Source organism: Pelobates fuscus, chromosome 2 (assembly GCF_036172605.1).
Source record: "Pelobates fuscus isolate aPelFus1 chromosome 2, aPelFus1.pri, whole genome shotgun sequence".
NCBI classification, from domain to species: Eukaryota; Metazoa; Chordata; class Amphibia; order Anura; family Pelobatidae; genus Pelobates; species Pelobates fuscus.
Window position 1 is genome coordinate 123,954,106 of NC_086318.1, and position 72,089 is coordinate 124,026,194.

General features: G+C 38.8%; 1 protein-coding gene across 1 annotated transcript; it reads left to right on the forward strand.

Moving 5' to 3' along the window:
• Positions 1–7,744: 7,744 nt before the first annotated feature.
• SKIL (SKI like proto-oncogene) lies at positions 7,745–48,957 on the forward strand. Its single transcript, XM_063441041.1, has 7 exons — positions 7,745–7,817; positions 9,872–11,464; positions 42,162–42,256; positions 43,916–44,160; positions 46,014–46,174; positions 46,993–47,217; positions 48,215–48,957. The coding sequence occupies exons 2-7, from the start codon at positions 10,418–10,420 to the stop codon at positions 48,374–48,376; spliced, it is 1,935 nt and encodes a 644-aa protein (XP_063297111.1). The 5' UTR covers positions 7,745–7,817; positions 9,872–10,417; the 3' UTR covers positions 48,377–48,957.
• Positions 48,958–72,089: the final 23,132 nt, after the last annotated feature.

Genomic DNA, 72,089 nt, shown 5'->3' on the forward strand with positions numbered 1-72,089 from the left:
ATTATTGATATTTAGTATACAACATAAATGGTGCTACATAGAACCACTCACATTTACCAAAGCCCCATATAGCAGGCTCTAGCTTGGATCACTTGTAATTGGTGATCTCACCAGGTAGTCTCCTCCCAGTCAGCCAGCTTCCAGTGTTCCAGTAAGAAATGCAGAATCCCTTTGCAAAAGTAGGGTAAATGCTGAAGGTCAGGATACGAGAACATATATACAATATAAGTAGAGGGTACAATAATAGATTATGTGGATTTTCTTATTTATGTTTTTCTGCAGATCTGTGATTCGTTTATGTGATATCTAACACAATTCAGAGAAGTATCCGCATTCGATATTATCTGTGTTGTTGAGCATTCCTCGTTATTTTACAATTTTCTATGAGACATTTTTACCAATTGGGGGATTGTTGCTGTGTCATAACTAGTGCCTGTTACACCTTATTGCTTTTTAACTTGTATTTTACTCACAAGTAACAGCAGTATATAAGGCCCATCTCTATGATCAAGTCCCTCTTCTGTTTGACATCATGATCCTCAGGGTCCTTCCCCACCACTCCCTCAGGGGCAGTGAAATCCCTGGAGGCAGGTTCTCGCAGCTGCCGTAGTCCTTCTGTCCTTCCTCCAGCACCACCGGACTGGCCTGAGGGGCTGCTGTAACAACATCCCGCTCATTAGCTTGGGGTCCGGCAGGAAGAAGGCCCTAAAGTACATGGTGATGAACCATGGGAGGGCGTGAATTCCTCACTCTTCAGCAGCAGCTGGGCCCATTTAAGTAACGGGCCCAGTCACAGCTGCAACCCCTGCGACTGCGGTAGTTCCGCTACTGTATATAGATTATGAGCGTTGCCTAATTTCCTCTTGATGTGATGCTTTGAATAAATGCCAAACAGTCCAATCTTCATTTCATAGCACCTGACAATATTCTCACTGTCCTTTAGATGATTTTTTTGCACATTTCAAGTGGGCTCTCATGTGTCTTTCAGTGAGTAGAGGCTTCTGTCTGGCCAGTCTGCCATAAAGGCAAGATCAGTGGAGTGTTGTAGTGATTATTGTTGTTTTGCTATTTCCTCCAACTTCACACATGGTCTCTGGAGCTCACCCAGAATGACCATTGGGTTCTTGGTCACCTTTCTTATCGAGGCCTTTCTCCCGCGATTGCTCCATTGTAGCCTTTCCTAGACCTGTGCCTTGATACAATCCTGAGTTCTGGAGATAGTACTTTTTACCTAATGGCTTGGTGTCTGCTCTGGTATGCATTTAATGCCATGAGAGATTTTAAAGACAGCTGTGTGCCTTTTCAATTCATGTCCAATCAATTAAATTTGCAGCAGATGGACTCCAATCAAACTACAGAAATATCTCAGAGATGATTCAGAGACATGGGATGCATCTAAGCTAATTTTCAAGTGTCATTGCAAACAGGGCCGATGCAAGGATTTTTAGCTACACAGGCGAAGACACATTTTGACGCCCCCCCCCCCTTTAAAAAATGCGTGTCTCGTAACCACCCTTATGAATTTTTTACCCTCTTTATTGTATTTTATTCCCTCTTTACTATGTCTTACACCCACTTGTGTGCCTCTTACAACCCCCCTTGTGTATCTCTTTCTTCTCCCAGGGGCTGAGAGGGGTGGACAGGGGCTGTGGTTGGGGGCAAATCAGGTTACATGGGCTAAGAGAGGGGACGGGGGGAAGGGGCTGTGGTGAGGGACGCATCTGATAAGGGGTGACACAGGGGCTAAAAGGGGGATGCAGGGGCTTTGGGGGGGGAAACACAAGCTGCAGAGAGGGGGGATACAGGAGCTGGAGGGGGGACAGAACTTGGAGAGGGGGGTAGGAGCTGGAGAGGAGGGTGGGCAGAAGCTGGAGAGGGGGGTGGACAAGAGCTGGAGAGGGGGTGGACAAGAGCTGGAGAGGGGGCTGTGGTGGGGGGCACAGGGGCTCTAGAGGTGAACACCGGGCCTTTAGTAGGGGCCTAAATGTTGAGGGTTAGAGGCTGTAGTGGAGGGTATGGGCTGTAATTGGGGGGTTAGAAAATGTAGTGGCAGGGATAGGGACTGAAGAAGGTTGATGGCTTCAATTTAGGAAAGGGATTGTGGTGTGGGTGATATGGATTGTAATTAGGGGAGAGGGGTTGTAGTGGGGATGATATGGGACTTTAATTATGGAATAGGGTCTGTAGAGGGGGTACGGGGTGTAAAAGTAGGTTAGGGCTGCACTTGGGGGATAGAGGCTATAATTGGATTGATGTGTGGTAGGGGAGTTAGGGGCTGTGGTGGATTAGGATTTTTGCACCCCCCTGCTCTGGCACCCTAAGGCTGCTGCCTGTGACGTCTTATGGATGCACCGGCCCTGCTTGCAAACGGTCTGAATAATTGTGTCAATGTGATATTTCAAGTTAATTTATTAATAAATGTATACATTTTTCAAACAAATCTAGTTGTGATTTGTTATTATGGGGTATCAGGTGTATATTGATGTAAAACAAAAAATATGTAAACAATTTAAGCACAAGGCAAGGGGTCTGAATACATTCTGAATGCACTGTATGTATCTGTAACATGTTTGTCTTTGTATACAGTATATGTATATACTGATGTTGATTGAAAATTAGTTGACTTTTCAATATGTTTTCCTTTGCGCTAGCATGTGCAGCTTGAACTATGTAAGTCTGAAGTGTTGAATAGGTTACTCACACTAACGCCAACACAAAAGCACTAGGCTTTTCCAATGTATCTGACGCTGTGTGTTTGGTTACACTATAAACTAAGGGACGCTATAGTCACCAAAAAAACTTAATGAAGCAGTTTTTGGGTATAGATCAGGCATAGGCAACCTTCGGCACTCCAGATGTTTTGGACTACACCTCCCATGATACTTTGCCAGCACTATAGCTGTAAGAGCATTATGGGGGATGAAGTCCATAACATCTGGGGTGCCGAAGGTTGCCTACCCCTGGTATAGATCATGCCCCTGCAGTCTCACTGCTCAATTCTCTGCTATTTAGGAGTTAAATCACTTTGTTTGCATAGCCCTAGGCACACCTCCCTGCATGTTAGTTACACTGCCTGCCTAAACACTTCCTGTAAAGGGTCATCTAATATATACACTTCCTTTTTTCTGTTTAATTTAGTTTTTCTTATCTCCTGCTCTGTTAATAGCTTACTAGACCGTGTAGGAGCCTCCTGTTAGTAAATAAACTCAGTTAAGAGAGCAGGAGATAAACATTTGAAATTGAAACCATTTGATTTTCATGCAGGCAGTGTCAGTCACGGCCAGGGGAGGTGTGGCTAGGGCTGCATAGACAGAAATAAAAGTGACTTAACTCCTAAATGGCAGTGAATTGAACAGTGATATAGGCACGATCTATACACAAAAACAGCTTTACTAAGCCAAAGCTGTTTTAGTGACTATAGGATTATTGCCCAGATTTTCTGCAGTATTATTTAGCAATATAAAGCTCTGCAGAATATGTTGGTGCTCTATAAATGCTAATAATAATACATTTTGTCCAGTTTCGAATGGCATTGATTGGCTGGGTGATGGGGTTGTGACCTAGGGTGGGTCTGTTCTTAGAAATTTTAAGTGGCTTACTAAAAACTATTTATGCAACTAAAAAGTAATTTAGAACAATAATAATACACTTTATTTACACAGACTGATTTCTAAACACATTAATTGCAGTTTAACAGCACATTACTGTATTATAGCTGTTATACACACCAACAATATGGAGCTCCTAGAAAAGAGGGACATTAGGATAGAAAAGTAAGACGGAGGGATTAGAGTCAAAAATAGGGACTGTACCTCCTAAATAGGGACACTTGAGAGGTATGTGAATTTCCCCCAACTGTAAACACCATTTACATTGCTAATCCTGTGAGTGGAGAGTTTGAAAACCTTAAAAATGGTCTGACACAGAACCGGGGGACATCACCACACCACTGGCCTGCTAGCACCATAACCATTGGAACTCAATTATGACATGAGTATCTCAGATAATTCAGTAACCAGCAAGTAACCAAATTAATTTCTCTCCATTCCCTATGATTTTACATTACACACCCTGCTAGTTGTCTTGCTTTTATAAACTATGACTATAAAGATTTCCAAAACATAATTTTGACACAAATTTTGAAATAAGTAAAATTATTATTATTATTAATTACAATTTACTGTTTGGTGAATAAATGCCTGTTGGTGGTGGAAAAGATAGCTATTTATGTGCATGTGTGGAGGTCGGAGATGGAGAGAGACACATGGGGTGGAGGTAGACACTGTGGGGGGTGGTGAACAGAGACACTATGTGTGTGTGTGTGTAGGAGGGGGTTAGAGAGATACAAGAGCTTGGTGTTCTTATCTTGGAGATTTTGTCAGACTGATGGTTAAGGCAGAAACCTCTGGACCTTGGAGCATTTTTTTTTTTTTTTAAACCTTACATAGCTAGTGGAGACTGCATGTAATAGTGGGACAGCTGCTGTCTGTTTGCAGTACCATAGAAGAGTGTGTCATTCAGAAGGCATTTTGGATGGGTGTTATTATTCTGTGAATAAAATGGGCTGCCAGATGGCCAACAATTGATCAGACAGTTAATGGATACATGCTGATTTGAGTGTGTCTGCGTGTGTATGTCAGGATGAATACATGTCAGTGTGTAAGTCTGTGTCAATGTGTGTATGTCAGTACGTAACTGAGTCAGTCTGTGTTACTATGTATATTTAGAGGTTATGCATAAGCACTGTACATCTGTGGTCATGTGCATGTGCAAGGGAAGGAGGATGGAGATATAAAAAGAGAAATGGGGGCAAAGCCTTTGTTAAAGAGTACCAGCAAAGGACAAATGAGAGATAGGGAAAAAAAACACCAAAAAAAAAAACCAATACAACCAACGAAAGAGGGAAATAAAATAACATGAGGGATAAACTTAAAAACACAAAAATAAGAAAGGCAGACAAAAATACAAACTGTGGAAATAAAATATGTGTTCCTCTTTTTAATGAAATAAATGTTTGGTCTAAATAAACATATCACAGAGTTCCTTGGCATTAGAACTCACAGAAATATGTTATTTGCATAGATATAAAACATGGATATCTAAAAGGCTAATTTAATAAGTAGGGACACTTCAAGCACTGTAACCACTACAGAGCACTGTAGTGTTTGTGGTGTCAGGATTGCCCTGGTGCCACCAATGTAACTAGTAAAAAGGATCCTTGTCTGGATCTCGTTATAACAAACAATGTTGATCTTTTGACCAACATTCAAGTAGGGGAGCATTTGGGAAATGGTGATGGTACACTGGAAACAGAGATGGGTCTGTTAGTTAATGAAGACCAGGAAAAGGCAGAAATTTTAAATAACTATTTTTATTCGGTATATATTAATGAGGATCCCATGGCAAGAGATATGCAAATGATTGCTGCAAAAAAATTGCAGATAACTTGTGATTGGATGACTCAAGACAATGTGCTACAGCAGTTAAAGAAAATTAATGTAAATAAAGCTCCGAGGCCTGACGGTATTCACCCACGAGTACTTAAGGAGCTAAGTGGGGAAATAAGTGAACCTCTGTATTTAATCTTTCAAGATTCTTTTGTTTCAGGTATTGTACCGGAGGAGTGGAGGAAGGCAGATGTCGTTCCTATATTTCAAAAGGGTTCAAAATCCTTGCCTGGAAATTATAGTTACATAGCTGAAAAGAGACTTGCGTCCATCAACTTCAGCCTTCCTCACATATGTTTTTGCTGTTGATCCAAAAGAAGGCAAAAAAACTAGTCTGAAGCGCTTCCAATTTTGCAACAAACTAGGAAATATTCCTTCTTGACCCCCAGATGTCTCACACAGAAGGTGTGGTCTTACCAGCGATTTATAAAGAGGCAAAATTATATTTTCATCCAGAGAATTTATGCCCCTATTTATACATGACAAAAACTTACTGGCCTTAGCAACTGCAGATTGACATTGCATTTTGCTGCCTAATTTGTTGTCTATAACAATTCCCAAATCCTTCTCGTGTGTGGTTATCCCTAGTTCACTACCATTCAGGGTGCAAATTGCTTGTGCATTTTTAACCCCAGAAGTGCATAACTTTGGATTTCTCTATGTTAAATTTCATCTGCCATTTCAGTGCCCAGTCCCCCAATCTATCCAAATCCCTCTGCAGCAAAGCAATATCCTGCTCACATTCAGGTGTTGTCATGTATAAATAGGGGCATAAATTCAAGGATGAAAATTAAATTTTGCCTCTTTATAAATCGCTGGTAAGACCACACCTTAAGTATGCTGTGCAATTTTGGGCACCTGTTCTAAAGAAGGATATCATGGCACTAGAAAAAGTGCAGAGGCGGGCTACAACATTGATAAAAGGAATGGAGCATTTTAGTTACGAAGAAAGGTTAAAAAATGTAAATCTCTTTCGTTTGGAAAAACGGCGCCTCAGCGGGATATGATAACATTATACAAATATATTCAGGGCCAGTACAAACCACTATCTGGAAATCTATTCATAAACAAGGCTATACATATGACACAAGGTACACATTTAGGCTGGAAGAGAGGAGATTTCATCCAAGGCAAAGAAAGGGTTTTTTTTTTTTTTTACAGTAAGAACTATAAGGATATGGAAATCTCTGCATAAAGAGGTGGTTTTATCAGTCCATACAGATATTTGAACAGCAATTAGATAAATACTTCCAAAAACATAACATACGGGTATATATTTTCTAATTAGTGGGGTAATAGCTGCTTGCTTGATCCAATGAGATATCTGACTGCCATTTTGGGGTCAAAAAGGAATTTTTTTCCTATTTTTTTGCAAAATTGGAAGCGCTTCAGACTTGTTTTTTTTGCCTTTTTTTGGATCAACAGCAAAAACAGATGTGAGGAAGGCTGAACTTGATGAACGTAAGTCTTTTTTCAGCTATGTAACTATATGTTTGACTTCTTACCCGGGGTTCGCCGGGCACCACTCCACGTCCCATGCTGCAGTTGGAAGTGTGAGTTTGGCAATCTCCTACTGTTAGCTCTCCTGAGCTAAGCACTGCATTTAACCAGCTGAGACAGAGAGCTTCTGGGTCAACTCAGGCAGAGAGCTTAGCTCAGACAGGGAGCTTCTGGGTCAGAGAGGTGAACAAACAGTTTGGCTACTTGCATTGGAGGAGGAGGAGGAGGGCAGGACACTCCTGGCACCATAACTACAACAGCATTCTGTAGTGGTTATAGTGCTTGGATGTTCCTATAAGCAAAGAACCTTCACTAAGACTGACTTCTTCAAAAGGAAATGACTGTCTCTATGCGGTGGTTGGGATGTTTTAGGGTCGAGGCCTTGAAAATGCTGTGAACCTCAACTCCCATGACTCCCAGCCAGCCTACAAAAGATGCCATGTTCTCTGTTTAGTGAATAACCCTGGTCAGAAGGAGAAACACGGGTTATGGTTTATTTTCCTATCATGTGATCTGTCTGGCAGGCAGTACACACAGAGTACATGGAGGCACTGTGCTCGGCGCTTCCCGACACCTTAACTGGGAGACAGCCACACACGTCACGTGACCAGGCTCGTCTGCCCTCTGCTCACCCCCCCTCCTTCTCATCCTCGCCCAGCCCGCCCCCCTCGGTGACGTCACCGCTTCCTGCGCCCCGGAGCCCCGCAGACAGAGCCGACAGACGGCAGGAGGGAGGCGGCCCGTGTGCAGCGGTGACGTCACGGGCCGTGGCTGTGGAGGCAGGAGGAGGAGGAGGGCTGGAAGCTGGTTGACACCGAGCCAGATCAGCATCGGGACCGGAGCAAGAGCTGCCTTACTACTGCCGCAAAGGTAAACATGGTGTGCGCCTCCCCGCCTGCCAGCCGCCGGACCCGGGGGGCCACTGCTGGGCTGGGGGCAGGAGGGCACAGACTGGGAGCTGGCATTGCCCCCCGAGGCTGGGCATGGAGGGTACACTAGGGGCCATCCAACAGACACCTGCAATGCACACATTCACCTACCGGGGGCGGCAGTGGGCATGGGGGAGAATGGGCACAGGGGGTGTGCGTGGGCACTTACTGTGGTGCCAGGAAATATGAGTTCATCAATGGTGGCAAGCAAGGTGGGTACCCAGAGGGCACCTGTGGCATTGCTCATGGAGAGGGCACTAGCCTCTGTAGGAGAGAAGGGACATTTATTATGCTAGTGCCCCCTGTATGGGCACAGGGCTGGTGGTATGCAATGTTTTGTGGAAATAATCCAGTGGGATGGTGGGGGGAGTCTTGGCATGAAAATAAATTATACTACAGATAACAGACCCTGGCAACACGGAAATTAACTGGCATTTTGGGTGGTTCTGCATGTGTCACTGAGAAAATAAAGGGCACTAGCTGTTTTATTAGTTATTGGATGGGCATGCATTGTTGTGGTTGGCATGAGCCATAGAATAGGTGAACTGACATCAACTGATTTAAGGCTGTGCAGCTTGTGCACATTAAATGGTTAAATGCATATGTGTGCCTTTTGTGAGGCACATAACCTTAGGTTTTTAAAATGCCAGTTATTGATTTCCACTGCTGAAATTAAATGCCTATTAAAATGGGGATTCCCTTGTCCCATTGTTCCCTCTGTGCCTTAATAATGACATTATGCTGCAAGCATATCCAGGTCTGCCTTAACAATAGTTATTGTTTTATTCTTTATCCTATTTTAGCACCAAGTGTAGTTTCTTTTTGTTGTTGTCATCCTGACCTGATTGTTTTACTTCCTATTAGAGATATGGATAATATTAATAAGAAAAGCTTTCAACTTGAAATTTAGCATTTGAGTGAATAGTTGTCTATTTATATATAATCACTTTATGTGGCTTTATTTTACACATGTGTAGGACTCGGAACAGAACATTACATTTAAGGTGTAACGTTTAACAGCGTGGCTGAATAATACACTCTATTAAGTGATTTTACATTTATTTATTTTTTTTCTTAGACACTGTTCGAAGCTTAAGCCTTTCTTATGTGTGAGGTGCGAGGTGCATGTTAATGCTCATATTCATGTCAAACATCCTTATCACTTCTAATGAAAAAGTGAATTATTATATTCCCATTTATTTGATTTAATTCCAGTTTTGCAGGGCAGAAGCAGAACTAACCAGATCTTGATTATTCCTGCCCATTCTATTCGGTACCCATTGTGGGAATGTAATTTAGTTTAGGAATCCACATGGTTAAAAACCTTGAGGCTAACCCAGTCCTGGGTGATGTTTACAGTTGCACTGACAGGCAGGGATACAAGAAGCTTCTGGGGTCATGCCATCAGCATCTCCAACTGAGTTATCAGCCGCCTGCTGGACTGGACTGCAGAGAACTGTTAGCAGTCTACAAAAGGATTATCACATGACATTATTAAGGCAGATTTCCGCTCTTTTTTTTTTTTTTGACCCCCCTCCCACCATTGGGTTTTTCCTTGTATTTACTGTACATGTGTTTAAGCTCTCTGTCACGTTCACATCCTTTTATTAAAAGGATGTTGTATCTTAGTGATCGATTATGCAGTACACATCGTGATGCAGAGCATGGGTTAGATAGAAGAAACGGAGGCTTGGCATTCGACTTTGATATTGTAGGATAAATCAAGGGTTAACTCAAAGGAGAAATGTTATGACCTTCTGTTACAACCGATGTATTAAGACCTTTTTCACCGCTGAATTGTTTAATGCATACAGTTGGGAAGATGGAAATAGCAGTGTATTTTATTTTTTTTTCCATTGCAAAATTTGTCTAGTTATATCTGTACAATCGAATCTTGAAAAGATTTCAAGGTTTATGTTTGAATAATTTGACCTTGAAAATATTAAGGAATGTGATCAATATATTCTTTGTTTCTTTCTTTGCTTTCTTTTGCAGATAAATAAATGGCAGACTGAAACGTAACATACCACCAGAAGCCGCGTGCTGTTATATCCATGGATATGCTTTTACATGTAACTCATGTTAACTGGCTCTTCGAAAACACATTTGCTGCATGCACTGTCGCCATTTAAACCTCATGTTACCCACTGGATTACATGCTCCTGTTTTTTATACATATATTTATATATTTTACGTGGATGCAAGTTTGTAAGCAACATTGTGACCAAAAAAAATAATACATTTTATCAAAACCATTTGAGATCATAATATAATTAACTGTAAATGGGCACTTTGTAATACACATTGCACGCCTTCACTTCATATACATTTCAGATATTTTTTTCTCTTTTACAAGAGGCTTATATGCAAACTGAAATTTAGGAAACCGGATACAAACATGATGTGGTGATGCAATCCCGTGCATATTACTAGAAATTAATTATTTCTACTTTAATGGCATAATGATGACTCTTAGAAGTTGAAGGTTGAGCAAACCCTTTGTTGTGGCTTTTTGATTTTTTTTTTGCGGAGAGTTAAAAAATGGGGGAAGATGGGAGTCCCCCGCTGAAAAAGGTCGCTAAAGAAATGGATCTCACTGTTGATGTTTCAAATGTTATAAGCAAGGTGATAACAATAAAAATGGAGGTAGACGATTATAAAGATACGTGTGGAGAGGAGAACACGGACAGTGTTAAATCTAGTGGTGTCCCAGCCTGCACATCTTCTGAGCTAAACCCAGGACTCAAGCACACGTTGGCACAGTTTAACCTAAGCAGTCGAAGTTCATTAGGTGGGCCTGCTGCTTTTTCTGCCCGATTTTCCCAAGAAAATATGTCCCCTACAGTGTTCTTGCCACTTCCTTCTCCTCAACTTCACCCTGGGCCCCTTCTTATCCCATCAGACAGTTCGACAGAGCTGACACAGACTGAACTAGAGGGTGAATCAATATCATGTTTTATGGTGGGAGGAGAAAAAAGACTTTGCCTTCCTCAAGTCTTAAATTCAGTTCTTCGGGACTTCTCGCTTCAGCAGATTAACATCGTTTGTGATGAAATGTACATTTATTGTTCGAGGTGCACTTCAGACCAGCTTCACATACTAAAGGTTTTGGGAATCCTTCCATTTAATGCTCCCTCCTGTGGACTCATCACCTTGACTGATGCTCAAAGACTATGCAATGCTCTTTTGCGGCCACACACTTTCCCACAAAATGGTAGCTTGCTGCCTGCTAAAAACTCTTTGGCGCAATTAAAAGAGACAGGTAGTGCCTTTGAAGTTGAACATGATTGTTTAGGAAAGTGCCAGGGTTTATTTGCACCTCACCTCTACACTCAACCAGATGCCCCCTGTATTCAGTGTTTGGAGTGCTATGCGATGTTCTCCACACAGACATTTGTCATGCACTCTCATAGATCCCCAGACAAGAGAACCTGTCACTGGGGTTTTGACTCTGCCAAGTGGCATTGCTATATTCACCTGAGTTCAAAGCAATTGGAATCACCTGATGGGAAAAAGCTCAAGGTTCTCTTGAAGGAAATGAAAGAGAAATTCAGTAGAAAGAATCAGCCTAAGAGGATACAGCCAAAAGTAAGTCTTTTTTTTTTTGTGCCAGATTTGGCAGTAATAATTTCAATCCGAATTGATACACTTGAGCCATAATTGGTGATGTACAATACTAATGTTCCATTGTAACTAATGCGGCTGAAAGCAGGCTTTTTTTGTTTTTGTTTTGCTTGCCATTCTGGTATATTGAGTGAGATTATTAAAAATCAGAAATTAGACAGTTTTAGGGTTATTTACTAAAGTGAGTTAAAAGTGTAAATTAAATGTAAACTTCAAATTTAAGGTCAAAATAGTCCAACTGGAAATATTCTCCCAAGTCAACTATGAATTCAGTTCACCCATTTTGGCCTTTAAATGTGAAATTTACTTTAAATTCCTGTCTCACTTTAGTAAATAAGCCTTTTATTTTTAAGAGTTACATTACACACCAAAGTAACATTAGCTAGACTAAGCAGTTTTGGTGTATAGATCCATGCCCTTGCAGTCTCAATGCTCTATTTCTGCCATTTATGCAGCCCTAGCCACACCTTCCCAAGCTGTCACTAACACAGCCTCTTGAACAGACTGGTTTCATTTTCAATCAGATCTTGTCTACTTTAGAAGTTCTTATTGCCTGCTCTTTTAACTGAATGTTAATCCCACTAGAGGCTTCTTCATGCCCTATCAGGCTATTCACAAAACAGGAGATGAGAAAATCTCAATGAAACACACTGCAATAAAAGAAGTTTAAAAACTAGATCTTTCTTTATAGGAAATGTGTATGGAGGCTGTGTCGCAGATAGGGGAGGCTTGGCTAGGGCTGCATAAACAAAGTGATTTTACTCTTTGCAGAGAACTGAACAGTGAGACTCAAACACCCAAAACACTGCAATAAGCTAAATTGTTTTGGTCTTTAGAATGCCCCTTTAATGTAATAACAAGGTTGTGGAAAGCCTATACAAATTTATAGAGCTGTTAATCCTTTATTTTTATTTTTATATTTATAATATAATATTTTTTTTTTTCCATGTCAGTTTATAAGAAAATATTGTTTTAGCTTTCTTCTTTTCGATGAACTGATGCAATGCATGAGCCCATTTATTCAGAATGCCTGGATAGGTGCACATGTGCAAGAATAAGATGGGTAACGATTGCTCTGTTACGCTTTGAACCAATGCAGCATCCTACCTGTCACCCTATCAGTCTTTGAGACATCTGCTTATTGTATGCTACAGTTGGATTAGGACTGTGTGTCACTGTCACATAGCTTGAGAAAATCATGAAATCCTGTGCCTCAGCCCCAAGCAAAAGGAATTTAAAAGCTTATATTTCACTGGAGAGATTGCCATGCTTATTAATCCGTGGCAGCCAGATGTTGTGGGTCATATGTTCTTTATTTTAGAATATAGTGTTTACATTTTAAACTATTGAAGACCTACTTGAATGGGGGAACTGAACAAAGGAATTGGGGTTCTCAGGGATGGAATATTCCAAAGGTTTTCCTCTGTAGTTTTTCAGCATCCTTTCAAAGGCTTATCTCTTCTCCCACTCCAGTTATTGTTACCGCTTCCATCCCCTCTCCTCTTCTGTCTCCCAATGCAGTCAGCCCTGCTCTGTTTCATATAGCCATCTTTTAACCTTACTTTACTCCTCTCTGTTGCCATTGCAACCCAACCTATTGCACATCTCGTATCTCTTTACACATCCCTCATCACGGTTTTTCCTTCATATCTGTTTTTATTCTTTTCTGTCTTTAAAGTTTTATTTTCATCCTCTCTACGTTTGTGTACCTTTTTAGTTTTTTTAAATATATTTTTTTGGTGTGTATGGTTTATTCACTAAATTAGGAAATGTATGACATGAATAGGCAAAGTGTACATTTTGGGTCAAGCTTGAAATATACCTGAGCTAAACCGTTTTTCCAGCTCTGGTTTTGTGACTAAACATGTGTGTGTTTTTTATTTTTTTTTCTGTTTGCATTTTCTGTTTGACCTATTGTCTAATATCTTGTCTCTTCAACATATTCCCAGCAGCTCTTCCCTGCAACATTCATTTGTGTTCTCCTGATGTCTCGCCTTCTGCTTTTTGGCTTTTGGCTCTCAGCCAAGCTATAAAAGTGCTATTACCCTGCCCCCTCCTCTTCTATCTAAACACCTATCTCAGATTAAATCTTGGGCTTCCATCAATTTGAATGGCTGTATCATTTTAGTCCAGTGTTATTAATACAGTTTAAACAATTTATTCTCCTTATGGAAAATAAAAAGATGGATGAGCACATATAAAACTCAGGCTATTTTGGTTGCCTTAGTGTAATATGGATATGTTCAAATTATCATATTTTCTTTTTTCCTCTGAGATGGTTTTTAATGCAGCTTTTGAAATTTATGTAATTGGCTTTTAATGCTTGGGTAAGCACCCATATTTGAGTCCCCATGCTATTTCAGTGGGTACCAAGCCCAGAGGTTGGATGTTGTGCCTCGTATTTCAATCTGCACGAGTCAATTGGCCACAGTGCATTGTTAACTGTAGCAGCATTGTCTTTCTCGGTCCAGTAGAGCCCTCTGGCTTCATATAGAGTCTAATTAAGGTATTCTGCTAAATGTATTTAATGTTAATTATATTACAATGAAGAATGGCTGGCTGAGTTAATTTTACCTTGAAAAATGGATCTCTTGGCTAATGCGGTGTAAGTGATTTGGGTCCCTCTCCACAAAGATTAAGAACCGTTGATCTATATCATGCGTGTTATGGAGCTAGGCTGACTCCTTTGGATATTGTGTGTATTTGTTCCCAGTTAAAATTTTTTTGGTACTGTCTCTGCTTTACAGCTGCTGTTCCTGGTAGCTGAGGATCACCCCTGGTAGTCTAGTGGAGGGATTGTAGCTTGAGCTGGGTCCATGCAGGCATACGTTTTGTGCTGCATTTAATATTGAATGCCTGGATATAAGATTTTATCCCAGTGTCATATAAGCTTTGGTTTCACATTTAACAATGCAGCAATGGGTGCCAGGAGCTGCATGCATCTCTAGAATGCTTGGAATACTTAGAGAAGACACTTGGTAGAACAGATCTCCTCCCTAACACTGGACCTCAACATCCATGCTAGTTGGTAAAGATTTTTTCCCCTTTAATTAAACATTTAATTGCTTTAACTATAGTTCATGTAGTTTCCCCAGATTGTAGTTTTACTTAGTGGGTTATTTATTTTCATGGGGAAGAAACAACATTGATTATTGTTTGTTTAAAAAAACTGGTCCACTATCCCCGTCACCCTGGGGAACTCTACCCTAAATACGACTGCTCCACCCGCCCCAAATATCAAGGTGGGGGGAAACAGGGAAAAGGAAGTCACAGACTAAACCCACAACTGGGTTCCTAGTATCCACAGGCAACCCTGGACAGAGACCCCACCCTTTGAACATTGCCTGCTGCTGCCCTGATTGTGTACATGTACAACTATGCTATGAAAAGAATCGTGTAAATGTCATGGATACCGTGCACCAACCCTTTATTTTTTCAGTAATAATTACCACACATATAATTGAAAAAAAGAAAAGAAAAGCTGGTCCACAGCATTTAGAGTAATAAACATAAAATGTTAGCCTACAAGGAGGAATGGTCCCCATGTTACAGGTATCTACCCCTTAGGCTATTACATACAATGCACATTTACTAAAATACTTCTTAATAATATAAAATAAAAACTTGATACAAATTAAATAAATTTCTGAAAAAGTGAAAAAGTGCTTTTATCCTCAATATTCCCCTTAAGAGTCCTCATTCACCTATTCCACTGTGTATATTTATTTACACAATTTTACCTGCTCTGGAAAGTCCTTTTTGGGTTGAGATTGGGTTTGGGTTGTTTGTCTATCTTTCTTTCGTATTGATTTGTCAAAAGATAGAGATTTTGGTTTAGTATAACTAAAAGAAACTTTTTTTTTTTTTTTAACGTTTCAAATAAATGAAATCCATATAGGGTTTGCGGAGAACCACATTTTCCTTGTGTATGTTCATGGTATATTACTCTGTAAAGTCTCAAACTGTAATAATTGACTGTGCTCTGTAAGTGGTTTAACACGTTGGTGATTGATGACTTTGAACAAAATCCATCAAGTGTAATTATTCTGAAAAGTCTTTGATAACTAGCCTATACATGTTTGTATACCACATAAATTGAGCCTTGTGCAGTGCAGTGCAAATACCCGCTCCTGTTCATTTTGTTATTTTTGTTATTCTATTTGTTTGAAGGTGGCTATAATTTTCAAAGCAATGAAGATGGATTTTAGTGATAGTCATTCTTGTCATCAGCATTCACAATTATTAGGAATATGGAGAAATACATGGAATAGTATTGTGGTGTGTTTATTAAAATAACCTATGCGTAAAAAAATTCTTGTCCTTATTCCAGTCAGAGCAGCCATCTTGTCTTCTTTACAAGACATTATGCAGGAGAATAGCAGCTAAACATTTAAATAAGGTGATAGCTGTCAGGATTCTTTTATATATTTCAAACTATCTCACACTTTTATACAAAGTGCGAGGAAAAAAAAAAAAAGTAACATTGTTGGGTTTTATGGAGTACCCAGTTTGCATCTATAATGTCTCCTTGGTTCTGTCACCTCTTGAAGGAAAGAGAGGACGGGAATATTTTAAGGCTTCTAGTGCTCTGCAAACCTACACACTTAGCCACCATCTCATGTGAAATCTGGCCCGGTTACTTTGTGTAACAAATGTAATTACTTGTAGTATTCTTCCCATTATCCACTCATTCATTATACATTGTACAATGCACTAGCACTGCATTTCTTTTATATGGTTGAGGCTTATTAACTTTTTCCTATTTCCTGCTTGGAGGGAGCAGAGGTATGACATGCAGGGGGATTGAGTAGACAAAGGGGGTATGCGTGTGTGTTGCTTACTATTGCTAAGTGCCATTTAAATACTCTGTGCTATATAGTTCTCATGCGGGTGCTCTATGTGTTGTTGGCAGCGCTGTGTGTAACCTAGAAGCAGAATTCCATTGTATAAGACTTTGTTATATTTATTTTTGCCCAATATGTCACGGAGTATTCCTATGAGTGAGTAAGTGCTGCTAAGTCTGAAACTCGTGAGGTTTCTTTTTTGGCTCCTTGTATAATGTATTGTACGTGCTAATAATGCTTGCATTGCTCCTCCAGACCATGCTGACGTGAGCATTTTTTTTTTTTTTAATTAGTGAATCTTTTCATTGTACTGGTGGAGTATGATAAGCAGCTTTTATTTTACATATTATTACCAACATGACCTTATGAGTCTGTTTGCCAATATGCCACTGAGCCCAGCTCAGGGAATATATTAAAGTCCCTAACATTTAAAGTGCACCTGTAATGACTTTCACCAATACACTGTGTATTTTTTTGACTATGTAGATATTTGAATTTGACCTTGTCGCTCTCACAAATTGAAGGTGGCCCTCACTGCTGTACCTCTTTTACTCCGTTCATTAATTTAACCTGAGGAAAGGGACACTCCAGACCCCTAACACACTTTAGTTAGTTAAAAAACAGCTTTGTGTGAAGTGTCCTTTTTTATTCATTTTGCTAAATGTGTCGATTTCAATAGAAACTGACACTTTTTTTGAATTAACCTGATAACACTCCCCCTGACTTTCAAGCAGACAACCTGTCCTGTTACTTCCTAGTTTGGTTAGCTCAATGGAGCTAAACTCTGAAGGGGGCAATTATTCAGAGCACTTGCCTAGCAAAGACTTATCTTTGGACTGCATTGGGAAGTCTGCGATTGGACAGCCACAGAAAGCCTGGGCGGGGTTAGTAGGGGACAGCTTGCAGAGGCAGCAGGTAAGAACTGCAGGTTTTCCAAGAGCTTTTTAGCCAAATCCCCTATGAAAATATGCATAATTAAAAGCATGGTGTCATTTGGGGCATATCTACTAAACCGTGATTTTTATTTGTATTGTGGCAGTGAAGTGTCCCTTTAAGTAAATTTATTAAACACTATACACAACTGAAAGAGCATGGCAGTGAACTGAATCATGGTTTGCTTCACTGATTCTGTAAATTAAAAAACACAAAACAAAAACAAGCAAACCTTACAGCCTCTGAGCCACAGGGAAACCAGATGGTTTACACTGCTGTAGTGCTGAATTGGAAGCGTAAAACGGATACTCTGGTTTGTATGCGTGTTTTTTTAAATTTTATTTTGTATTTGCATGCATTGCTACTCGTTTTCTTTATTGACTAGAATGTGCTGAAATCAAAGACTAGGTTACGTACCTGTGCATGATTCACCAGGAGTGACACCATAGTAGGATCAAGGTGCACTGCTTGCTGCTGTCTGAAAAACATGAAATATGTTCAAAAGCGAGCATCTTTCTTCACGGCTGTCAATATGACTTTATCCCACTTATGATTTCTGTGCACAAATTTCCAATATTTACAATAAACCGTGCTAAATTAACATTAAGTGAAAAGCCAAGATTGTTTTCAAACATCTAAATGTCAATGAAGAATGCTACTAAAGGGTTTCTCCAAACCTTTTTTTTTTTTTTTTTTAAACCTGTGAATAATGCCCGATTGGCATTATTTACCAGGATGCCCCACTCCGGAATGCTTGAAAAGCATTCCAAATGAAGGTTTTGAAATTAAGCATATTTTGGGGGGGGGGGGGAAATACAGGTGTATGACGTCAGTAATTCTCCAGTTTGTTTAAAAATAACTGGCTGAGAGAACTTAGCCAATTCTTTTGTTGATGTGAATGTCACTAAATGAATATAATAACTGGGTAATTTGCTTAAAACAACTGTATTCAGGAGTAGGATATTAGTCTTGTAGTTTTCATTTATCTATTCCAGGGTTCTCAACTGATTTCTAACAGAAATGTTTGTCTGTATATCTATCTGCTTATTTATATACACACCTCCTTCAAATAATAGACCAACTAGAGAGAGTACTATTTATATAGTGCCCGCAAGTTTCGTAGCGCTGTACAATGGGGGAGAGATGAGGATAAGCATGCGCAACAAGCACTACACGTGCATTAGTCCTTCTCCATAGGAAAGCATTGACTCAATTGTTTCCTATGGGGGGTTTTCAACATGATGGACGTCCTTGTGCATAGGGTGAGAACACCCAGCATGATTTCACAGAGTCAAACCCCACGAAACTGCAGGAAGTGCCTCTAGTGGCTGTCTGAAAGACAGCCACTAGAGGCAGTGTTAACATATTACATAGTTTCTCTAAAACTGCAATGTTTTAAATTGCAGGCTTCAAGGACCACTATAGGCACCCAGACTACTTCAGCTCAATGAAGTGGTCTGGGTGACAGGTCCCCCAAGTTTTAACCCTGCAGCTGAAAACATAGCAGTTACAGAGAAACTGCTATGCTCACAATAGGGTATATCCAGCCTCTAGTGGCTGTTTCCCTGACAGCAACTAGAGGCGCTTCCGCGATTTACACTGAGTAAATGGACTTATCTGACGTTGGACATCCTCACAGAGTCCAGCGTCAAATAGCATCCCCATAGGAAAGCATTAAGTAATATGCACCCAGACCACAGTCTATGAGATGAAGTGATCTGGATGTCTGTAGTGTCCCTTTCTCTGTTTCCCTTATTCTGCTTTACTCTTTTTTCCAATGTCTTATTTCCATTTTATCTGTTTTGTCAGTCCTTTCCAAACTACTCTTAAGTCACACTCTCAGCTCCCCACCCCTTTTACATGACCCTCAGCTCTTTCATTTCTGTCTCCTATATGTATTTATACTGTGTTTTCTTATCTCTCCCGTATCTAGTACATCTTCTACCCAGGTATGGCTGTTTCTCAGCCCTTTTCCCCTTGTTTATTTCTAATTTAAAATAAGTCTATGAATGTTAAATCACTTAAAAAAAAAAAAAAAAAAACTAAAACAAAACAACAACCAACTTTTATATAATTCTGCTCTCTTACTTGTTCTTGAGACATGGGGGCTCACCCCTGGCAGTGTAGTGGCAGAAACAAGAGAACCGTTGATCACTCAATTAATTATTTCTCTTCCTGCTCCTTCGCGTCCTGCTGTGTGGGGACTTTAAGATTGATAGTACTGGGATATGACTTCCCTCATATCCCTGCGGTATTAATCCAAAGTCACTCAAGGGAGGGTGGAAGTGCAGAGAGAGAAAGAACTGAAGGGGCTAATGCTCAATTTTCACATTCATGTGTTCATGGCATTAGGTGGCAGGAGTACTCCAGTTTTCACTAATATCATTGCAACTATTATGTGCCAGCACAACATATGAGTATGGTGTTCCCACAGCAATAGAATCCTGTGGTCCTTATATTTGGGCCTCATGTTTGACACCCCTGATCTACTCCATTAAAATAAAACTTATGTGGTAAAATCCTTCCTAAACTAAGACATTTTAGCAAATATGACACTTATGTATGTTTTTGATTTTCTATAAAAATGCCCTCAGGCAACATCTTTACTGACATACACAATAACAAAAAAATCACAATCTGTTCTTATCATGAAATTGCCACCAGAACTATTATTCTCATACTGCTATCTTCACATGAGAAGCTGCCACAAACTGTGCCTATTCTATTCTAACATATGCACAATAATATAGTTTTGCCTGCACAGGAAGTCCCGATAGATGCCTGAATCTAGCAGGGACCTCCTTTGTAGATACTTAGAATTACAAATTTACGTCAATGGTTGGCTCATTAGTTAATATGTTAATAATATTCCCTACTTTAAGTATATTTTAAAATATAAATATTTTAATGCAAGCAGCTGACAGTTAAAAACAGCCAAGTGACAGGTCCAATTTAATGATAACACTGTTAAATAAAGCCCGCTGTTGGTTATGACCTATGTACTACCCTTGCCATGTTCCTCAGTAATGAAGCAAACCTTTTTCAAATGTCTTGCCCTTTTACATCGGTACCAGTCGGGCACCGAGAGTCCTGTATGGCCAGTGACTTGAATCCATCTTCTGCAGAATTGCTAGATGAGGATCCAGTCACCCATTAATTGGCTGACCGCGTTAGCTGACTGCTCTAGGCCAATGAATGATATTCTGTGCATAGAAACGCTTGTTCTAGGCTGGTTAATGTCCCCTTCGGCAGCAAAGGGATTAATGGGTAATCTCTGTATGCACTGTGTTTCATAGCAAAATGCTGCATACAGGCTCCAGGCACCATGACTGCTTTGAATCACTAAAGTTGTTATGGTGCTTGTAGTAACCTTTGAATGGTGTTTGTTTTTTTTCAAACAGTGGTACTGTTGTTCAAGGTAATTTGCATATCCGCGTTACGGTTAAAATACTGACTATACTTGGTATTCTGTGAAAAATGTTTGTGAAAAATGGACATTTAAAAAATTACACTCGTTCTCCAACTATTTCATTATTGTTATTGGTTTGGCAAGCCATTCTTAAATTTAATATACCCAGTGACCCATTCATAATTTTTTTTTCATAGCAACATTTATGCTGTTTCAGTAGCCAACCTATTGGTATCTAGTCATTTCTAGTATGGGTTACTGTAATTCTCTCCTAGTTGGTCTCTCCAGAAGCCGTACTGCCCCGCTACAATCTATAATGAATACTGTTAAGACCTGCAGGGGTGATGGTGCTGCGGTCCCTTGTTCCTTTTCCAGCTGCTGAGTATAAGTGATCATAGCTCCAGCAGGGGGTAGAGATGAATACAGCTTCCCGACAATCCTTCCCAGTAGTTAGAGTATCCTTTCCCCAAACATGTGCCAAGACTTCATGAAGGGTGTAACAGAACTAAAGCTTTATTGAAACAGGCTGGCTTTTATGGGGATCCTCATGCAAGAGGACCTCCCAAAACAAACAAACATATCACCAATCACTGTACAGTATTTTCTTAATACACGCCCTTCCTCTGCCTGGAAGATAGTGAGATAAGTTAAAGGTTAAATCAATTATCTCCAGGCAGAGGGCTCACATTTTACCCAAACATTGGAACACCCCTTTCCCCACAAGGTATCCCCACAAAATACATATCCCCTGATAGCCCCGATCTGGGAGGCAAACATATCCAAATTTCACCCAGATCGGTTCAGGGGTTCTTAAAAAGTGTGGAAGTCTTAGTTTACCGACCACACACGAGGCTCCTGCCCAAAACAGTTCCACGAATTCAGTGTGTGGGGTCGGTCAATTGGGGAAAAAGGCGAAAGCGGTCAAAATACCGAAAATACCCTCCTGGCTCATAGGAGCGATTGTTCCCCTGGTTCATACGAACATAACTACCGAATGCCGCTCTTCTGGGTGTTCGGCAAGTGGGAGAACCGGCCGTTCGGTAGTTTTCAGCGGTACTTCGCACGGTCGAGTGTCCGATTTTAGTTCCAGACACTCGACGACCAAGTCCCGCTGACTCGCCTCGTGCGAACAAGATGGCCCGTTTTCTTTTCCTCGTGGCGTTCGGCTATACGAACAGCGGCCACCCAGGGAACACTTAATTGTCGGTGCTTCAGATCACAACAAGCAAGGAGGGAGGTCGTGGTTCGGTAGTTGCAAACTGCCGAACGAATAATCCACTATAGGCAGAAAAGGGAAATTAAATACACACAAAATAGAAGAAAAGGTCAGCTGAGGTCTCTTTTCTTCACAAATACTACCACCCGGCTGATATTTTGCTCCTGTCGCTCCTCTCATACCTCACCCCTCTGTTGGCATCCTGTATGCTATAGGATTCAATTCAAAATACTAACCCTTACCCATAAAATCCTAAACAACTCTAGCCCCTATTACATTTCCTCACTGATTCGTAGATATGCCCCTTCTCGGTCTCTCCGCTCTGCCGGTGACCTTTTCCTGTCCTCACTGCTAATTCACACTTGCAGGACTTGTCACGGGCTATTCCTTTTCTTTGGAGCAGCCTGCCCACTCCCATCAGACTCTCCCCTAGTCTTCAATTGTTTAAGAAGGTCTTCAAAACCCATCTCTTTTAATGCTTATGGCCTCCCAGAGTAAGTTCTATATCACAAATCTGTCTCTTGCTTTCTCCTAAAGAACCATACTCCACTGTCACCTCCAGTTCTGCTACTTTTCCACCTTGTTTGCTACCCCCTTGCAGTACTTCTTATTGTGTCTTTATACTACACTCATTTAGACTGTAAGCTCGTTCCTATTGTTCCTTTATCATTTTGTAATTGTCTCAGTTATTGTTAAATTTCCCTCTTTCACAATATTGTAAAGCAGTGCAGAATAAGTTGGCGCTATATAAATACCAATAATAATATTGTGGGCACTTGGCTGGTGCCTGATTAATATGTATTTATTCCATCACAAGGAGACACAATGATTGACACTGTGATTGCATTTATTGTCCTGGTCCAGAAGTTAAGAATCGTTGACTTACATAATCAGAGTATAAAAAAAAAAATAAAGCCTTGTGAGTCTTACCTGTATTCCACGTTGCCACCTGTCTCCAAAAATATTTATCACCATCATATATCACAATATTTTCCAAATTAGAGGGGCATTCCACAACAATGTTTAACAGTAAGTACAATCTGTTACATCAAAAACATTTAAAGCATAATAGCTGTCAAGTTTGATTTCTAATATTGAAAATGTGTTCTTTTAACTTGTGTTTAGAACTCTATTTTGCTGGTAAACAGAGAGCTAAATCTTGCTATACAGATTACATCCTGCTGAGCGTATAAACAGATGTCTTTGGGAGGGGTGGCCAACTCACTGACCGTGTACAGTTATCAAAGAGATGTGGATTATACTGTCTTCAGCACAAGCTATTAAAAAAACAATAAAAAAAAAAAAGGACAGAACATGATATATATAAAACTTTACTTTAACCCCTTAAGGACACATGACATGTCTGGCATGTCATGATTCCCTTTTATTCCAGAAGTTTGGTCCTTAAGGGGTTAAATAAAACAAACAATAAAACATTGTAGTTATAAAGTGTAAATGAAATGTGGCTCATATATAGTAGTGCAACTTCCATCAAAGTTTTACCACAGGCATTTGAAACAACTTTGGAGTAATGAAGCAGTTTGGGTGTATAGATCATGTCCATGCAGTTTTACTTGAGAAGTTTGTATCTCCTTCTTTTAAAATGACCTTTAATCAGATATAGGAGGCTCCTGCATGGTTTAGCAGGCTAATGACAGAGCAGGAGATACAAAAAAATAATCTCTAAAGTAGACAGATTGTGCAATAAAGGAAATTTAAACATTAGCTCTTTCTTTATAGGAGGTTTTTAGGAAGGCCATGTAGGTCACATGCAAGGAGGTGTGACTAGGACTGCATTAACACAGATATTTTACTGCTAAATGGCAGATAATTGAACAGTGAGACTGCAGTGACATGATCTATACACCAAAATTGCTTCATTAAGGTAAAGTTCTTTTGGTGACTATAGTATTCCTTTAACCCCTTAAGGACCAAACTTCTGGAATAAAAGGGAATCATGACATGTCACACACGTCATGTGTCCTTAAGGGGTTAAACCAAAATAATGTTTCTGGAAATAAGGGACATTTACTCAGGATGGTACCAAGTAATGTACCAATTTGTATTTTTCACATCAAGAAAACTTGTTCTGTAATTTTGTTTTATAGAAATTAAGAAATAAAATGGTACATGTTCACATTTTCAGTAAGTCTTTTGATCAAATTAAATGTGTGCTTTCCAGACGTGTTGGTTCACTTTGTGTTTTTATTTTGTTTTTTTACTTAACCAGGTACATAAGGCTGTCTGCTGGTAAGACAGTTTTGTCTCTGGTTATATCTCAGGCAAACTCATACCTTTTCTGTAAAAACCCTAAACTGAGCCAAGAATATCCTCAAACATCAGAGTGTGATCCATCAAAGGGACAGTAAAGCCTCAGAGCAAATAAACCTTATATTAAAGGCAGAGCCTCTGACTTACAGTTTAAAAAAAAAAAAAAAAAATAGGTCTATTGCTGGATGCTTGTAATATAACTCACCCATTTCACACACTTGGGAACACTGAAAATATGAAATTGTTGTCAAAGACAACATTTCTGCCCAGGAGGCCAGAACTTGCTGGACTTTCCATTTTATAGGATGTATAGAAAAATTTATTTTTCAGGGGGCCAGGTAAGTGTTACATTTTAACCCATTTTTGCTGATTCCTTCTAGTGTTGGCATCTCCTCTTATTAAGCCTTGTAAAAAAGTAAAACATCTATAATAATTTAGTAAGTAAGAGATTCTTGTTAGCTATACATTTTAAGTATCCTACCACTTATTACTCTTGACTCTACTAACTAGATTCTGTGTCTTTTGCTCCCTGTAATGATTGTATGTAGTGGTTTAAAGGCACAGGAGGCTCTGGGTGCAATGTCCCCTGTCCCTTAACCCTACAATGTTAATTTTTGCAGTTTGGTCGCCTGACACTGGACGTCCTCACGATCTGCATTAGGACATCGAGTGTCCGTCAAATCCCCATAAGAAAGCATTGCTGCAATGCTTTCCTATGGGGAGGGCCAAAGCACTCGTGACATTCACAGCAAATGCACATTAGCCAACCCCCCCACCCTTTGTCGGGTGACGCTGGAGGAGGCGAAACGCCAACCCAGCGCTGAGGGAGATCAGTGCTGGAGTCAGGTAAGTACAGTAAGGTGTTTTTTTTTTTTTTTAATCCTTAGAGTGAGTGAGAGGACGGGGGGGGGGCACAACTTTGTATTCCTAGTACTATTGTGTCCCTTTACTTTTCACTGTAGTGCAGATCAGTTCATTAAAGAAGACTGCAGCATGTCTTATCGTTATATTACATTATCGTCTGAAAATACGTTAAGTCACAAAGATCCCAACCTAAATCATTTTTAGGGAGTTGGGGCCAGGGATGTCACCTTGGTTAGGGAAATAAATTCTGGCTGTACCAATTTGCATACTTAATTATACATGCATGACATCACAGTATGTAAATCACAAGGAGTAACATAAGAGTAGAAAAATACATTTGGAAAGGGAAAATGCTTTAAAGCAAAAATAATAAATAAATAAAACCATTAACAGTTTGATTCTGCTGTGTAGATGGATTGCTCTGCAGTTTGAGGAGATTGGACTGCTTCTGTGTGGTCATTCAATTAACCCAGCAATAGGCTGTCTGCATCACAGGCAATATATACAAATACACAGGGGTTTATTCACTAAACACAAAAACTAATGAAATGTAAAATGTAGTTCAAATAGCCAAGCTATGCCTAGACTGAATGGGAGAATTGAATCTAATCCATTATTTCTTTATAATTTACAATTTAATATTTCAATTCACTACATTTCACAGTTTAAAGAAGAAACCTAGTAGTTTTCTTCTGCTTCTGTTAGCCCGACAGAGCACGCCTGCCTTATCCCCTTCTCAATGAGCAGTACTAGAGCTCATTGAGAAGCATTGAAAAAAGCCACCATCATGTGCGACTGCATCTGGCAGGCAGCTGTTTTTTTTCCAGAGCCGGCGTCTGAGTGTTTTACTACACATAGCAGGGGAGCGGGACCTCTGGACGGCGGGTGCAGTGTCAGACTGAGCGCAGGGAAGTCACATTGCACCCAATGCTTCCCCTTCCAGTGTACAGTGCGTGCGGTTCCCTCATGGAACTGCACGCAGCCTGTGGGCGCTGGTTGAGGCGGCGGCAAACATCACTTGTCAGTCGCATGATTACCTGGGGAGATGCGCCCCCCCATCCCACCTGGTCCTAAGCCTGTGTAGTTAGGTCATTCACTAAAGCATAGGCACATGGTACATTTAGGGTTAAAATTAGGGTTAGCTTTAGGGAGTAATTTGTAATTTAGAGATTAGGGACACCTAGGAAAAAACATTAAATTAAAAATGTCTAAGATTAATGTTACTCCTAGGGTTAGAGTAAGGAGGAGTGAGAGTGGTTAATTTTAACCATCTTAAATGTCCCATGTCCATGTGCTTAAGTGAATGCCCTAACTATAATGTGAGTGTGACACTAGCTTTACTTACCTTGCAGAACCTTGTTGAGGAGGGGTTACACCTAGAGCTGTTAACCACTCCCGATGACGCGGTGGTCTCGCGCATTCTCCCAGCCTGCATCAGATTTTTGGACCCGTCAGGAATCTGACCATCTTGCGTCAGCGGACCTGACGTGGGTCTAAATTTCTGACTAGTTCCAGACTTCTGCTAGAACACTGGCTTTTGTATTGCTGGTATTTTTGCAATACCGACCAGGCAGGCTCAAATACTGACTGTACCAGTAAAATACCGGCCAGCTGGCAACCCTAGAACTTGGGGGAGGATGAATAACGCACTTCTCACTGTCTCTTAGTCAGATGTATTTTAGTCCCGCAGACAGGATGTGGGAGGTTGCTTGTTGCTGTCCCTATAAAATTATTGCAAACACTTCCAAGCACAGAGTGCCTGAGCAGTGAAATGATCGGTTCATATAATAAGTTCAGAAGAACACTTGTGCAGCATGGCAGATCTTTTTACAGTGCACATTATCGATGCTTTGATTATTTGAATATTTGCTTACATTTTCTCGCATACTGATATTTAAATGTGGCATTAATACACATTTGCAAGGACACAAGGTTAAGACTTCCTTCATGCACATTGTTATACGTCATTGCATGTGGTGTTGGCTGTCATATATGATGTCATGTTAGAATGTTATTTGGAAGTGTCCTTTATTATGTGTGTCTGACTCTACACCATAATCAATCAAATATTACAACTGTAAAGCATTCTAAAAGCTCAGCAGTATGTGTTGTATTAACGGCATATTGTAGCTGTTAATTATTTAATGCTGAACTATGTACAGATGATTTCTGCTTGCATCTTGAAATGTGGCTTTGGTTAATTGTTAATTTTGTCTTGTGCTTTGAGAATGGCAAACAAGCCAAAACTGGCTGGTGCCACGTCATAATATAGTTTTCTAACTAGTACTCTTTAATTCTTGGAATTTGACAAAGCAGGCATGGGATGATATATTTTCCAATGAAATTTTGTGATTATATTGTTTTGACTACATTTTAACGACAAATTTACTGCTTGCAGTGATTCTTTCACAGGACATATATATGTGGATGGTGTCCTACATTATTGGACCATGTATGTTTTTAAATATTCTGCTTTTGTCTTCCTTTACTTTCAAGTGAACCTATTGTCCAAAATCACGTGGCTGACCAGTTCTCATTCAAGTAGTAGATATAACATATCCATTACTTGCCCTAAAGGACCACTATAGTGCCATGAAAACACTGGCACTATAGGGTCTTTACGTTCCCCCCCACCCTCAGGGTCCCACTCTCGCCAGACTGAAGGGGTTAAACTCTTATCTTTCTCCAGTGCTGGCCTTCCTCGGCGCTGGGGAACTCTCCTCCTCCTTCCGACGTCAATGCCGAATGCGCATTCAGTCAGTCCATAGGAAAGCATTTCACAAACAAGCAGGAAGTGCCTATAGTGGCTGTGTGACACCCACTAGAGGCAGTCTTAACCATGCAATGTAATTATTGCAGTTGCACAGAAACTGCAATAAATACAATTGCAGGGTTAAGGGAACAAGTACATTGCAACCAGACCTCCTCAATGAGCTAAAGTGGTCTGGGTGCCTCTAGTTTGTAGCTGCAGATTTAAACAGAATTATTATTAAACAGAATAATGCCATACTGTGGCATTAGGATTTTTGTTTTAACACATAAACTAAATATCTGATTTATATGTTGGGGTTTTAGTCTCTTAATACTTGCTTTATACGCTTGCCATTTTGTACCTGCTGAAGCATCAGTACTAAGATAGCTTTTCAGCTTGTTGAAAAAAAAAAATTAAAAAAAATCTGTTTAGCTGGTACTTTTACTTCTAAAATTGTAGCTTGGAACCTTGGAGCGTTGGCTGAAAAGGGCACCTACATTTATAAAATATAGGTTTTACATGACCCTTGTTTTTGACAGGTTGAGGGGAGTATGTTTTCAGCCTAGTAAGGGATATATATAATCTGTACCCAAAATTAAGAAATCAATATTTTAAATATCGAATAAAACAACTTTTATATTTTAGTGGTGACTTCTACGGTGAACAACATACTTCTGGTTCTCATGCCTCCCCTGTGCTATGGTACTCTGTGTAGTTAATGGCTCCATAGTGCATGCTGGAAGACTACAGCTACCACAATACAGCAGGTGGTGTGAGGATATGCTGGGACATCACAGTAGTATTTCTTCTGCTCCCTGAACCCCATTTCCTTCCCCATAAATATAAATCAGAGAGCAAGACCTACCTGAGGTGAAGCATACCTTTTAATATGGCTGCTTCTTTTATGGTGTGGCATGTCTCTGGAACTCCGTTAGTGCTGATGTCTGCTGCAGCTCCCATGCATATAGGGATCTTTTCCTCTTTGCCACAGCATTCAGAAGTGGATCGGCAGGAGGGAGGCCATGTATGTGTGTGCCATAGCACACTGAAATGTGTCCGGCACCATCTTAACTCGTGCCCCGCGCACAAGTGTTTTTTTTTTTTTTTTTACCCCTGCAGTGACATTCTGTGTATAAGACGACCTCCAATTTCAGACTAAAACAAAATTAGAGAAAAACTGTCTTGTACATGGAAAAATATGGTAATTTTATTTTATATGCAGTAAAGTGTACATTAAAGTTCCTGGAGTATAACTGATTAGGATTCACAAAGCATGTAATTCCATATTGTTTTATTGTTATTAAAATACATGCTGATTGAATATAATTCTTTGTATGTGTGAGATATATATAAATGTATTTGTTTGCTTTGGAGGTCAGTTAAGCCAATAAATTGTATACGTAAGCATTGACTTCTTGAGGTATGTGATCTTCAAGCACATGTGCTGTTTATAGCCTGGGGATAACTAGTAGTCCTTGCGTGAGACTTTGCAATGACACAGTGACATAAATAATTGTTTTCTCAGGTCTAACAAAAATAGATGGCCTTGGAGTTGTTATTCAGGCTGCCGTGTCTCTCTTCTCGTGTCCCATAGTTGTCCAAGTCCTACTTGCTACATCTTAAAGAGAGAGAAACTGCACAGTATCTTGATTGCCAATGTCAGAGGGTTGGAGCTATGTGTCTGATAACTTACTCACTTGCATTCAGAATGTCCTTACACCGACTTCTTGTCCAAAAACACTGCATCTGAACACTCTGCATGCAAATATTCTATCCATAATATCCCCCTCTCCCCCCCTCCCTTCTCCCCATCAACAAATACATTCCTGTGTTGTCAGAGACTGCACCTGAACAAGATCTTGGCTTTTAAACTCTGCTTCACTGTTCTACTTATCTTGTGTCGCTGCAGCACGTGTTTTGTTAGCCATAAAGTTGCCCAAGTGTATTGCACTATCCCATATTGCCCAATCATACTTTACCCTAGTTTCCAGTTAATTAAGTCTGTAAAATTGCTTCTGTTTGGGCGCATGTTTCCGTTTACCAATTTAAATAATTTACGTTTTGCATTCTACCCTACTCTAAACTCACACAGCCTGTCCTCACATTGTCTGCTAGCCATGTCACATCTTCTTATCCTATAGTTTCTATAAACGACATATTAAAATCCAATGTAAATAATACATGTAATTATATGCAGCATGTCTCCACGTCTTGAAAACGGGCTATAGCAGGCACCCATTAATACATGTGAGACAATTCTGCCAGTCCTCCTGGGGCATGGCTTTTCCAGTATTAACAATATGTGGTTGGATTTGGTATTCACTACACCTTGTAAGAAACCATAGACTGTTTTGCCCTGGATCCTACCATCATAATATTAATTCCAATAGAGAAACTCCAGGAGAATTAAAAAAAAGGGTTAATTAGGTTCAGTGTGCAGACTGAATCTTCAAAGTCTAACCTTGACATTCCAGATGTTTGTCAAGTACAAGGTGAGCTGAACACCATCACAAACACCTGCAGTTGTTATATTTATCCATCACTCACCTTGTCTGTCTTGAAAAGAGAACTGTGCAATATAACTTGCCACACTTATTGAAAATGGATGGATAATGTATATATTTCTGAGTGCTTTTTATGTTTTATTTTTAAATAGTTTATAACCAAGATCAAATGCTTAATTTTATTTAAGACTTGTTTGGGAGATTTGGTGATTTAAAGCCTCGTTGAGAACAGATAACATAGAACCTGTATGTTGAACGTGACATTTTAAAGTAAGTTTGTCACATTTCTCTTATGCTGATTCGTTTACTGCTGTGTAGATATTTAGAGTTTGAGACACCACACTGCTAATTACATTCCACAACAGACAACAAGATAATTACAAGGGTCACTACTTGTACAACTTTCAAACTGCTCCAGTGCCCCCCACCTTGGTTTCTGAGAAGGAAACGATTAGTCATGTCTTCCTTTATTGCAGACATTATGGTAAACATTAGTTGGTGTATATTATTGCTGTACACCAATAACATTTATAGCAATGTATGTCTACAATGCAATAAATGTGTTGGTGTATGTCAGTGTAATACATTGCTTATTATAAAATCATGTTCTCCACTTTTCTAGCTCTATGTTCTAGATTAGAATCTTTACAACATTTGCTTTTGCATTGCATTGGAGATTAAACAAAGGATATATATATATATATATATATATATATATATATATATATATATATATATATATATATATATATATATATATCTATATCTATATCTCTCAGCTGTTCTATGCTCATTCGCACATACTACAACGGAAGAGGTTTCCGCTCTGCTCCGGTCCTCCCGCCCCACCACCTGTTCCCTCGATCCTGTTCCCTCATATTCGCGCTCTGTCTCCCTCTCTTGCTCTTCCTCTCACTAAAATTGTCAATGTCACTCTTTCATCCGACACATTTCCCTCACCCTTCAAGCATGCAACCATAACGCCGATTCTGAAAAAGCCCAACCTTGATCCCAATTCCTTATCCAACTACCGCCCTATATCGCTACTGACATTTACCTCCAAGATCCTTGAGAGAGTTGTGTATGCGAGATTGACAGACTTCCTCAAATCCAACTTTCTGCTTGACCTGCTTCAGTCTGGATTCTGCGCTCGTCACTCTGTTGAAACAGGTGTGACCAAAGTATCCAATAATTTAATCGCTGCTAAATCTCGTGGCCATTACTCTATCCTAATTCTCCTTGATCTTTCTGCTGCCTTTGACACTGTTGATCATCAACAGCTTTTTCTCAATCTCGGTCTACGAGATAATGTTCTCTCCTTGTGCTCCTCCTACCTCACCCAGGTAGTGTTTCTTTCTCTGGCTCTGCCTCTTCTCCCCAACCCCTCTCTGTTGGCGTTCCCCAAGGTTCTGTCCTTGGTCCCCTACTGTTCTCTATCTATACTGCCTCCGTTGGTAAACTAATCAGCTCCTTTGGCTTCCATTATTATTTATATGCAGATGACACACAAATCTACCTGTCCTCTCCTGATCTCTCTGCGCCCATCTTGACTCGTGTCTCTGACTACCTCTCCGCAATTTTCAACTGGATTGCTGCTCATATCCTTAACCCCTTAAGGACACATGACATGTGTGACATGTCATGATTCCCTTTTTTCCAGAAGTTTGGTCCTTAAGGGGTTAAACTGAACCTGTCCAAAACAGAACTTCCCTCCCTGAAGTGTTGCTACTCCTGTGTCTGTCTCCCCTTAAGTCAATGGCACCACCATCACCTCTACCTCGCTGCCTAGGTGTTCTCTTTGACTCTGACCTTGCCTTCACCCCTCATGTCCAGTGATTCGCCAAATCCTGCCGCTTCCATCTCAAAACCATAGCTTGCATCCGCCCTTATTTAACACCAGGCGCAGCTAAGGTTCTGGTCCATGCCGTTGTTCTTCCTCGCCTTGACTACTGCAATCCCCTTCTCAGTGGTCTTACGTGTTCCCAGATTGCACCGCTGCAATCCATAATGAATGCGATGGCCAGGCTCATTTTCCTGCTCGCACCTCCCATGCCTCCACCCTCTGTCAGTCCCTACTTTGGCTTCCAGTTAGATATAGGGCTTAATTTAAGATTCTGGTGCTTGCGTACAAGTCCTTACATAATAATGCTGCTCCAACCTACCTATCCTCCCTAATATCCTCCCTAACAAATATGTCCCGTCAAGGCCCCAGCGCTCTGCCAAAGATTTACGCCTATCCTCTGTCCGTACATCTGATGCTCGCCTCCAGGGCTGCACCTTTTCTGTGGAATTCTCTTCTCTTCTCCGTTAGACTTTCACACAGTCTTCACTTCTTAAAAAAAATCTTTGAAAACACATTTCTTCAGGAAAGCATATAATTTAAACAGTTAGCGAGTTTTCATCTCTCCCCCCGCCCCCATGACTCCTCTCCTGCAACTGTAAAAAATACTTTTATAGCAACCTATTTCATTACCCCTTCTTATACCCTTTTCTGTCACTATACCCCACTCCCTCTAGCATGTAAGCTCATTGAGCAGGGCCCTCAACCCCTCTGTTTCTGTGCCTCCATTTGTCTGGTTACAATTACGTGTCTGTTAGACCACCCATTGTACAGCGCTATATAATAATATATATATATATATATATATATATATATATATATATATATGTCAAAGTACTGACACCTTCTTCTTATTCTTTTGTGTGGCACTGGAAATTGTACACCCAGAATGTTATTAATTTCGTCACTCGCATCAGCTGTATGGAAAAGGAATCTTGGTGTATGCCTATACTGCTACCACTAGGAGGAACTCTGGATTTAAAGAAGTAGTCACCAGGAGTGGGAGTTTTTGCAACAAATTGTAAAGGTTATCAAATAAAATGGTCACCTTTTCTTCTCTATATATTTATTTGCGTCTACTTCTTTGAAGAAAGTTGAGGTAATTATGCAAAATTCCTGAATATTAATATTTAAATCTAAGAAATGTATTTCTTAAGTGCTGGATTGTGAGGATAAATGATATTCCAATCATTCTCATTAAGGTGTTTTAAAAATGCATTTAAATCTTTCATTGAGCCCTTCCAAATTAAAAAATATATAGTCAGTGAAACGCGATGGGTAACCAAATTCGCTATCCAAGCATGACCTTGGTATATGGATAATTCTTCCCAATAGGCCATGAACAAGTTGGCATAGCTTGGAATGAATTTAGTTCCCATCGCCGTTCCACGGATTTGGAGATAAGTCTTTTAAAACCAGAAGATTTTATGTGACAGGTGAGTGTGGCACAGTTGGAGGAGGGAGTGTTACAGGACTAGGAGAAGTGAGCGTGACAGAGTGACAGGATCCGGAGGGGGGGGGGGGGGTGTTATTTGACAGGGTCAGTGTGGCATGGCAGGGGCATGATAAGTGTAATAGTTTTGGAGGGCTTAATGTGATGGGGTAAAGGCGGATGAGTATGATAGTGTAAAAAGGTGAGTGACCGGATTAGGGGGTTTATGTGATGGGGTAAGTGTGACAGGATCAGGAGGGATTAATGTTAAGGTGGCAGGGTGAGGCAGGGTAACAGTGTATTTTTTAAGGTGGTGACTGTGTGTGTGGAGAGGTGATAGGGGTGACATAGTGTGGAGAAGGAGGGGTCATATAGTGTGGATAGGTGTGATATGTAGTGTAGGAAGGGGGTGATATAGTGTGGAGCAGTAGGGTGGGGGGGGTGATATAGTGTGGAGGGGGTTTTCTTATTTAAAATACTTCATACTTTGAGAGACATCATTCTGCAGCTCTGCACCCGGCAAACCTGCAGACTGACTGTAATGCTTGCTCTCTCCCCGGGCAGACTGAGGGAAGGGCCTCACACCCGGCGGCATAATGTGCAAGCCGCCTATGTAGGGCCCTCTGTCATAGAAAAGTATTGTGGGATTTGTATAACAAATGGGGATCTGCCTTTTGGCCATGCTTGCGCTAAGGGGGCCCAAAGAAAATTCTTGAACCAAGGCCCTCTCTACCTTAGTTCTGCCACTGGGCTCCATCAATAATTATTATTTTGCGTTGGTGACTCGATTGCACGGTGCTCGAGCGGAATGCATAGGACAGGTAGAATGCTGTGTAGGAAAGGGGGTAGTGCCTTGGGTAGGGGGCAGTGCAGTGCTAACGCCGCTGCCTGCTGCACATGCCATCTTGTGGCAACTTGCCGTTATATATAATATTTGAACCTACCTAAAGGTGTTTTGTGATTAGAGGCGTTTATTGTTATTATCAAGTATCCATGTAAGTGTTTTTTATTTTTTTTATTTTTATTAAACCATTCTTTGTTTATTTGCCTACCTAACAATTTATGATGGGCTTGCTTAAGGCTTTTCTAAAAAGAAAGCTTTATTTCTTAATACATTGATTCCATCATGGCTTCAACCTCGTTTCAACAAAAAACAGAACCCAAAAAAGGAAATGAAAAAAATAAAAATCGCAGATGAAAGAAAAATGGACGGTTGAATACTTTTTTTGTCGAGACAAATACTAAGGCACTATGCTTAATTTGTAGGGAAAATGTGTCAGTTTTCAAAGAATACAATTTGAAGAGGCATTATACAGAAAAACACGCTGCCAAATTCTGAGCTTATCAAGGATTGTGTAGTAAAGACAAATTAGCGGAATTGAAAAAGTCTGGCGTCCCAATAAGTTTTTTTTTTTTTGTTTTGTTTTTTTTAGTTAGTTACAACTAAAAATTACTTTATTATAAAAGCTAGTTATGTGGTACCAAATCTGATTTCCAAAACCATTTAACTATGGTGAGTTTGTTAAACAATGTATGGAAAGCATTGTATTGAAAGAGATTTGAAGACTAAAGCTGCAGATTTCAAATTTGGCGATAGATGAAAGTACCGATACTACAGCTACAGCTCAACTTGCCATTTTAATTAGAGGTATTGATAACAAATATAATGCCACTGAAGAAATGGCTTCTTTGTTGCCATTAAAAGACACAACTAAATCTCTTGATTTGTACGAAGCGGTAAAAATGACATTAAACCAATTTTCGGTAACTCACGTTAACATATGCGGTATAACTACAAATGCGCCCTGGTGATGGTTGGTAAAAGTGAGAGACTTGCAAAATCGATAGAAGATGATGCAATTGCCGACATTTGATGAAGTATCACTGCATTGTACATCAAGAAAACGTATGTGCAAAGGCATTAAAAATGGATATCATGCAAATTGTCATCATAACAGTGAATTTCAGGGGGCTAGCCGACAGAGTAACTGACCAGACGTCTTTGCTGGACTCCGTAAAGGTCTACCAGAAAATAGAATAGAGAAGCAACTTACTCCAGTTCTTGGAGCCAGTAACTAACCCCATCCGCAGCCAGAAACTATGGGGCGCAAAAACAAAAAAATTTCTGTCCAGAAGCTCCTCGCATACCGGACATACGGCTCTCGTTTTGAGAGACCAGTAGAGCCGCAGCAATCTAAGATGGCGCTGGAGGCCCAATGCAAATACGAGGCACCTGAAGCTTCCCAAGAGGACGAAGAACCCCTTGCCTCGCCGAGATTCCGGGAATACCTAACCCACATCTGAGTTGGAGGATGTCTCAACACCATCGACTAAAGGAGACATCAGAAAACTACTCGTGGACCTAAGGCGGGTCTGGAAAGAGGACCTACAGGTGGTCCAGTCTGAAATTGGGGGGGTTACCAGGAAAGTTAGGGAGATAGATGCAAGAGAGGTCTAAAGAGACAAAACTATCCAAGACGCCAACAGTAGGATAAGAGGGTCTTACCTCACAGGTACAGAAGCTGACCCGTACGGTTACCATGATTGAGATGCGGGGGGGGCGAGAGCCTAATGCTGACATCGTTGGGCGACCCAGGGAATTTCCTAAGCAGCCTGGGACTGTCGGGCACCATACCGGCAGAGACCTCCACATCATCACCCCAAAGATGCAAGACCGAAGAAAACATTAAACACACTTGTGTCCTGTCACTTAGAGCTGCAGTTAACCCATTAGCCGCAAGAAGCGAAGGGCCATTTGGGGAAGCCGCGCCTGTATAGAATAATACACACAACAGCACGCCATCGGAAAGTTTAGCCCTTCACTCTATATGCCCACATACCAACAGACATGCTGCACAAGGGTGCGGGGAGTCACTCCATCACAAAGTTTCTCTTGTATCACTCAAATACATTATGAGACAGAACTAGCCTGACACTAAAAGCTTATGTTGAAATAAGAATGTACAGTTTATTAGCTAGACTTTCATATACAAAAAAAGTGCAAATTGTTTTCTAAGACCTGTTTTATTGCTATGTCTTGCAACTAATGTTTTTCAGTACAAGCTACCATATACATGCTTGTACATGATATCTACCAAAATAAAGAATAAATTAAAAAAAAAATGTGAATTTCATAAGGCCAGAGGATTGAATCATCGCCAATTCAAGGAGTTCCTTAAAAGTATGGATGCGGGTTATGGGGACATCATTTATTTTTCTGAAGTAAGGTGGCTCCGTCAGGGTAAAATGCTAAAAAGATTTTATGAATTGCGCAATGAAATCAAGCCATTTACGGAATAAAAAAAAAATTGTGCCAGAAGATAAAAATGGCTCACAGATTTAGCATTTTTGGTGGATTTGACCGCTCATTTAAATGAGTTAAACATATGTCTTCAAGGTGAAAACCAACGTATTACTGCAATGTTTCAAACCATAACAGCGTTTGAAATGATACATAAAGTATGGCAAGCTCAAGTTCTGGAAATTCAATTTATACATTTTAATACGTTGGCTAAACACAGTCACGTGAACAGCGAGAAGTATGCATCCTTGCTTTTCGATATGATACAGGAATTTGAGAACCGGTTTTAAGGTTTCAGAAAAAATCATCAATATTTTGCTATATATTTTTGACTCCATTTTCAGTTGACATAACTGCATTGCAGTCAGACATTCAACTCAAAGAAACATTTGATCATGTCTCTCTGCTGGACTTTTATAAGGCCTCTCTTCATTTTGCTAACCAATTTGTACTGTATTTGAAGATTGCAGCACCGCATGTCTGACTGGTGTAAAAAAGAAAAGAAAAAAAAAACTAAAAAGTGCATTATCCCCATTATAGAAGCATACATTTACATTGTATTCTGATATTTGAATGAAAGCAAAAAAACTTACTAGCGGCAGAATTCTTGGCTTTTTTTTTTTCTAAAAACAAAACAAACAATCCTCTAAACAGACGAACGTTGCATTTTTAATGCACGATAAGTCTGAACATTTTTTATGTCCTGTGTGTTGTAGATATTAGTACAGCCATATTATCGACTGGACTACAAAAGTAAGATGGCCATTTTGCTGTGTGTGTATGTACGCATGTATGTTTTCAATAGCAGTAACAGAGGTACTGTGTTTTGAAGATTTCCTGATTCCATTTTATATTTTAATACTTCAGACTATTATAGTTTTTAGATTGTTAGTCATTATAGGATGTTGTTCACCTCTGCAAACAGTGTTTCATCATGCCTTATGGTTTTATACAATGCTGTTGAGTTTTTTAGTCACCCATCTTGTGTTAACATCAATTCTTTTCACACCTACTTCCAAGGCTGCCAGGTCATGCCACCCTGCACTAAAGGGGTGGAATACATTTATTTATATAAACATTAATGCAAATAAATAAAATATAAATGTAGGTTAAATGAATGCGGTGCTCCAACCAGACTAGGAAAGAGGAACAGAGGGATTTGGGCCCAAAATAGGGACTGTCCCTCCTAAATAGGGACACTTGGGAAGGATCTGTCCATGGTCTCATCAGATTTTCCCAGAAACTTGTGAATGTAATCAGCATAGTGGTTTGTCTCATGGCATGCTTATATTAGTTGCAAGAATAAAAATGGGGCATTGGAGGATTGATTCTCTTCCAATATGAAGTTTTAAATATTAAATATTATTATTTTTGTGATTTTTATTTTTATTTTTTTATTTAATTTTATTTTTATTTTAAGAAAGTGTAGACACACTGTACTATAGAACGTATATTTCTAAAATCAATGTAAAGTTACAATTCATGCAGCTATAGGCAACAATTTAATCCTTTTTGGAACTAGATTTTCAATATTTTTTGGCTGACTATCATACATGTTTGTGTAAAAAAAAAAAAAAAAAAAAAAAAAAACACACTCCACAGCTATTTTCAGCATTGATTTATTTTAAGAGTGAAACCAATGTGGAATGTAAACAAACTGTAGAATGTTGCCTAATGAGATTTGTTTTAGAGTTAGAGTGACACACAAGTTTACCTCCGAACATCACCAAAGTTAAAGGGAAACTATAGTGCCAAGAAAACAAACTTGTTTTCCTGGCGCTACAGCTTGCCCGCAAGATTGATACCAAAATGAAACGCTTGCTCCAGTGAGTGGCACCTTTTATAAGTAGCTTAATTTTGGGGCAATGGCATGTTCAATGTAGAGAGCTTACAATAACAATTCCAAGCACTTCTGTTGCGCAACTTGAAATGAACCTGAGATTCCACATAAGCCGATATCCCAACATCATGCTGGTTTTACTTTACATCAGTGGTTTTCCGAGCAATCCCAGAATTCTGGAATTCTGTGATTTCCAAATTCAGTTTTATTGATTATATTGGGAATGTTGGGATTCCTTGAGTTTTTTTTAGAAACCACTTGCTTACATCAGATTTTCTTATCTTGTAATATGAAAAGGGTAAATATATTTAATTTTTAGAATAAAACACAGCATTGTTATAGTACATGGTACCTATGCTGTCTGCTGGAATCTGAGTGTGTGTATCCATCCATTTATTTATTTATAAAATATTTTACCAGGAAGGATACAGTGCGATTTCTCTCATTTTCAAGTATGTCCATGTGCACCTTTTATAAAAGATAACATTTTTATTAATGTATACACAGTATACAGTTTATTACATCAACATTGAACCTTCATAATGTAGAATTAATGTACATATACAACATTTTCTACACGTTTGCTAGCAGTTATAGTGCTTTTAAAGAAAATATGACTTTCTTAAAATTATTTATATAAAACAGATGAATGCATCTAGTGTATAACAAAGAAAACAGATCAAAATCAATCAGTCTATTAGCAACTGAAATAACCAAAGCTTTAGAAATATTGAATACAATAAGCCTGGAGCTATTATTTGATTTAGATCTGTCACCTGATATTTTCTTTAGATAAATCAGATTAACATAATATCACTGAATAATTATACATAACATAGTAAGTTTAACTGTAATAAGCACATGTATTTCCACATGGAGGTGGTCATATGGGAATTACATCATAGCTTGTTAACCATCCTGGATAGTTACTATTTACATCACACACAACTTATAGAATGAATGAGATATCTGCAGCCAATCAGAACCTGAGATCTTACCAGATGAGCGGTATAGTTTCCAGTGTCCTGCTGTGCCTAGTGATGTTTGAGATTACTTATGCTAAGGTATGGGTTAAATTATTTTTAAATTTTGTATTTATTTATCGCAGTTTGCAGTATTTAGCTTTCTGTTCTTTAAGACCTATGGATGTAACTGCTATACTTGAAGTAGAAAAAATGATTATGCTTTCCTGAATTACATTCACTAAGAGCAAGAACATTGGCTGATTGACACAATACGAGTAAAGGGTTTTCATGTATATTTCTAGATCATCTTATTTTGGTTAAGAATCCATAAATACTAGAGGAAGAAAAATGAGAACTTAGTTGCAGAGATGCACCTAATCTATTTTGCTTTGACACCCCTCTCACCCTCTTGTGTGTATTTCTGATCGCCCTTAAATTGCCCGAAATATATGGCGGTATATGAAGTTTTGTCCCTGTTCCCTCCAATCACTATATGCCACTCAACGGTCCTTGCAAAACTAGGCAGAGGAACATGGAAGCCCTCTAACTCAACCCTGCTACATTGGGTGACAGTGCCTCGGAGGGGTGTACTGTGCACGTCACCTTATGCCAGTCCACAGTGTGGACCCCCGCCTTATTTGTATGCTACTGTGTAGTGAATTTGTCTTCAGGTTATCAAACACTTTACTAGTCTGCGTATACAAATCACCAACTCCCATGGTTTTCTTCCCATCCTCGTGGTTGGCAAAACAAATATACTTGTCACCCCTAAAGTACAAATATCATTACATGGCTTCATGTCAACCCCATGTAGATTTTAACTATTTATATTATTGCAGTGAATGTCTAATTTGCCTTTACAGATCAGACATCTGTAAAAAGTAAGAAAGAAAAAAATTGGCATTGAAGGGGTTAATTATGTTGAGCTATGCAGTTGAAGGTTAAATTCTTTACGATATAAGAGGGGGGAAAGTAAGAGAAAACGGTGTATGTTTAGTAATGTTTCTTGCTTGTTCCATCTATGAATAACTTTAGAATATTAGCACATATTTGCATATATATTGCATACCGAGAGCAAGGCCATAAAAATGGTGTTGGAACAGAATAATACAGTAATAATACATTATATTTTGCTAAACAAAGCCATCCTTTAGAAAATATCAGTTTTTTTAGACAAGTTACAACATTCTCTGTGTATGGCTTTACTAAAATGTATTTAACAGTTTGTATTGTGTGGGAATCATCGCTTTTGTTTTTCTAATTTACATCCTTGTAAAATATTTTTATACATTATTATTATTGTTTAACCCCTTAAGGACACATGACGTGTGTGACACGTCATGATTCCCTTTTATTCCAGAAGTTTGGTCCTTAAGGGGTTAAAGGACTTGTATAATTTTTTTTCTTTTTTTTTTAAAGTACACAGGAAAAAAATAAAACTAATCATTATGATCCAGGATAGCTGGATGTGTATTTATGATCAGTAAACCCTTACATCAGTTAGCAAGATATAATATCAATATAATATACATAAGTTCTTTCTTCTTTTTAAAGTTCATGTCCTTCATTGGCTTAGATGAACATCCAAGCACCATAACCACTGCTGCCCTCTGTAGTGGTTATGGTGCCAATAGTGCCCTGGCCCCCTCCCATCAATAGTACTTAATCTATATAAGAAGAGTTTGACAACTGAATTGTTCCTCCTTTTGCCCCTGGAAGCTCATGCACTAAGCTAAGCATAGTGATACAGGGCTTTAGCCCACTGGCTGAGAGCGCTCAGCTGGCTCTTTGGAATAATGGAATCTCCTTGCAGGAGCCCAGGGCTCCCCTGGAGGAGGTGCTTGATGAACCCCATGTAAGTTGTCAAACAGTCTGAATACCTACCTTTGGAGGGCTTAAGGGCACTCCTGCACCATAACCACTACAGTGGACTGTAATAATTATGTTGCTTGGAGTGTAACTTTTAAGCTCTCCTCTGTTTCTCAACACACACTACAAGGAACTTGAACGATGAATGAACTCAAGTTCCACTTAAGAATATCTGAGGAAACTATTGAAGCTTTGGGAAGTGGATTAGCATTCTGATAGTATATGACATCAAACGTAGATTATATTTGCCATAGGGCAGGCAACCATTGTGAAAAAGAGAATTCCTGAGTTTAGGAGATTGCACTTATTGAGTACCAGGAGCTAAGATCAGAAAGAAAAGCAGTCCCTTGTATTTTGTCCTATGAAATATTTTTGTATAAATTCACATGTTTTGTACTTGCTTGATCCTTATTACGGACGGGTGTTCTGAACTGCATTGTATAATATCCAAAGTGTGGATATATGCATTATAAATGTACTTCACGGACACCAGTGCTCAAGTGAGTATACATAATGAATAACTCATATCCTGGTCAGCGTAATAATGACTTGACTCAGCAGTGTAAGAATGATAACCGCTATTTGCAGTATTTCACAGTATGAAATTCCTTGCTTTTGCAGGTTGAGCATCTGCGGACATTGGAATTGCCATCTTGGTACCCAGTTATCAAACAAGAAGATGATGTTACTAACCGAACACAAATGCTGCATCCTAGGTAGGGGGGGGGATACCAATGCATTGCTTGCTGGCATTGCTTTATTAATTGTACTCTTTTTATTTATTTTTTATTACTCTTACATAGAATAAGCGATACATGTTTAGAAGCAATCATCATGTGTAAGGGGTGCCATTCTTGTGTTTCTTACATCTGGCGAGAGCTGAAAAATACTATAATAAAAAGACATTTAGGTTGAGAAATACTAAAAGGATGGGTTATGCAACTTTTGATAAAAATAGCATTTAATGTGTTTCACATTAACTATTACTTGTCTGCTACTAATTGGCTTGATGATAAGTGTGAAAACACCTTTAATTTTGCGGTAGCTGCACGTGTTATATAATCAGATTTTTATTTTTTTGTTTTTTTTTGTGTGTGCTGTGCCATCTAGATATTTAGGGAATACATTTACATATTATATTGATCACACATGCCTTCTTTGTGTGTGATGCAAAATAAGGTCAAAAGGTTTGATGCCTGGGAAAAATATATAGGACAACTAAAAATAAGTACATAAAAAAGAAACGCCGCGTTTAAAGGAGTTTAGATTGGTGTTCACTGTGTTTAAACGGTTATTCAGCATGTATAACAATGTATATTTCTTAATGTATGCATAACACCGCAACCATTTCCCACATTCAAGCTGGACGTGGCTAAGATGTCCCAGCCAATAACATGTATCCCTTTGGAACAAATGAAAGAAGCAGTCCACATGCTTTGGGTGTTTTGTTCACATGCCAACACATACATGTTTGAAAATAAAGAGATACTGTAGGCATCAAAACAACTTTAGCCTACTGAAGCAGTTTCAGTGTATAATTTATGTCTCTGCAGTCTCCCTGCTCAATTATCTGTCATTTAGGAGTTAAATAATTTTTTGTTTCTGCTTATGCAGCCCTAGCCACACCTCCCCTAGCTGTGACTCACACGGCCTGCATGGAAAAAATGGTTTCATTATCAATCAGATGTTAACTTGCTTAAACGTGTTTAATCTCCTACTCTGTAAATTGTACTTGAATCACAAACAGGAGGCTCCTAAAGGCTCTAGAAGGCTATTAAAAGAGCAGGAGCTAAGAAATTAAACAGAATGTACAGTAAAGGAAGTTTAAACATTAGGTGTCTCTTTACAGGAAGTGCCTTGCAAAGCCATGTAAGTAACTTGTAGGGAGGTGTGGCTAAAGCTGCACAAACAAAGTAATTTAATTCCTAAATGGCAGAGAATTGAGCAGTGAAACTGCAAGGGCATGATCTATACACCAAAACTGCTTTATTAAGCCAAACTTGTTTTAGTACCTACAGTGTCCCTTTAAACCAGTTAGTTGTATAAGATTCCTTCCTATCCTCTCTTTTCCTACCTGCCCTCTGCTCTCTTCTCTGATCTATCCTCTCTTTTCTTACCGGCTTGTCTCCTTCTCCCATTTTTTTTTTTCTGTTCACGTTTTCATGAAAATCTTCCTTTTTATTCCTGTCCCCTTTTCTCTTTCCTTCCATTGCCTCTCATCCCTTTTGTTTGCTCTTTCTCCCTTCTTCTCTTTCCATCTCTCCTTTCAAATTAACTTTGCTCTGTGTGTGCAAGCACGCATGTGCGTGATAGTTTCATAAAATGATTTTAAACCTTTCAGTCCATATGTTGATAATGTGTTTATATTTTTCCAGTTACTATCTGTACATGTATGACAAAGTCGTGGCACCAAATGTATCCCTCTCTGCCACGACAACACAATGCAAAGACGTCAAAACTGTAAGAAGAGACACAGAACCAAGCAAGCCTTTACTGGCTGAATCTGTGAAGCAGACAAAGACCAACAAACATAAATCTGCTACCTCATACCCTGACCTTTCCATAGAGGAGCAAGAGAGAGCAGATCAGAAAACAGATACAGTGAGCAGTAATGGACGAAGTAAGTCAACCTGGAGTAGCAGAGTTAGATACATTGATTAACAGCTTAGTTTTCTGTTGATATCTGTAGATCTGTAGATGTTGTAATGTGTGTGATAAAACCACTGAAATGGAATTCATACATCTTAAGAATGTGTTCAGCTGCCGTAATGCTTTGTGTGCCGGACTAGTGATCTGCACATTGGTTTGCCATGTACCATCCTCACTGGTGCACAGTGTGTTAAATCTGAAAGTATATTTGTAGCCTTTATCCCATTTGATTTCTTTATGTGGAGGGATCGAAGATCGTGATTTAAGCGTAAATATTTTTTTCCCCCTTTCCTATGGAAATGGCAGCGTTTGACTCAGGAGTTGTGTTTTTTTTTTTTTTTTCTTTCTATCCTAGATGTTTGGAGATACTGGTTATACTACCTAAAGAGGAAGCTGAAATGTATTCCAAAAATAAAAGAGAAGCTAGCCAAAATAAATATTTCCCCAAATCACTGTTTTAATGAACCATAAATATGATGAAATAATATCATGTAACGCTGATCCTGCTTTGCTTAAATTGTTTGCATGGATTTATAGTGGGTATACTGGATGCTTTATGCATTAACACACCTTGTTTTAATCTCCTGTTGGTCTATAACTAAATAGAAACCCTTCTCCCCCAGCATGAGTAAACTGAGAGTGGGAGTCCTGCGGCAGTCACATGTCGGCTATTTCTATCCACTGAGTTATACATTCTGTCAGCAGCAATAAAAGATAAACTGCTTGTCTCCAAGTATTTGCAATTTTACTGTTCACTCTATAATCTAAGGCATAAATTTGAAAAAAGATTTCAGCAATCATAGGTCATAAAAGATGCAGGGGAATGTATTACTTCTAGCATTCCCACTTTATTGCATTTCCAATATCCCTTTGCCAGGCAAAACCACTGTTTAAATTGCAATCTTGGTTCATGGCTAGTTCTGAATTATCAGGATGTGTGGAACTAACATATGTGTAGACATTTAGCTTTACATGTGTTCTGTTTCCAAATCATTCCTTTTTTACATCCGCTTCTCAACATCCAACTCTTCTTTCAAATATATAAAGAGGTGTGGGGGCATAGCATGGGGATGGAAGTGTGCAAGTTTAAGAATGAAGGTTACATTTCAACAGAGAGATCCTTTATACCTGCATTCATGGAATCCCAACCTCGAGGATCTGACAGTACTCCCGTATCACGGATCTATTAAACTGCAATATTCCAAAGGTTCACCAAATTGATTTGATAGGTGTGTTTTGTGGGCACCGGACAAGAAACCTTTTTACAGGCCTGCATCTGCCACATTAGGGGTAAACATCAAATTGCAAAAACAAATCTAAAATAGACTAGTGAAAACAAGAAGCTAAATTGGAGACTTTTTGCAACACACATATATTTTAGAGTAATTTGTGTAATTCTGTTTCAGAAGCTCAAAATTCACTTGTTGGTGTATGATCCACCTTGTGTCTATCATTATGGCAGCTGATGGCTTGGTCATCTGAAATTATCCTATATACTACCAAGGTTACTAACCTTTGGATTATTTGGAAAGCTAAATCACTTTCTAGCTATAATTATCGGCTTCTTATATCTCCTTCACAAAATTGTCCCACACTGATATTTCTATGCAACTTCAGCCATTGTTCATGTAAAAGGAAGCTTTTAACGTTTCTTTCAGTGTATACTATAGTGTAGCACATTGCTCTTTTAATCCTATATACCTTTGGGGCATTCATATGTTCTTCATATGATTAATATAGATACTGTTCTTGTTCATGCTGTGTTGAAGTGTAAAAGTCTCATTGAGCTTCATCAGTTACAATGTTATATTTATCTTGTTCCAGAGCCCAGTTCTGTGAATGGGGAAAAGAATGGTCCAATTTGTAATAAAAATACCGTGTGTGAAGATGACAAAGGACACATTATGGAAGAAGTTGTTAAAACATTCCTCAAACAGCAGGAAAAACTAAATTATATTCTCCAAAAGAAGCAGCAAATTCAGATGGTACGTCTGCTTTACAGTTTTACCAATTACCTTCATATGGTATCTCTCCTTATCAAGTGACAGAGGGGGGAATAAATCATCCTGTGAAATAAAATGCTCATCTTGTTAATAATTATACTTATTACTTATAGTTATATGTAAAATTGCACTGTAGCAGCCTTGGTATACAAAGCAATAAGTCTGTCCAAATAATGGAAAGCGAGCAAGACACTCACAAACTTAATCCCATTTGTTAAGCATATGGTTAGAGACGTGTCTGCACCTTTTTTCAGTTCCTATCATGTTTCAAATGGATCTTTCCTCATTGGTTGACCACTCAGGCTATACAGGAACACTTCTACTTTTTAGAAAGCAATCGTAATATTAAACGCAATAATTGTTAATGAGCAGCCTTTACATATTCCACGTGCACCTACTGCACTAAACACAAAGCTTCATGGGATACCTTAAGCTGGCCCACAGAAAGGAATAAAAATACCAGGACGGTCCCCAATATCTTAAATCCATTTTGTTGTGTCCCTTTATGAGAACCAATTTGGCCATTCTAATTTAACCACTAAACACCCTCTCTTTTAATTAATTTTCTATTTATTGTCAGAAGAAGTCCGGTCCAGGAATGGAGTGTTTGGCGTAAGCATTTGTATCATGGTATTGTCATTAGACCTTAGGGTGGTTAACACAGCTTCTAAGCTCATATTGCTGTGTGAGAACCAGTCATAGCCCTTAATTCACACCTAAAGCAGATCTACAGCCTCTGTAACCAACTGTAGTCCTGTATCCTGTTTTGCATGTTCCTAAAAAAAAAGTCTCTATTCCAGGAAGTTGAAATGCTAAGCAGCTCTAAAACCATGAAGGAGATGACCGTGGAGCAGCAGACCTTGCAGAAAGAGTTTGAATCGTTACAGACGGAGCATATGCAGAAAATGGAGGAATTGTACGATGAACAAAGGGACTTAGAGGAGAAACTGAAACAAGTCAAGAAACAAAAGTGTTCGTGTGATTCAAACCCAGACAAAGACAAAGAAACACAGTATGCAAACCAGGTACAGGTGGAAACCAATTAAGAATTTTATGATCATATGGAACATGCAGTTGGCTTCAGTAATTAAACTGTTTTAATTCTTTGAGTGCCAGAGGGATAGTCCGCACATTGCATAGTATTCCTCATCAGTATGGCATTCAAAGTTTATCAAATGGGTAAAAAAAAATGCATTTTTGGTTTGTTATAATGGTACCCTTTGTTGTTTGAAATACAATCTGGGAAATACTTTTTGCAACACTGTTCCACTCAATTCTTCAATTCAATTGAAAAACTTCATTAAAAAAAATTCTTACTAAGCAGCCATATTTGATTTGTGTGACTCTGCATTGTTATTGCATATTAGCAGTCAATTACGTAGCATTTTAGGGAATTGCATATCCATTTATAGATTCTGTCATTGGGACAAATTGACTGACGTGTCACAATAATATGACATGAAATATCTACTAGTATGACTCTTTAAAAGCCTATTATCCAGTAACTGGCACCCCAAAAACATAACTACAATAGCTAAAAAGATATCACAGTATAAAAGCTAATATTTGCATTAATGCAATGTTTGCATATCTTCTTAATATATTTTGAAAATACAATGAAGTCTTGTTTTGTATTAGTTTTCATTCTTTGGTGTATTTTCTTTATTATCCTTCTTTATCATTTTATATACAGTTTTTTTTTTTTCTTGTTAGAAATTGATGCCATGTTAACCACATTTAAAACCAGAAGGTTATTTAATCAAGCTTGAATTTTATGACTGACATTCATTTTTGTGTGCATTGGGTAATTAGTATTTAATGTTTAACAAGGTCTTATCTTTCCTATTCAGTGCATTCAACAAAAAATTCTTTACATAGCCCCTGTCATTGTATTGGAAACATAACATTTATATTTGTCCCAATAATGGAATGAGTCTATCGCCCCCACAATTAACTTGTCATGCCTTGACAATCTGATTTTCTGCTCTGTAACTACCATGCCTTGTGTTTACATTGATGCAGCTGACAGAACTGCGGCAGAGACTGGATCAGGCTGAGGCAGACAGACGGGAGCTTCAAGATGAGCTGAGGAAGGAGCGGGAGGCCCGAGAGAAGTTGGAGCTCATGATTAAAGAGCTTAAACTTCAGATTTTTAAGTCGGCCAAGGCCGATAATGGGGAATAGGTGACACACATTGCAGAAAAGTCATTCTGCTTGAAACAGGGTTTGTTTTTGTGACCTGGACTGAAACAAGAGCATCTCATCCTGCAGCATGATATGGTGTTGACGTGATGTGGTGAGCAGCCACCTTGGCCATAAAAGGTGGGAAGAGACGGCAATGTGCAATTTGTGATAACCTTTTGCTGCTGATAGATTCATCAATGTTTTGACACTTCCAGATAAAACACACTCTGCTATCTAAAAGATATTTTGTTTTGTATGTTCATCGTGCCCTCTGCAATGTGTGGGAAAGATCACTTAAAACAACAACAAAAAGATCCAGGGAATTCCGGGATTCTAAAGCAAACTGAGGGTATTTGAAGTTGTTACTAAATTTATACTCCACTCAAATCAAACTTTTGTGCACATTTATTTTGGCAATCTGAAAAGGTTCGAGGTGGACCTTTTGCGCTATAGTGCATATTTTTACTGTACTTTAGTTCCCATTTGACGTGCTAAATTGTAGACGACTTAAACGTTAAACAACTCTCCAGCTCTTTAATGCTCCATAATGCTGCTATGGCTTTTTTTTCCCATGGAGAGAGGATATTGACATTTTATTTACCTGCAAAATAAATAGAATTCCTCTGCGTTGGTGAAAATCAGGGCATCTGGCATTGGTTATCTTCCAGTGTTTTGTAAACCATTCCTTATTGAATGGAAACTCCAAATTATCACCTGAAATAAAAGAATCCACGAAGCACTGATTATCTATGCATCAGTGGCTAGAATCCCTAAGTATTCGTAGAGTATCTACATGCAGGGGATAGATGACTGGTATGTTTGTTTAATTTTATTCATTGTTAGCAACTTACCATTAAATGACTGGAGGGGAAGCTCTGTATTCTGAATTATTGAACGCCAGGCAGCAAGCCAGCAGAGATGGGTGAAGGAAATATGACCTGCATAAATATTAAGTCCATTTCAGTTTCTACAGTGAGAAACCCTATCTAGGAAGCATTTCTGTTGTTCCAGAGATAACTGTTTGGAAATGCTGCTGTAGAGTAAGCAATAAATCACGGTGCAATATTTAGATCACCGCAATATATGTCGGCTGGGTGTAATTTACAGAGTAATCTGATAAACAGTGGTTATACAAAACAAAATTTCTAAATGCAAAATTGACCTGACCGGTAATTACAATGTATGTTTAGATGGAAAATATTGTGACTAATTCATGCCAGCAAAATGTTTTATTGCTTATTTGGTGAAGCTATTAAAAGAAGAAATTCAAAACTACTTCTACAATGCAAAATTAGGAAAATAACAATATGAAAGCTTTGAAAAAGACTTACATTTTTTTTTTGTCTTTATAAAATATTGCCACTTTTTTTTATTATTTTTTTACTTTACACATTTATTTTGTTTTGTTTTTTTAAAACCCTCACACCTTTTTATTGTGTGCACAAACTTTACTTGTGAAGGGGAAATTGTAAAAAGAAAATATATCACAAATGCTAAATATATTATACACTATGTTCTATTGATAGCCGCAAAATGACCAGTCCAGTACATAGAATGAAGATATGTTGAGTGTTCTTATTATGGATCCAAATAGTGGACTTGTCTGATTCACCCTGGCAGGTGGCATTGCAGGGCTGCTGACAACACAAAGTTGACAACATTATGGAGTATTTACGCGTTTATATTTTTTGTACACATTTATAATTCTTTTCACTGACTACAAAAAGAGCCAAGGATTGCTTCAGGTGTTTTGTAGTGAGTAAGGGTTTTTTCACTTTTTTTGGGGTGTTAGATGGGGGGGGTGGAGGTGTATTTTTTTTTTTTTTTTATTCTTTTTTTTTTTTATTTGTTTGTAGCCTATTTAGTATTGTATACAAAAATGAAACATTGTTTGAAATGAGTGGTTCTAGCATGGTAAAATTTCCTGAAGAAAATAAAAAAAACTAAACAAAAAGAAAATAAGCCATTTCCAGCAAATTGCCATAATTGTCAGCGTAATTTTCAAAATAGTTAAAATCAGAGGGCAGCAAGCATTGCCCAGCATTTAAAAGACTTTGGCATGTTTATAGCCAAAATTTTGCACTCCTGCTACTGGTTCATGAAGAGTACTTAGCCAGAGTCCCAATCGCTAAATCTTGATCGGTGCGTTTTCTCCATGGAGTACCACTTGATTATATAGTTTGATTCAGTGGGTTGGTTTATCCAATTATTATATGAATGTTTTGATATAAATATATATGCACAATTGTTTGATGAGGTTATGATATTACACTTTAATCAAGTACCCAAGGATTTTTTTTTAATATTTCTTAATTGTCTGCCTTATCAAGCGTCCTGCCTCAACTTTATCACATCATATGCCTGCCATTAAATCTGGACACTTGCAATATTGCATTTACAAACCAGAGTTTCTCTGTAGCTTAGAACCACGTCTGTTCTATAACGCTGTACTCCTCTCCTTTGGGGGGGACCTTTAACCTGGTACAGCATGTTTTTAACCTTGCTGTATTGGTTCAGCTCTATAACTCTATAACTTCCAATTTGCTTCTTTTTTTTGTTTTTTTGGTCATAATTTAATCTGTTTTATGTGTATTTATTACTGTTTTTCATTATTTTTGGCAACATGCAATTTATTTGTAGGAGTGTAAATAGAAAAAAATATATATAAGTTTTAATAATTTAATAATGTTCTGTATAAAAAAAAAAAAAAATACTATGCCTTTGTTCTATTTTCTACATATCCATACACTAGAACTATATAATTGTATTTGGTAGTGCCATATTTTTATTTAAACTCGCAGAATACAAATCATTTTTCTTTTTGTAGAACTGTATATATTGTAAAGTTTTAGCTGGATCACTTTGCTTGGGAGGCATCAGAAATCACTGCATTGATCGCTTACATCATGTGTCAATCCAATGCACCGTTTTTTAGATCAGTTGTAAAGACAATACTTTGATATTGCTACGTGGTGTATTTGTAACAGCATGCCTATTTTGTAAATTTAGTGAAAGGTGCGATGTTATGTTGAACGTCTTTTGATACTAGCGCACATTTGTATCAGTTTTTGTTTTGTTTTTTGGGGGGTGGGGATGGGAGAGCGACAAGATATTTTTTTTTCAGAATTTGCTGAACCAAGACTATAGAAGTCATTTGGTGAAACAGACTGCAGAACTGAGACCTCTAGTTGAGGATTATCCACATGCCTGCAGAATCATATGCAAGTGAATCCTTTTTAGATGTTTTCATCTAGCCATTGGATAATTGAAAAACTTGACCCCTTATTAATGATGTAAAGTGGAAGCCATGAGTTTGGGTGCAGACATATATGGGGATTTGCACTGTAATTCTGCTTAATGGGATTTAGAAAACATATTTAATTAAAAGGAATTTCAGAGCAAAGCCATATGAAAAATTATCTTTTTCTTGATAAGTCTTTTGGATCTAGTTTATTTTAACATATTTGCAGTTGTCCACAGTGGCTTAAATATATGTTACCTGGCCACTTCTAAGTATGTAGTAATGGCTTAAATATATGTTACCTGGCCACTTCTAAGTATGTAGTAATGTTCCCTTCCGTTTGTGGTTATGTATTGAGATATCGTTGGTAGCTGTAACAGCAATAAGGTGCTGCTAGTAAGGAAAAAAGCTGACAAAACTGCAATGTGCAAAGATTGAATTACTCAGGGATGCAGGAGCTAAGCACTTTGAGGTGTACTTACTTAATAATACAAAAAAAAAACCCTCAAGGGTTCACATAGCAAAACAAATTCAGAATAAATATAACGTGTAATAGGCTGCAAAATCTCCTATTTTTATACAATTTGGTAAGTGATTACATGATCAATGTAGGTTTAAAAGATGTAGAATGTCTGTACTAAGAAAGTTTATTCAGATAGTGTTTAGCTGTAGCAAATATTGTAAAACACCTAAACTAATTAGTCCTGTAGTCCCTAATAAATGTTTGTCCTTATTGTAACTGGGGTAATGGAGGCTTTCAGATCTTAAATAGAATTAAAAAAAAAAAAAAAAAAAACAGCTGTTGCTAACCTTTGATTTTAAATACTTACATTTAATTAAAGGGACACTACCAGCAGGTAGATCACTAACAATAAAGCTCAGGCTTTAAATAGGAATGTTTTTATATTATTTTACACTAATTCTATAGAAAGCCCCATGGCAAAGTTACTTCATTGCACTTGCAACCATCTGTACATTTAATATAATTTATTTTTGTACCTATTTATGACTGTAGTGGCAACTGTGTGTCTTTGTCAGAAGATACCAGCTCTACAACCCACTTTTAGTGAATGGCATTTCCCCCAGTTATTGGTAGAGAGTGTGCTAATCCATGGCTACTTCCATCTTTTGTTGTTAGCCTCTCCTCCATGTTGTTTGGCTACTGGCACTGCCACTTGGAGCTACAGTACTGTGCTACGATGTTGGGGAACAGAGCTATACCGAACTATTAAAACGATGGGTAAATGCATGCAAATCATTTACGTTTTATAATTTGTTTTTAATAAAGAATATTTATATTTAGCCTATGGTGGTAGTGTCCCTTTAATATGTAAAGTGGTAGAGCTGGATGAAGCAATGCATTGCAGATAGTCTTTCAGAAGGGTTAACAAAGACCAAATTTCAGCTTACTGACAACCCCACTCCGATCCATTCTTTAAAGCATTGTCTAGAATTATAACTTATGTCCCTATTATACAAATCTAGTAACAGTCAACGATGCCCCCTCCTCCCCTGATTTTGTATTAGAACCCTATGCAATAAACATGTAACATCGTTTTACTTCTATAGAATGAAGAACTGCATACTTTAATGATGTGCAAATCCAAAACAATGTGTAATAGTCTGTTTACAGTTGTTTCAAATTTACTATTTAGATCCCGATAGCCAGACTCCCAATAGCCCCAATGTGCACTGGCCATGACCCAGTGTTGAGCAGTAATTGCCACAAATCCAATTGCATTTACAGCCAGTTCAGGGTGTTGTATTTTGTAATATACCATGGAAACTCAGGTTGTGTTTGTCTTTGTGATATTTATTTAAAGTAACATTTTAAAAAAATATATATATATATATATATAAAATACATATATGTACAGAAATGAAATAAGAAGATTGGAATTATTATTATTATTATTATTATTAATTTAATTTTCCATTATTAAAGAATTCTCTTAAAAAGATTACATTACATTTGTAGACTGGTTAATGCAGGGCTCCAAAATTGAAATTTTTAAGTTACTAGCCAGGCCTGAGACCAGTGCACTGCTTTCCTTATATGGAGGTTCAGTGTGTGATCGAACGGTGTATTTACATCACGCAAACCCACCAACTCCATATCAGCAGTCCATACTGTCCCCTTGGCAGAAGTAGTCCACTCTCTCCCCCCATGCTTTCCTCTGTGATTTCAAGTCCATTACCTACCCCATGGCAAAATAACAGTAGCATACTTTAACCCTCCCCTTACATCTTCCAGTAGTAGCTAATTCTCCTTCTCACCCAAGCCCTCTTCTTTCTGACCAATTATGATGCATTCCCTATCTTTCTTCTGATGGCAGAGGTTGGAGCGGTTTGAGGACAGTTGTGTGGAGGGTGCTCCATGTGACATTACACAGAATTACTGCAGGTATTGCACGGATTGCTACATGGAGCGCATTGCACGTGGCTTCACTCTTACCTGCTCTGGCAGTCATTCTGGCACTGGAGACTCCCAAGATTGATAAAGCTGCAGCCTTTTTCCACCATTGACTGGAGTACAATAAATTGAACTGCAAGGGCTCATTTACAACTTACAGGGCAAGTGCAAGTGCGCCCCTAGCCTAGGAATATCAGTTTATATAGATTGATTGCAATTCTTGCAGCACAGCATATGCAAATAATGATATGATGCTTGCTAATGTAATCAATAAGATTGAAACTCGACAAAATCTGAATAGTCCTGAGCACGCCCCCACCGTGACAATCATTAGATAGCGGCCGTAGAACTGTCACTTTGGGTATTCACTGCCAAGTTTAGAAGAAAGTCTATTGATGGCTTGGGAAACCTTTTGATTATGTCTTAGAGCCTCTCGTATTGGAGCCAGTTGAAACTGAAATTAGGTGAACTTAGCAGTGCTATGATAAAATCAAAGACTGTGAATTCACAAAGTGCTCACAGCTCATGTCTGTCTTTATGCCACGAGTGAAATTAGAATGTTATCATTTTTAACTTGGTAGCTAAACTTCAGGGCCCAGTGAATAGACCTTAGGGAAACTTTCCAGGCCAGAACAGATGGGTTTACATGTTTAAAACAGATGTGAGTCAATTAGAGGCTCATCACGTAAAAGAAATGAGCAGCGAATTAGTGTGCAGTTGCAACATAGCAACAATGACTGGAAGCTGCCACTTATATTTTTCATAAATCTCTTAAATTACCGTATTTATTCTTATCTAATGTGCATCTTTATTGGCAAAATATAATCTTCAAAATTTGCATTTTTTTTTGTGTACAGTAAAGCTATACCTCGTACTTCACAGCAGTTGTGTCGTCTTGTACAAATGTGCTTTACATTCACCAGCGAAAAATGTTTTGGTTTCAAAATTTTGGTGCGCATTAGATTCAAGTAAATACGGTATTCTGTTTCTAAAATAAAAAAAAAAATTGTAAATTCTCAAGGATGTAAAAAATGCTCTAAAAAACATTTACAGGGTAGCTGATACATAACATTATGTACACATTCAAAATCCCTCTGATCTATGAGGACACACATAAGTGATCATTTACTTAAATTGCTTAAGATAACTTGCTGTTTTGTGGGGGTTTCAACCTATCCATCTTTCAATATATTATATTGATGAGCATGCAATAAGTTTTACATTTTTATTTCTAAAATGAAAGGAGCTGGTGCCATTATTGAACTACAGGGCCCCAACACATTCACAGTATCTCAACCAGTCCAGAGTATCAGATCATCGGTAAGTTTAAACCATAAACTGCTGTTTCTCGTGAACACCATAACTATTAAGAGTAAGGTTTTGTTCTTTAAGGACATCAATCCTTACAGGACCAAAATCTCACTTTCTATATCCAGACCAGAAATGACTGGGCTGCATATTTTTGAAAAAAAATGTTGGTTAGTATTTCAGATGACTTATTGTATGGAAAACAGCTTCCTAATAAGGCATGAATATCACGAGGAGTGTATACACTACACATTTTTGGCATATTTGGCAAGGGCAATTCAATAAATAATACTAGTGCCAAATACCAAAATGTGACTTCCCATTATACATGCATGTTTTCTAGTTTGGTCCCAATGAGCACACACTGTAGAGAGGACTGGAAAATGAAATCTACAAATATGAACTGCAGAAAGTAAACTGGGAATAGTAACGTTCTTGCATCTTTAAATTATGTGACAAAAAGTGAATTTTTCTTAAACATTAAAAATTCCCCTAGGAATAATTTATATTCCAAAACTGTTCATGTATTCTAAATATGTAAGTTTAGTGTATCTACGACCTCTTTGACACTCCTGTTTTCTATCCAATATTTTGGAATATAAAGGGGCATTATTGGAAGGCTGAAAGGAAGTGACTTATTGGTAGCGCTACCCACTTATATGACTCAATTCAGCTTTGGGGTGAGCGGAATAGTAATTCCCACCCTTTTCAGCCTTATTCTGTGCAAATCTCACCCACATTCTAACCTTTATTCACAGTGATACTATTTATTTTCCATATTTTCTGTTAAAACCGCTTCTTATATTCCATTGTTGGAAGACTGCATTCCTTGCGTTTCATTTCTCAACACCCTTAAAGCCAAGTGTTTTAGTCCAAATACCCCCGCACTGGTTAATTTCAAGTCTATTGGCCGAAATAGTTCAGTGCAGATAATGATGGAGAATATTTCATTCATAAGATATGTATTTATATTGCAGATAATATTATCGTAAGATTTATTAAACATTTAACAAATAATTTATATATAATTTAAAGTACGTTTACATGTGATTGTTTTTTTCTTTTCTCTGAGTGAGCTTCACACATATATATTTTATAAATTTTAAAGTCTAATCGAACTAGTGCACATAAAAAAAAAATCAGCAGGGAATTCAGTTTATTTGCTCAGTTTACAGGGCCCTTATAAGCTCCCTGGAAGTCTGAGCAGAATGAAAGCTTTATGGGGTAATAGATGTTTAAAGTGATTGTTACTCTTATCACTTCACTACTGCCCAGGATATAATGCAATAGGGTTTGGTAGCATTTTTATATTAGCAGCATCTTCCCATATAATGTTGGCTAGATTGTGTTTGAAAATACGGATGTTTACGATTTTATCTTGTGAGACACGAGCACAGATGTATTTGCAGTACTGGAAATCTGATAAGATGATATTGAAGTTACCAGTTCCATAGCGAGACAGTAGAATGAAGCTTTCTACAACATTAAATGCTATTATTGAGACCACTGGCACACGTTAAAATTATAAAAGAGTCATTGCAAAAGCAGCAATAATCTTCAAGATCGAAATAAGCTAGTTACCATGTTTGCAGAAATGTAACGTGTGTCCCCTCACTTTCATACTTGAATATATTTGTTTGAGTTCTCCTGGAACATTGGCAGATTGAAGGCCAGTACATATACTTTTAAACTGGTTTGCCTCAGGGAGTACACGGTAAATAATACAAGGACTCACCTGGGTACCATTTTGTCAGTTTCCTCAGAATAATTTTTTTTTTTTTTTAAAGACATTCCGTAATTGCAGTAAGTGAAAAATAAAATATATTCGAACCATACACATTCTAGGTTTCCAGTTTATAATATGTGGACACATGTCCATTTGTATCACATCCTATTCTCCAGCGGTGGAATCACCGTTTATTCATAACATTTTACATGTAAATTCTATAAATGCAGTCAGTGAGAGAGCTATTTATATTAAAGTCTACAAGTCAATAGCCAACAGACTATGAATAGACAAACCAGCATTGCATCAAAAACACTCTGTATCCATACAGGATTCATAAACGGTACTATTAAAAGAAAATTATATATAAAGAGACAATATGTTCTGCTGTTCTACACAACTTGGAAGTAATATATGTAGCCAAAACGTTCTGAAACATAGTGAGATGCCACTAAGCTAATAATAAAAAAAAAACTAATAGGAATTATAGCTAAAAAAAAAAATTAAAGCCATAATGCAGTCTCAAACTGAGAAATATCTCTCCGTTTAGCAATTATCTATTATTTTTTTTCTTTTATTGAACGTCATAACTTTTTAATGTCTCAAAATACAAGTGAGCTTTATGATCCACTAATGTTACTGTAGAAAACAAACTGAGATTAAGCTAATCTCCTTCTGTTTAGTAACCAGCATCCTGTTGAGCTGCACTGTCCGTGCAATGAAAAGGTGGGCTTTTAGGCTTGTTCTTGTTTTGCTTGCCCAGCAAGCATCGATCAATATGTATATTGCTGCTTCTCTGTGTTTAATCCCATAGAATCTGCAATTTTAAATGCAATTTTGCACAAGTAGCTGGCACCCCTGCATTAAGTAATGCATAAACACTGCAAACATTTTGGATTGTATTATTTCAATGCGATATGCCCAATAGAAAAGAGTTCTATTCCAATTAAATGCTTCTGATGGAAGTTGTAGGAGGGGCAAAATTAAAAATAAAATCTTATTTTTCAGCAAATGATATGTTTAGGTTCTCATGCATAGTCTTCAAAGGTTCTTTATGTTGCATGGTAACATACTTTAAAATGTGAAATGTTGAATAAAGCATGTGCAAAGCTTTGCAGACTTTGTTAAATGTGATAAACGGAAAATGTCTAAAGCTGAGATATCTTCCAATTGCAATGAACCCAAAGATTTCTCAGACTTAGAAAATTTGCCATTATTGTACAGATCATGTTTAACCCTGTGGGTGGTGGGTTAGCTCACACTAACAGGGTTAAACAAACTGTGATTGTGAATTACATGACTCAGAACTGTCCTCTACCTCACAAGTAATTAACAGGTGTTTTTATATGGTTCAAAAACAAAATGCATATATCTGGTCAATCAGTTTACAAAACGTGAAATAATATAGACTATATACATAAAATATATATATATATGTATATTGCAACATTACATACTGTGCTTTCAGCTTATACCTCAAAATGTATTTTTGTGCCATTCTCCATTGTCATTTCCTTGTAAATATTAAATTCCAATGGATTATTCAAATCTTAATAAAATTATAATGTGGTGACTTTCATTTCTTCAAGGTTTTTGTTTTCTTTTTGTGTGCTGGATATGGTCAGTGGTGCTGGTAAAAGAGTTGGTTAATAAGGAAAAAACACTCCTATTTACTATAATTGTCTTTTTCTTCCAAGCATCCTGATTTCAGTGAGGCAGTCTCAATTTTCATCTCCTTTCCAAACTTTGTTCTCAGGTGTCACACTCCAGGGAACTGTACCCAACACGTGTAGCTCATCTTTAAACCCTACACTCAAGGCTCTACGACCCTGTAGTGGGATGGCTGAGATTATTGACAGGCAGACCTGCCAGCCATTTAGGTGGACCTGCCCCCTTTTCAGGCAATTCACATGAATAATCATCTTCCATACACTCAAGATTTTAGTTTTATCATTGCAACATTTTTTTCTTGTTTAAAGGTTTACTAAAGGCTCCCAGACAAGTTCACCCAATGCAGTGGTCTGGGTGTAGTGGCCCTGTAGTTTTAACCCTTCAGTGTAAAAACATTGAAGTCACATACTTCAGCATTGAGAACTGAGTCAGACTCTGTGCCCAAACAAATGCTTCTCATATTGGCCTTTTTCAATGCATGCACACTAGCCTCCTGATGTTTACCTAAGGTATCTGCCATGAAGGCGAAGAGCAGGATGGAGATGAAGTAAATCTCACTTTTAAATTTTAACAGGTGGAGGGAGGATAAATTATAAGCTATATTAGAATTAAAGCGATTGCATTCCTAATGCTATAATGTTCGTGTACAACAAACCCAAAATGCCTTTGATTGATAATGAATGGATGTCAATGATAAGAGTCACTAGACTGATGAAGATGTTGCTGTTCAGGTATCCCCAAATCAAAGACCAAATCAATGAAAAACCTTTTTAAAACAACAAATTTAAAGAGCAAGGGAAAACAAAAATACAATCTAAAAACACAATCAAATAGCAAAATGGATTGAAAAGGGATAAAGTGGCTTTTGTGTATCGGAGTACTAGATCTAAAATACAATGAAACCGAAATATCATTTTAAAGTGTGTGCATATTACATAATTTAGGATGAAAATTAAAAGGTCTGTCAAATTCACCCTATGCTGTTGATCCAAAAGAAGGCAAAAAACTAGTCTAGCCTTTTCGAATTATGCCACAAAAAGGGAAATAATTCCTTCTTGACTCAATAATAGCAATCACATTTCTCCTTGGATTAACAACCTGTTCACATAAATCACCTGTTCGATTTATAAAGAAGCAAAATGATATCTTGAATCAATACAGTATTGGAGCTCCCTGTACTCCGGCTGGGTACTTCCGCCAAGGATTGCTTCCTAGCTGCAACAGGGGAAGACCTCAGCGCTTCTGCCCAAGTTGCCGTGGCTTTGCTGGGGTTCTCTTGGAGCCTCTCAGTCCTGGAGAATGATAGGGGACTTGCACTATTCCCTCACAAGGACTGGATGACCCACAGTCCTGGGAGCTCTAGTTATTACAAGGACTTTCACCGCTGAATGAGCTAGAACAAGGTGCGGAGTAGTGAGTAGCCTTTCCCTTCCCAGTAACTAGACAACACATAGTTCTGGGAGTACAACTGGTTTTAATGGGACAAACTCAGCTTTTTATGCACAGACCCCAGCAGGGGGTCTCCATTTTATTCAGCACAAGCCCCTCCCAGGAATCTCTAAGCCTTTGAGATAATTGCGTTAATTACTGGTAAGCTAATTATCTCCCAGGAACAGAGAGCCAAACACAAAAATATAAAAGTACCCCAAAACATAATAAAAACATAAAATAATCCCACAAATAATACATCTTAAAATAGCCCTGACCTGAGTGCCCAAGTTGTCCAAATAGCGCTCAGATCCATGCAGTGTAGGGGGAAACACCATCGTGTTAAAGTTCTGACCGGCCGCACAAGTGGTCCTATGCCCAAAATAATTCCAGGGCATTTGGTGCTTTTGCTGCTCAACTTTTGAAAGCTCCTGCGGCCGCATTATGGGTTGTTCCCCTTAGTCTCAGGCACCTTCCCTCCAAAAAGGGCTCTCCTGGCAAAACCAAAGGGGTTCAAAACTGCGAACCAAGTTGTCCGTGAACCGCACGGTCACCTCATGCCAAAAACTGTTCCATAACATTCGCGACTAAGTCCCGCTGAGGTGACCGGGAACCCACGAAAGCCTCATGACGAAATTAGTTCCATAGCGGTCATGGCTAAGTACCGCTGATGAGTATTTGTAAGTTTGGTTCATGCAAACGGCCGTCAGAGAGCTAGCATTCGGTTCCATTCACATGAAGGGAAAGTGCCGAACCAGGGGCACCCAGGGAAAGTTACTATTGGCGGCTGGGCAGGGTAACTCCCAAACGGTGTCCCAGCCCTGGACCATAGTCGGTGGGCAGGAGGCCGACCTTCACACTCCTCCAGGAGTCCATGGCAAACATACGTGGGAATGAGCATTGGTCACAAATACCACTTTTATATGTGAAACACCTTACTAGCTTTTGCAATTGAAGAATAGTATTGCATTCTGTTGCCTAGTTTGTGACCTATAATTGTTCCCAAATCCTTTTTATTTAATATTATCCTTAACTGAACCCCATGTAATGTATAAGTGGCTTATGGGTTCATGATTCCAAAATGCATGACTTTGCTGCTATCTCTATTAAATCTCATTTGCCACTTGCCTGCCCAATCCCCCAATTTATCCAAATCCCTCTGTAGAGAAATATGTTCAGACTGTGTTATCTTACCTAGTTTTGTATAATCTGCTAACACTCTTTCAATTCTTTCAATGCTCACTTCAAGATCAATTTATAAACCGATTAAAGAGAAGTGGACCCAGGACAGAATGTTTAAGCACTCCCCATATCACTTTGGAAATATTCCATTTACAACTACTCTTTACATTCTATCTTTAAGCAAGTGTTCTATCCAAAAACCACAATTTTTCATCTAAACCAACTGATTTCAGCTTTAATAGTAACTTGTGTTGAACTGTATCAAATGCCTTACCAAAATCCAAGCAGATCACATCCACTCGATCACCCTGATCTATAGTTCTACTAACTTCTTTATTGAATGCAATTAAGTTAGTCTGACATGACCTATCTTTCATAAAACCCTGTTGATTCCGGCTACTGATATTTTTGTTCAAAATGAATTCTTGAATATTATCCCTTAACATCCCTTTAAATAATTTCCCAACCACAGATGCTAAGATCACAAGTCTGGGTCTGTAGTTTCTGGGTTGAGCTTTTCAATAATTTTTCAATAAAGTTACCACATTTGCTTTTCTCCAATCCTCTGGTACGATTCCAACATAGTAGGATATCGTTTCCACAGATATCTACACATTGTTAATACTTTGTATTCACTACACAACAGAGGAAACTGTAGATATATTTACAAGGTTATTTCAGGGAATTTTTGGTGAATTCCACAATTTATTCCAAAATAGCTCATCTGGAAGCATTCTCCCAGTCAGTTATGCTTCCACTTGTGCTACATTGTCATTCTGCTTTGATTATCAGTTTAGTACACACCCCTGTCAATATTACAAGTATAGATCATAATCCGTTTTCTATTCATCATACATCTGTGGGAAAAATGCAGCAGCAATATGCAGAAACAGCATTTTCTTTTACTAAATTCCCAACAATTAATGATTTAGTACATAAACCTGTTTGTGTCCTAACAAAATAGTGCCCTGCATGTGTCCAAAACAAAGCTTTTTTTACTGTATGATCTATATTTAGGTTTATGACAGACTGCCAGTGTTCCACGGTGTAAAGCAGTGGTGGCAAAAAGGTAGAGAACTACACTATTAATTAAAGGACACTATAAGCACCCAGGCCACTTCATCTTATAGAAGTCATCTAGGTGCAATTTCTCTGCAATGTAAAACATTGTAGTTTTGGAGAAACAGCAATGTTTACATTAGAGGGTTCAGTCTGCCTCTTGTGGCTGTCTACCAGTCAGTCACTAGAGGCACCTTTTGGAGTTTCATGGAGCGTGACCCAGCCCTGAGGGACATCAGCACTAGAATCAGGTAAGTACCAATGCATGCGGGTGGCCTGTGAGGGAGGGGGTGTGCCGTGGGAATTATAGTGTTAGAAACAGTTTTGTATTCCCAACACATTGACACGCATGCGTATTAGGTCTCCCCTGACGGAGGGGGTGGAGCAAAGCAGATTCAAGCCAGCGCGGAGCCACATCACCACTGGACCCAGGTAAGTGACAGAAGGGTTTTTAACCCCTTCTACACCATAAGGGGGGGGAGTGCTACGAGGTAGGGGGAAGCTATAATGCAAGAAAAACAAGTTTGTATTCCTGGACTGTAGTTTCCCTTTAAGTGATCTTGAGGCATAGATGCTGCCTGTGGAGCCTTGACAAACCAAATTATGTGTCAGAAATGTCACTGTTTACATTGTTCAATCCCCTAATAGTGGCTGTTAGACAGAGAGTCACTGGAGGAGTCTGACATCTGATGCAAGAAGATTATTTTATTATTAGAGTCAGTGACTTCACTGGAGGAGGATCAAGCTGCAGTGAGGAGAGCACAGCACGTTTTTTATTCTATAAGTGCTCAATAATCCAAAGGTAAATAGAAACACTTAGTGTTCTTTTAACGTGACAAGGTATACGTTGAAATAAAATAAAATTACTATAAATTCCATCTATACCTTGTGCTGGCAGAATTCCACGCAAATGTATTTATTATATAAAAATGTGGTCCCTTATCTCGCGTTTTTGTCAGCTGTAGACATGAAGGGCAAAGCCACTATGTTGGCACTTTGAGGGCAAGGAGAGAGAAGGAGAACCTTCCTACTGGAGGTTCTCCTTCTCATTGTCACAACTCCAGCTCATGTGTTGTGGTGATTGCCGAGATATTCCTCTGGCAAGCATGTTTTCTGATTAACAGAAGAATATATATGCTGGAGGGCAGCGGTGGATAAGACAGTTATAAAACCACAAATCTCGGATCAGGGCAGCACCGGTGAAGAGGCATTTTGATGTCTCCTTAAGCAAAATTGTATATCCATAATCACTGTGATAATATGTCAACTGCAGAAAGTGACTTTTAGGTAAGACATTAAATTAAAAGAAACTATTGCTTCCGAAATAATTTTAAAACATATATAATAGGGTTTGTGTGTATATAAGCTCATGCTGCCACCTTGTGACCGTAGCATGTATGCAAATGCTAATGTTGCTTTTCCCTGGAGGGTCCCCCTTCTGTTCCAAGAAGACTTGTATCTTTTTGAGGGCTAACAACACACAAATAATAGTACTACAACATCCGAGTATACATTATTGTCACCCTGGAATGGTCAGGGAAAACCCCTCTTGCTCAAATAAAGGGACATCATGCCCCTTATTAAGGGATCTGGTGTATTTCACAATAAGGGGAAGGGAGAAACACTGTTCGGAGTGTAACTCATATATAATGGGGGCCATAAAAAAATTCTCCTGCTCTGTGTTGACTATTCGTGGTTGTGTTCTAGGATTTTGTTTGTAGTTAAAATATTTATAGAAATGTTTTCAATAGGAAAAAAAACACAGAAAACAATTCAAATGTGTCTTATAGGGATGCTCATTTCCTTGTAAAATAAAGAGCAAGAAGGATAATAGCTAGTGTTCTGGATGTTTAACCCCACTTAATGGGTGATGGCAGTTGATGACTACTGGTCAAGCCCCTTAAATAATTACTTGTTACCCGTCCCACAGCCCATTGCATGTGGTGGGCTCTTAGTGGACTGGAAAGTTTGGAGGGTTGAGTGTTATTTGTGTAACATCTGCAACACCTGGGAATTAGGGCCTCTGAATAACATTGATATGTAAGAAAGTGGAGAATATTCTGGGGGCTGCTATTGAATGGGCAAACTTCTACTGAATTTAATTGAAAACCAAGTTGCACAACTTTAGGTCAAACTAACTTATTTGGAAAAATGCTATAACTTTGCTTTAGTTAATTCACAGCTTGGTTATTTTAGTCACAATGTTGCAATCTGGATATTAAGTCAGTGTTTATCTACCCATCTTCAACCAGTATTACCATACAGCACTGTTGGCACATCTCCAACAATGGCACGCACCTCCTGGTGCTAAAAGATGGGTAGATCTGGAACACAATATCCTTGGTTGGAACCTGCCTTCATCATACATGTGGGTCCCACCCGCCCATAGACCACTACCGCCTCCCACCTCACCGGCAATCACGAATACACTCGCCCTGTGGTACAAACTTAACCTCAAATACGACCTGTCCTCCTTCCTTTCTCCAGTCACACTCACATACCGCAATAGGTTATTCCCACCCGGCATGACATCAAAACATTTTCTCATCTTCGACCAATTGGACTTCTCCAGACTGATACACCTATATCGCCAAGGAGAGGTTTTCACGTACACTGATTACCAAACCCAGGAGACCTACGCTCGTCAGACTACTTCTAATACCTGTAACTCAGAGATCTGGCTAACACACACCATAATCAAACATGCAGGAACAGCACCGCCAACAGCGTTCGAACGACAAAGCTTCGACATCCCAATGCAATCCGGTCAGGTCTCTGCTATTTTTCTATTTTTTTTGGGGGGGGGGGGGGGGGGGAGGAATTGATTTTCTTTTATTATTTAATGTATTTTTATTTTCCATATAGCAAATATTGACACAACTGATATAAAAATATAAGGTTCCATAGATAATTTTCCCAACATTTTGTACACAGTGAGATTTCTGCACCTCCCCCCCCAAAAAAATAGAAAAAGTGTTTGATATGCAAAAATCCAGTTGTATCAGACAATATTTCCTTTTTATAGATCTTAGGCTCTCTTAGTCAAAGAAGATTCTACTCTTGGATCAAAAAGGGCCCGCATTAAAGTTCCAAACAGCATCAAGTGTAAAAAAAAAATTCAACATTAAACAAATATAACTTATAACAGGCTAAAAGGGAGACAACCATTGGAGGGAGAGACGTAGCGATTTTGCCTCTCCTTCCTTCTAAAAGGATGGGGAAAAGGGTCGTGTATCTATGTAAAATGGGACTGTACTATAATGATTTACTTAAAAACTTATCCCAGGGTTTTATAAAATTTATAGAGGTTTAACCCTGAGGTATATAGGTACAGCCTTCAAACCATACAGACCAAATTCTTATATATTTCTCAATATTTCGTTATTTAAAAAAATTGGGTTTTTCCTATTTTTCCTGATAGTTTATTTGAGTTTTAATTTCTGTCTTGCTAGGAATTTCTTCTTTTGTCCAATACCTAGAGATAGAGTTTTGTAGCCATCAAAATATGGGTTATCAAGCAAGAGTAGACCTAGATATCTCTGGAAAATGAAGATGAAAAAGAAAATTCTCAGAAGTTAGATCAGGGATGTTAAATTTGAGATCCTTAAAAATTGTAAAATAATGATCTTAATATATGAAAGAAGAGAGCAGTCCCACCAAATGTGTTTTAGGGTTCCTAAATCTTTTTTACATCTCCAGCAAAAATTAGAAGAGTTTTGTTGATATTTACATAATTTAATGGGAACGAGATTAGGGATCGACCGATATAATCGGCCGATATTCGGTATTTTCGGCAATATCGGTATCGGCCAATATAGATACCGATATTGCCGATAATACCTCCTAGGACGCCAGGCTCATTACAAGCCCTGCGGTCCTGGGGGGACGGGCAGCAAGCGTTTACTCACCTCCCAGCAGCTCCCCAGAGTAAATCTCGCGAGACCCGCGGCCGTCAGAGCACCGTGGCAACGCTCCGCGCGGCACGCTGGCCGCGAGACTTACACTGGGGAGCTGGAGGAGCTGCTGGGAGGTGAGTAAACGCTTGCTGCCCGCCCCCCCCCCCACAGCTCAGACAATGCCACTGGACCACCAGGGACTACTATATCTCCCCTCCCTGGCCAAGTATGAAACAGGGAGGGGGGACAACAAAAAAATAATAATAATTAAATATAAAAAAAATAATAATAATTTACTATAAAAAAATATTTAATTAAAAAATGCCCCCTCACACACATACTCCATTATATACACATACACTACACAAACACACTGTGTATATAATGCAGTGTGTGTATATAATGCAGTGTGTTTGTGTAGTGTTTGTTTGTATAGTGTGTTTATATAATGCAGTGTGTTTGTATAGTGTGTGTATATAACGCAGTGTGTTTATATAATGCACACTATACAAGCACACTGCATTATATAAACACAAACACACTGCATTATATAAACACTGCATTATATACACAGTGTGTTTGTGTAGTGTGTTTATATAATTCAGTGTGTGTTTGTGTAGTGTGTTTATATAATGCACACTACACAAACACACTGCATTATATACACACACTATACAAACACACACACTCTGCATTATATAAACACTACATTGACTATACACACACTACACAAATACACACACACACACTACACAAACACACACACACTTTGCATTTAGTATATGCAGCATTCACTTTACACACACACTGCATTCACTTTACGCACACTACCCACACACTACACAAACACTCTGCTTTCATTATATACACACTACACTAATACACACTGCATCCACTACACACACTAGACAAATACACACTGCATCCACTACACAAACACACACTGCATCCACTACACACACACTACACAAACCCACACTGCATCCACTACACAAACACACACAGCTCCCCTGTCTAAACACACTGCATCCACTACACGTGGCATGTATATTTTGTGCATTTACCTTTAGAAATTGTTTTTATTTTCCAAAATGGTAAATGTACAGAATATCGGCAAAATATATCGCTATCGGCCTGAAAGTTCACAGAATATCGGTGTCGGTATCGGCTCTAAAAAATCAATATCGATCGATCCCTAAACGAGATACCATCTATTAAGAAGTTTATAAACCGACTCTTGTATGTTTACACAGTGTATTGTTTTCTTAAATAGTTCAAAAGATTTTAACCAAGAACACAAAGGGAAAGACTTACCCAAATCTTCCCCCCATTTTATAATAGTCTTTATATTAGTATTCATGATATTTCTATTAAAAATCTCTCTGATCTTTGTTGGTTTTCCTGATTAAAGCCCATAATAGATTGAATCCAAAGGAGTTTGATTCACCAAAAGGGTTTTGCTTAGGAAATTAAGCATTCTCAAATATTAAAACAATTCTGCCTGATTGACAATCCATATCTGTAAATCAGGAAAAGTTTGAATCTTATTATCTTCCACTGTAGTTATACCAGCTTCAGCCCAGAATTTCGGGTTTAAATCTGGTATATGAAAAGTCAATGTGTCTATTGAAGCCTGTACTGAAAGTTGGTTTTGAAAAAAAAAAAAAGCTTTTTAATTGGAAAAATTTATTTAAAGGTCTGTTGTATTATCAGATGGTCAATGTGTAAGTCCTTAAAGGTTTTAGAATCTACCCAAAATAGGTGGAAGGGGCTAATATAACCATATACTTTTTTTCATAAATATACCAAGATTTATTCAAAATTTTACAAATACCCCATTCCAAGAACATCGCAGTATCATGTAAAAGAAAAAGTCATTCGGGAAAGTTAATCCACCATCTATCCTCCTTGCTGTCCTGATTTTAAATGGAATCCTTGATTTTTTTTACCATTCCAAACAAAACAAAAGAATAAAATATTCTATGCAACACAGTAAATTGTTTCTTCGGTACTCTTTTAGAGAGGTTACGAAAGAGATATTGCGATTTGGGTAATATGTATGCTTTCAGAATGTTTATTCTACCCACCTAAAATATATGACATTTACTCCATTTCTTAATGATCTCTCTCAGTTCTTGAAATAGTTTACTATAGTTCAGGAATGTGTGTCAAAATTTATTTCTATCCCAAGTATTTAATTTTTTTGTTTTATTAGTCCAATTAAATTCACGGTTTTGAACCAGGGTTTCCGCTTGGATGTTTGTAAGATTATCAGACATAGTTTATTTTTGTAATTTTTTTATAATTCTTTATTTTAGTTTTGCATGCTGATGACACAAGTTGCACAATATACATGAAGTAACAAAAGAAAAGGTAACCAGATACAAAACGTGTACATAAACATAAGCACTTAAAAATTATTTTTTTAAGAAAGGTGTTTAGCAAGATGGAGATAGTGCAGGTTATAATATGTTTAGGAGTAAGATGTGTTATTGGTACTACAAGATTAGGTAGGTAATAGTTGTACGGGTAAATAGAATAAAAAAAGTAGGCTATCTTGAGTACTTTAGGCGTAAGATTGTTACATAGTTACATAGCTGAAAAGAGACTTGCTTCCATCAAGTTCAGCCTTCCTCACATATGTTTTTGCTGTTAATCCAAACGAAGGCAAAAAACCTAGTCTGGAGCGCTTCCAATTTTGCATCAAACTAGGAAAAAATTCCTTCTTGACCCCAACATGGCAGCCAGATGTCTTCTTGGATAAAGCAGCTATTACCCCACTAATTATGTTTTTATGTTTAACTTATAGTTTTGGAAGTATTTATCCAATTGCAGTTTAAACATCTGTATTGACTCTGATAAAACCACCTCTTTAGGCAGAGAATTCCATATCCTTATTGCTCTTACTGTAAAAAAAAACATTTTCTTTGCCTTAGATGAAATCTTTCTTCCAGCCTAAATGTGTGACCTCGTGTCCTATGTATAGCCCTGTTTATGAATAGATTTCCAGATAATGGTTTGTACTGGCCCCGAATATATTTGTATAATGTTATCATATCCCCTTTGAGGCGTCGTTTTTCTAAACTAAAGAGATTTACATTTTTTTAACCTTTCTTCATAACTAAAATGCTCAATTCATTTATCAATTTTGTAGCTCGTCTCTGCACTTTTTCTAGTGCCATGATATCCTTCTTTAGAACAGGTGCCCAAATTGCATAGCACATTCAAGGTGTGGTCTTACCAGTGATTTATAAAGAGGCAAAATTATATTTTCATCTGAAGAATTTATGCCCCTATTTATACATGACAAAACCTTACTGGCCTTAGCAACTGCAGATTGACATTGCATTTTGCTGCCTAATTTGTTGTCTATAACAATTCCCAAATCCTTCTCGTGTGTGGTTATCCCTAATTCACTACCATTTAGGGTGTAAGTTGCTTGTGCATTCTTGACCCCAAAGTGCCTAACTTTGCATTTCTCTACATTAAATTACATCTGCTATTTTAGTGCCCAGTCCCCCAATCTATTCAAATTCTCCTGCTCACATTTTATTACTTTACAAAGTTTTGTGTCATCTGCAAACACTGAAACATGGCTTTCAATGCCTATTTCAAGATCATTTATAAATATGTTTAATAGAAGCGGTCCCAAAACAGAACCCTAAGGGACACCACTAACCACTTTTGTCCAGCCGGAAAATTTACCATGAATGACAACTCATTGTACTCTATCCTTAAGCCAATGTTCTACCCAAGAACAAGAATATTCATGTGTGCCAATCATCCCGCCAGCTTGAACCTCTCAGTTGGGGGGCCATGCTTTAAAGGCATGGCATTTTTGACTAGTGCCCAGCTTTTGCAAGGGTGAGATGGGCTGTAAGTGAGTGTTTGTGATATATTGCAACATATTAAGGATAGGCGCTAGAGTATCGTAGTGCCCAGTTATGCCTTCGTGGGCTGGGCAATCGATATTGGTGGGGGGTAGCCAGTACCTAGAGGTGGGGGGGGAGATTCGCATAGCCTGGTTTGGATTTGACCAGAGGGTGTGTGGTCTATCAAGCTCCAGAGGCTAGTGGGTCACTTCGGGCTTCCGTGTAGGCCCTAACCCACCCGTCTGGGGAGCTATGTGACTTGTCGCTTGATCCCGTGTCGCCCTGTTCCCTGCTTTAAGGTAGGGCTGGAGGGTGTTTGGAGTGTTAAGGGCAAGGAGGGTGGCATCTCAATTAAGCAACCTACGCTGGGGGCAGGGTTGAAAAGGGAAGTGGTAAGGGAGGGTAGAGGCTACGATATTAATAGTAATTCTAAGCAAAACAGAACCAGAAACAGAAAGTCACTCATAGTGATGTAGAACTGGTATCATGGGGAAAAAATGGAATAGTCTGTTTTTTTATTAATATTGTATATTAATTTTATAGTTTGAAAAGGTCTCTGTTATTTACCACACCTTAACGACCCACGCCTCCCAAATGAGCCTCACATCAGGGCCGGTGCTTGGATTTTTAGGTACATAGGCGAAGATGCATTTTTCCGCCCCCCCATCCCCCCCAAAAACATCTTCACCTATGTGCCTCTTAACCAGCCCCTCTCCCCTCCCTGACCATTAATGGTCCCTTCCCTGTCCCTTAGTGTTCTTCTCCCCTACCCCCTCTTTTCCCTGTCTGTTGGTGTTTCTCTCCCATTCCCTCCCTGTCCCTTGGTGCACCCCACACCCCTTTAGTGGTCACACTCCCCTTCCTGGTGTGTCAGTGTGTACAGAGTGTAGCGGAGCGGAGCGCGGTACAGGAGCTTCAGTTTTCTGTACCCGGCCGAACTGACAGGGAGTGCTCTCTCTGTGAGCACCTCCTGTCAGTCTGGCCAGGTACAGGAAACAGAAGCTCCTGTACCGCGCTCCGCTACACTCTGTACACACTGACAGTCACACACTCAATGACAAACACACAGACGTCACTGACAGACACAGACTCATTGATCTGACACACACTCATTCATTGACACTGACAGACCCACACTGATTGACACTCATTGACAGACACACTGATAGTCACACACAGACTCAATGACAAACATACTCTCATACACTGACAAACACACTCATCATACACTGACAGACACACTCATACACTCACATGCACACACACAGACGCACTCACACACACACACTCTGTCACTCACAGACACATACTGTCACTCACAGACACACACTCTGTCACTCACAGACGCACACACTGTCACTCACAGACGCACACACTGTCACTCACAGACGCACACACTGTCACTCACAGACGCACACACTCTGTCACTCACAGACGCACAAACTCTGTCACTCACAGACGCACACACTCTGTCACTCACAGACGCACACACACTGTCACTCACAGACGCACACACACTGTCACTCACAGACGCACACACTGTCACTCACAGACGCACACACTGTCACTCACAGACGCACACGCTGTCACTCACAGACGCACACGCTGTCACTCACAGACGCACACGCTGTCACTCACAGAAGCACACACTCTGTCACTCACAGACGCACACGCTGTCACTGACAGAAGCACACACTCTGTCACTCACAGACGCACACGCTCTCACTCACAGACACATACACTCACACACACACATACACTCACACACACACACACACACACAGACACATACACTCACACACACACACAGACACATACACTCACACTCACACACAGACACATACACTCACACTCACACACATACACTCACACACATACACTCACACACATACACTCACACACACACTCACACACACA

Excerpts from the sequence above, each read along its gene's own strand:
- SKIL (XM_063441041.1), top strand. The coding sequence starts at position 10,418 with ATGGGGGAAGATGGGAGTCCCCCGCTGAAAAAGGTCGCTAAAGAAATG. Across the intron at positions 44,161-46,013 it reads AGTGAGCAGTAATGGACGAA|AGCCCAGTTCTGTGAATGGG; the intron begins GTAAGTCAACCT and ends ATCTTGTTCCAG. Across the intron at positions 47,218-48,214 it reads AAACACAGTATGCAAACCAG|CTGACAGAACTGCGGCAGAG; the intron begins GTACAGGTGGAA and ends ACATTGATGCAG.